Source organism: Coffea arabica, chromosome 8e (assembly GCF_036785885.1).
Source record: "Coffea arabica cultivar ET-39 chromosome 8e, Coffea Arabica ET-39 HiFi, whole genome shotgun sequence".
Lineage (NCBI taxonomy): Eukaryota > Viridiplantae > Streptophyta > Magnoliopsida > Gentianales > Rubiaceae > Coffea > Coffea arabica.
In genome coordinates, this window is record NC_092324.1 from 5,457,568 (window position 1) to 5,527,032 (window position 69,465).

Below are 69,465 nucleotides of genomic sequence, written 5' to 3' on the forward strand. Positions count from 1 at the left end.
TCAATTTGAACCATTGATAGGGACATTTTGGCCTTGTCAAGCTAATAGGGGAAGTAAGTAAGATTTTAAAAATTTAGAAAAACTGAGTGATATCTATATCTATATGAATTTGAGAAGGGATTTTTAACAACAAACCTCCACTCATCTTCCCACTACCAATTCCATTTTTCTAGCATTTCACATTTAATTTAATTTATAAAATATATTTCTCTCAACTTTCACATCTACTCTTCACATTTGAAATTGTTGGTTACTTTTTAAAATCATTTTCATTTCAAATTGTTGGTTAATGTGCATGTTATCCTATTTGAACTTCAACCTATCACATTTCCAATTGCCTTGCGTTATTTACGATTCTACAACAATTAAAACTTCTACTAGACCATAAGAAGAGATAACAAATATAACATCCTTTTATGCTTTCTTATTAATATAAATAAGTAAGATTATTTACACTCCATTTTTGTTATTCACACTTCAATAATCATTTTGATCATATAATTTTCATTAATTAGACTATATGATAAAACAAACAGTGGAATTGCAAATAATAAAAAATTGAGTGCAAATAACATTTTATTAAGTAAGAAGTGGCTCCCATGCCTTTCTAATTTTAAAAAAATAGTGGCTCCGCTTATATAAGAATTTGGTTTGAAATTTATTAGTGGGAGGGGAAATAAAAAGAAAATATATTGTAGATATTAATCAGTTTTTTATTTCCATTTTTAAATACTAATAATTGCAACAATTGTAATTAATTTTCAATTTTATATTTTCATTATGATAGGTAAAGTTAAATATATTGGGTCGCAGGGATATGAATTTAGAGGTTAGGTATAGGGGGAGGAGCAAGGGAAGAAAATGGTGAGATGTTGAAAAGTAGCAGGAAAGGTTGAAGAAGAAATATGAGTTACAAGGATGGGCGGAGAAAGGAAAAAAGAAGAAAGGGAATTGTAGGGATATGTAGGCATGGCCACGGTTCCAGAACCAACGGTTCTGGTTCTTCAAAGTGGTAGAACCAGAACCACACCATATAAGATGGTTCTGGTTCTGGTTTTGGTTCTTCAAAGAGGTAGAACCAAAACCGCATAGTTCTGATTTAAGTTCCTTATGGTTTTGGTTCTGGTTCCGGTTCCATATGATTGTATACAATTTTATTTAATTCCTTATCCTTACCAATTTTAATACGAATATAACAATATATTTAAAATTTCAAATAAAATGTAAAAAAATAAATACAAAATAAAGATCATATTTTAATTTATTATTATTCTACAAAGTAAGAAGTAATAAATAGATAATATAAATTTTATGAAAAGTACATTATATTGTCAAATTAAAAATACATTACACTATCAAATGGTTGTTATGTGTTGACTTTCTTGAATTGGACAATCATCAATGTTGAAGATTCTATTTGAAGAAACATTGCAAAAAATAGTTTTTTGCTTGCTTGATTTTGAAGATGAGCTACTACCATCAAAACTTGTCATTTGGTAGCAAATAAGAAAAAAAAATTTGTAAGTAATAATTTAATACTTACAAATTATAATGATAGATATTAGATGAATAGAAAGAATTAAATAATTAATAAAATATATAAAAAGTCCATAAAATTTAAACTTTCTCAAAACCTATTAAACACAACTAATTTTTTTGAATTATCTGACTACTTATATTAATTATTTTTAACGGTTCTGGAACCGGCAGATCTGGTTCTGGTTCTATTTTTTAGAGAATCAGAACCGGAACCTTTATCCAAGGTTCTACCACGGTTCTGGTTCCATGGTTTTGGTTCCGGTTCCGGTTCTGGTTTGGTTCTGATCCGGTTCCCGGTTCCAAATGGAACCATGGCCATGCCTAGGGATATGACAAAGATGACAAAAAAAAAAAAAAAGAGATGGTGGTACCATGATAGAAGATATAAAAGTCGTAGGAGGTATTTGATGACTAGTTGGCGTATAAGAGAAGACGGAAATGATGGTAATTTTTAATAATTTTAAGAACTCTAAAAACACATATTACGGAGAATTTTTTTAAAATATACATTAAAGTTTATGAAAAATGCTAATCTAAATACAGTCAACAATTTTAGGGGCACAAGATAGCAGAAAGATTTTTTTTTCTAAAAATGGAAGAAAATAAATTGGTTATAATTTATTTTTTATAGTATAAGTTTTGATATATGGGTATAATATAATATGTTTTGTCGGATATTGATAAATTGACTTTTTTTTAAAAAAAACTCTTCTCACCTTACCACCCAACCTAACCCTCTCCTTAAATGCTTTAACAATTCTTTTATCATGTAAATCATTATAGATTAAATTTTTTTTCAAGATATTAAGCATACACTTCTTTAAAATTTTTAGTCTATATATATATTTATTATTTTTGTAGCACAATATATAAATATATAAAATATTATTTTGGTTTGAAATTTTGACCCGTGCTATGCTACTAGTACAAATAAATTTAAGAGTCTGAACCCAAGAGATTAAGATAAGTAATACTCGGTGTTGCAGTTACGCCGTCTATTTCCATTCGGAAAAATACATCTGGCTCAATTATGCGGAAGTTTCTAACAAATCACACATTGCAAATTATAGAAACACTGGGTTTGTTTGGACAAGAGTTTATTTAGATGATTTATTTGAGATAATTTGTATAGCACTTTTTGTGATATGATATGTATGAGTTAAAAAGGTGATTGAAATTTGTGAAGTAAATTATTTTATTTGAAATCATCTTAAAAGGGTATATATCTTGAGTAAAAAATTTTCAACAAGATTTTACGAATAAAACACAAATTAAAATTGGACAAGATATACATAGGGGAAAAATGACCAAAATTGCCCTTCACTTCTTGAAATAATCTTTTTAACCCCCACATTAACCTCACGTGTAAATCGTTAATCCCTTCTTTTCATGTTATTGATTTCAATAACTTTCGGGTGAATTATTTTCGTTTTACGAGATTCAAGGAAGGCAATGAGCAAAAGGGTAGTCTATAGGGATGGCAGCCGGTTAACTTCAAAAATCTCTACCAAATCTTAACCCGCATCTATATATATAACTATTTTAATCATAGTGTTTCTCGCTCCTATGTGTTATGCCTAATTGAAAAGAATTAATGGATTATGGTTCATTTGGGTTTATCGATACTAATCCTATTTGGATTATATTTATCGTTTAAAAATTATCTCTAATTTTAAAATAACTTTAAAAAATAGGAAATCTTAACTAATATTATCTTAATGATATCTGCTTTCTATCAAATTATTGCAATGATTATATTATATGTTTAAAAAATATCTTTAATTTTAAAATAGCTTTAAAAAATAAGTAATCTTATCTTAATGATATCGGTTTTCTACCAAATTATTATGTACAAGTATAGTAATACTTTTTTAAATCACAATTATTGAAATCTTACATATTTCATAAATTACTTCCTCTCTCTACTATATCATTGATTAGTATTCAAATTATTCATCATCTTTTCTCTTAATGTTGAATTAACTTAGTGTAACAAAAGAATTAACTGGTACACTGATAGATTTATCAATATTATTTAAAACTGAATATTTATTGATAAAGAAAAATAGATTGCTAGATCTTTTTCTACTTAATTAAATATGAATATATAATTCTAAATTTATGATCATTATAAAAATTTAAATTATATAAAAGAATATTTATAAAAAAAGAATATCTACCAAGTTTTTTAAATGGGGTACATTATTTGATGTATACTATCATATTATAGTAAAAGTATGTAAATAAGTTTTTAAAAATTAGTAAATAATTGAACATTTAATATACGTTAATTTTTTAAAATTAATATGAATGAACATGTAGAACTATTGTAATTTTTATATTTAAATTATTGGTATTTGTATAAATTCACAACAAAAAAATGTTTTTAAAATTAGTAAATAATTGAGCATTTAAAATTTTAGTATTTAAGTAGTTTACCAAATCCTATATGAGGTAATTCTAAAAGTTTTATCTACCCACTATGTCGAATAGTTCAAAACAGAAAAATTAAATTTTATCAAACTAAAATGAATACATACATCATACAAAATTGACACATTACATTGAGGTTTTTATTTCTAAATGAGAGTTCTTAAACTTGCATTGGAAAAACCCGACATTTAATGAAAGATTAAATCAATATTCTTATATCGGGTTAGAGTTATATATTACTAGGTCATAAAATTAAGAAACGTGTTATCGGACTAGTAAATTGGAACCTAAGAAGACATACACACAACGATATATATCTATATATATGTAGACACACGTACATACATACATATTCATACAGATATATACACACACATATGAGGTGCTGGGTATTGGACATTGAGTTTTTAAGTATCTCTTATCAAACCCTATTAGGTTACTTGTTGGTAACTCTTTGTCAATATCAAAGCATGATGAATAATCCATCGATTGTCTAATCAAATTAACCATCTAATACCCACGGATGTCGGACTTCAACCTATGCATTGCCATCCCTAAAGAAAGCATTCCACTCCTTTTAGTTTATTTTATCCTTTTTTTTCGTGAAAGGAATGCATCGCAGTTTAGAACTTTAGATGGCCTAATTTTTGATGGATTCCTAAAATTTTCTGTTATCATGTATTACTTGTTTCATTTTTGAAGTGCAATGAATTATCGTTTGTATGCTTGTAGCTATTAGTACGTTTGCACGAATTTTTGTTTGAATTTCTTATCTTTAAACATTACATCCTGTTTTGTACTTTGTTTTATTTCTTTGTGTTTTCCCTTTTGTGATTAGCTTGATCTGTAAAGCTTAAGAAGCTTGTGCTGCCATACCAGTACACCTTTTTTGTAGGATAAATAAGAAAAAATTTATACTTTTCTCCTTGTTAAATTAAGTGATGTTAAAATACAAAAAGTGATCAAGTCAAGAAATCAATGAAGGGACTGTACATGCTTCCATACAACTGTGATATATATAGTTAAAGAGAGGAATCAAGTAGATTTGGTTTAGCATTCTTACTGAATACTTCCGTATTAGTATTAATTAATATCAATTATCAAGAAATAGAAGAAGCTTGGGTTCAAATCCCCCATTCTCTCTCCCCTGGCTTCTTAACTCCCATTTGCTTGAAAAATAAAAAAGAAAGAATTGGGAATAGTCCTATACAGTGTATAAAAGTCCCAAAGGGACATGAGAGAAGCGATCCAAAAGATTTTCAACAACCGCATATTCGGTTTTTTCTGCAAAAGATTCTCAATAGCTGGAGTCAACTAGGCCATGAGCTGAGGCAGAAGGCACAGACCTGCTCTCAGATTTGTACATCTGAGTGCTTGTTTTATTACTTGTCCATTTTTTATTGTCGAGTTGTTTATTAAAGTGAGTTTTCTTGAAGTCAGTAGGAGACAGCCCTGTTTTTGTGCATTACAGCTAATATTGCAACGTGCTTCGCATGTGGTAATATAGATGTAGTTACCAATATAGATGTTGAAAGAGCAGCATTCATGGTTCACTAGTCCGTGAAGCTAAATAATAGTCGACAAAAGCACCGACGGACATGAGACTTGGAGCAAGTAGATTCGTTAAAATTCTAAGAGCGCCGATATGTCCACAACTGCATCCTTAGTTCCTTGCTCAAAAGATCAAAATCAAGAGGAACTAATGCAAGAATACTGCAAGAACCTGTTGTCAACCCTCCCCAAAGAGAGATGGTTTGGTTCTTCTTATCTGTACAAGTACAATGGCTTTTGGCTCAGTACTAAATTGTTGCCGGGGCTCATTGCATGCCAAAACAACTTCCAAGCTCAAGACACTGATGTCCTACTAGTTAGCACTCCCAAATCAGGCACCACATGGCTGAAGGCCCTTACGTTCACCTTAGCCAACCGAAAGATTTATCCAATCAACCAAAACCATCCTTTGCTCAAGCAAAATCCTCACTCTCTGATGCCATTCATGGAATTTTTTTTCTCACCAGAAAAAATGAACCCTGACTTATCTTGTCCATTGGGAAGACCATATTCGAGTCACTGTCCACTTGCCCTACTACCCGAGTCGGTGCTGAAATCAGGTTGCAAGATTGTCTACCTATGCAGAAATATTAAGGATACTTTCGTCTCATATTGGCATTTCTCTAAGAAGTTAGGGGCTGAAGCTTCACTCGAAGAGTTTTTCGACATGTTTTGTGAGGGAGTGAGCCTTTCTGGACCAGTTTGGGATCATGTTTTAAGCTACTGGAGAGAAAGCTTGGAGAAGCCTGAAAAGGTCCTGTTTTTGAAGTATGAAGCCCTGCAGGAAAAGCCAAGTTTTCATCTGAAACTTTTAGCTGAGTTCATGGGGTGTCCGATTTCACCCGAGGAAGAGACATGTGGTTTTGTTGATGAGGTTTTGGGGCTTTGTAGCTTTGATAACTTGAGCAATTTGGAGGTGAACAAGAGCGGGACCTCCTGGACTGTTAGAAATGAAACGTTTTTTCGGAAAGGAAACGTTGGAGATTGGAAAAATTATTTGACAAGTGAGATGGAAGAACGCATTGATCATATCACTGCCCAAAAGTTCTTCGGATCTGGATTGAGTCTATAGGATTGTGTAAAAGATTCAAAAACCCATTCGTTTGGATCTGGATTGAGTCTCTAGGTATTGGTATTCCTTAATCCAAGCATGGTTGTGTTGTTCCAAATTTACATGTGTGTGTTGTTGTTATCACATGTCTTGTACTGTAAATTACAAATATCATCAAAAATTAATACTTGTTATTGATAGTAAAAAGTACTAGCGTTCTATTGAGTAATTCTTCATCCTCCTCAAAACCAGTGTATTTGTTGTTGAATTCAAGCTAAAAACAAGCTTTGAGGTAAATTGAGTCTTCATCCATCTCAAAGCTGCAATTCAGAAAGTTTGCTTACTTTGATCCTCAAATAAATAAATGATTTCTAAACTTTCTGTCCCCCAATTATGAGAAAGGTACTTTTGATTTGTTGGCCTACTAAAAATCTAACGGTACCATAGTTTGTGTATCTTGTTGACGGCCATTGTCACGCTGAAAATAAGATTTGGGGCTGTATTTCTAGCTCTAAGTTAGTCGAGATAAGTGTTAAATTTGTATATTTTTAGTGTGTTTTATTGATTAATTTTTAGTGTGTTTTAGTTATTTTAAGAGCTAAGTAATTTAGGTTTCTAGTTATGAAAAACCTGAAGGGAGGTTTCTGAAATTATCCCTTTTGTATGTGCATATCAACGGAACAAGTACATATACTAGCACATCTAAAGTGAGTACTAAACACTCAAACACGGGCACACATACACACACATTCTCATTTGGTCAAAAGTAGGGGATGCAATTCATTCGAATGACTCTACTCGAACTCGATTCAAGTTTAAAAATTTTTGCTCGAGATTGAATCTAATCGAGTTTAAGAAATATAAATTTATATTTTATATAATTTTAAACAAGAAATAAATTAAATATTTTATACAAATATATATACATATGAAAATCAATTGCAATCGTCGAGTTTTCGAGTTTTACATATTAGGCTCGGAGTTCGTTAGGTATTTTGAACTGCTCGAATTCGATCATCGCAATTTGAACTTGAGCTTTGAATGAACTTGCTGCTAAGCTACTCGATTCAGGTGGACTTGTTTGCATGTTTATCTGTTACAAGTTTTTTAAAAACTTTAGTTACAGTAATCTCAAAAAAAATTTTAAAATTTTTAAACTATACATTTCAAAATATTCAAAAAAAATACACTTCAAAAATTTTTTAAAAAACTTTTACAGTAAGTTACAATAAAATTCTAGACAAACATCCAAAAAACTATCTTGCAAACGGGCCTCAATGCTGTCAAAAACTTCACATACAAACACGTATAAACACACCCAGTTCCACGTGCACGTGAAAGAGCACGTGTGAGACGGACACACAAAGATCCAATCATGCTTTTATAGTTGCCATCATTTTTTTTTCCAGTTTTTATTCTGCCATTTTTTCACCTTTTTTTCCATTTTCGATCCCTATCATCATCATCAATCTTTTCGCCGACTTCCACTTCTTTTTCATCAAAACTCCTATCCCATACAAAAAACAAAATTAAAAAAAAAAATTTACCCTTCGGACCTTCTTTGGCAAAAGGCTCTGGTGGCCCTCCAAAAAAGCCTACTTTTTTCGCTTGCTTTTTCGGACTTGGATTTTGTATGATCATCCAACCATCACCACATCCATGACATGCAAATAGTCAATATCATATTATTACTGTAAGTAAATCGTCCCCGTTCTCTTTATTTCTACGGTTACATGTAAAAATGGCCTAAAAGAATATTTAAACCCGAAAAAAAGCGCCTTTTTGTCCATTTTTTTTGGGTCTGTTAGTCTATACTTAGTTTGATGGGTTTTTGGTGTTTTTATGATTTGTTTCAAATTTTGATGAAGGAAATGGATCTGGGCTGTGTTTATTTCTTAATCTTGACCACTTTTTTAATGGTGGGTGGAGGTTGTTTTCTCGTTCTTTAGCATCCACTAGTGACTGTATTGGTAGTATCGAGACTTTTGACTTTTAGAGCGGCACTAGAAGAAGTTTGATAACAACCCATTATTGACTATTTGTTGTAGATTCTCAAATATGCAAATAAAAAAAAATCTGCTATATTTGAGCCCTGCAATTCTTTTCAAGAAGTACTTAATGGAAGTAATGAAACTCTTGTTTGTTGGAATAGGAAGTTGGTTGTTTCCAAGAAGGAAAGAGATAAGTGAAGTATAGCATCAAGAAGAATCTTTTGCAGTTTATTTTGTCTGTCTTTGAGAATAGAAGATATGGGGAAGACCCGTTTGGGTTGTTATTAGCTGTCTCTGATTCTGCGGGAATAATTGGAAAGTAGTACGATTCTTATAGAAAAAGAAGGGAGAGGACAGGGGTGATCAGAAAGAGATTGATTCTGGTTTGGAAAGATTATGCTGAAGATATTGAAACCTTCATAAACATGGGGTCAATTTTGGAAGTTAATTTCGGTTACGAAATAGAGCAGATACAGCATCGTTCTTGCTTTTGAGAACTTGCAGTCTTTTCCCAGGAGTGAGAATAGTTATTAGAAAAGGGTAATCTTCTTTTAAATTTAAAAGGAAAAGACCGTTAATCATTTGGTTGTGTTTTTGGAAGATGGGATCATTTCCTGGTCATGTTCTTCCAGGAACGTTATTTCTTCTTGTTGGAATATGGCATACATGGTGTTCTATAGAACGATACGTATCGAATCCGAAATCTTTTCGTGTCAGGGTATGGAATCCTATTCCCGGTTTTGATGGGAAGCTCAAGTATTTGGAGCTGTATGTTATAACAATTGGATCTTTTATTGATATGTGTATAGAGCTGCTTTATTCTACCCATCTTAAGTGGTTTGTCAATGGAATGCTGAATCCCGGACACATGAATAATTTTGAGCATGGTGGAATGCTTCTCATGTTTTTCATCTTCGGCTTGATCGCATTGCTTTCTGAGAAGACAAGGTAAGTCATTCTTTGCAGCATTCTCCGCCTTTAGTCACAGATTTTTTATCAGTGTGTGTTTCATGTTTTAGTATTTACATTTGTCGGCATCTTTTCTTTTTGTTGCTGGGTGCCTGGATCAAATTCACTCTTGGTCTGCCATGGTGAATTATTGACTTTTCATCAGCCAATTTAAGGAGAACTTAGGATTTGAATTTTTGTAATATGTTATTTTTTCTTCTGAGAGATGAGGAATTTGTAAAAGACATTGAATAGGATAACTTTTTTGGGGGCTGATAAGTAGGGGAAAGTAAACTTTCCAGAATGATATGCTTTGTGTGGTGAACAAGAGGAAGCATGCTGAAGGAGATGAAACTGAATAGCTTATAGCCTGACCCATGTTTGCTTTTGCATGTGCTCTCTTCCACACTCGTGTGGATGGTAATTGCTGCTTTATTTTTTGAAGTTTGCTGATTAATAATTTTAGTTTTCTGGAGGCTAACTTGTGATTATTGTTTAAAATACTCACATTGCCAGTCTTACAAATGATTAACACACACTTAATTAGAATAGAAGTTACAATATACTATTTTAAAAGGACACTGCTATTGTTTAACATAACCCATCTGGTTGAAATCATCTTGTACACAGAAAAGGATCTTTTACTCATCCAGAAGGCTAAGGATGATGGGTTTGTAATTTTGGACTTTGTTTCTATATAATTGTAAAATAGAAAAGATGTTCAACCTATTACGACAATTCATATTCTTTTGGGGCCATATGGCATTTCAGGCATTGGGTTACTTATTAGTGACATGGGTGTTCTCTGTGGTTGTATCTTGGAAGTTGTGAAGGAGATGTGCTTGAAGTAAAAAGTTTTCGGAGCTAATCAGTGGAACATACCTTGTGTTAAGGGTGTCCCTTTTGTTCTTATTGATTTTTCTTGGAAAGCAAATCATTTCTCTGATAGGTTCATATATTTAAAGAAGCCATACAAAGCGTGTTCTGATAACTTCTTGGGGCTTTAATTTGCTAAAGCACATCTAAGTTGTATGCATATCTTCACTTATAGAGTGTATGTATGCACAATGTGTCTTTTATCTGTTTTCCTTTATGGGCAACAAGATATTCAAATTGAGAATACTTCAAAGAGTTGACTGAACTCTTTGCTACTCTATTCTCCATTATAAAGTAACATGAAATTTTGTTTTCCAGTTTGTAACCTTGAATGCCTACTCGAGAATGTAGACCAAGTATTGCTCTGGCTCTCTCTCTGTGTCTGTTTTTGATGATTGTTACACATGTTTCCGTTATTCTCAACGTAATCCCTGTTGGTACTAAATCCCACTTGTATGTAAAGAAGGTCCATTTATATTTGCAATATGGTCTTTGTGGCCAAGAATTTGACAAACCAAGTATCCTCTCCTACAACCTAATGCTTGTCTTTAAGATGTTGAGATCTCTTTTCTTGTTTCTGTCTTTTTTTTTTTCGTTTTTTCATGTTGAAATAGCTAATATGTTGTCTATTCCTTCAGCTATCTTCCCTTGCCAGATGGAGCTTTGTGCTTGATTGCTTCCACTGCATTTTGTGCCGAGTACTTCTTGTTCTACTTTCATTCAACTACCCATCAGGGCCTTGAGGGGTATTACCACCTCATACTCGTTATCCTCATAGGCCTCTGCATTTTCTCTACGGTTGCCGGAGCCCTAACGCCAACTAGCTTCCCTGTGGATTTGTTTAATGGCATTGTCATAACTCTTCAAGGCCTCTGGTTCTACCAAACGGCGTTCACTTTGTATGGTCCGATGATGCCAAACGGCTGCTGGCTCAAGGCAGACCAAATAGCATGCCGTTCAAAGGAGAGTGAGATCCGGGGCGAGCTGCTTGCTAATTTCCAGCTATTTTCTCAAGTTCTTGGAGTTCTGGTTGCTACCATAGGAGCTTACTGTTTTGCACATTCAGTAAATAGTCACACTGATCTTAGGAGTACACAAACACCTGAGGATGGATAAGATGGCATTCAAACTGTAAATCAATTTTGGATTCTACTCCATTTTTGCGGGCTCTGTTACAAAGGAGGCATATAGAGATGTGTATGTGTGTGTGTGTGTGTGTCTATATATATATATATATATATATATATATATATATATATATACACCCTTAACTGTCCTGATCTTTAGAGCTAGGTGTCTGTAGGTACAAATAGAATTAGTCTAGACTTTCATGAATTACAAGAATGTGTTAAAAGGTTGAAGCAATTTGTTATCTGCGATTTGAACATCCTTATCATATGTGTGAAAGAAATACTGTGACATTTCTTTTCCCATAGCCTTTTTAAGTCGATCATTTTTCTTATTTCAGTCAGTCAGGGGACAAATAAGGTTCATAAAGCTTTGGCTACTAATTTTTATTGAAAGTGAAATCCTGTTCTCTTTTCATAATTAAGATTTATAGATGCGTCAAAGGGGTTTTTCAAAGCCTTTTTCTGTTTTGTTAGGATGAAAAACAAATAAGTACATGAAAAACAAAACCCTGTGAAGGTATTTGCATTTAGGACCTCAATTTTTGAAAGCATGTGTAAGCGTTTTCTGTGTTTTAGGATGACAAGCAAATAAGAAGACGAAAACAAAACCCCATTGAAACTGTGAAAAGGGAAAAAAAAATTCAAAACTCATATTTTAGCATGAAAAGAGAAAACCAAAAGTGTTTGAGTATTTTTTGGTAGTCTTTTATAGAAACAAGAGTATTTTTAGATTCTTTTTTAAAAATTTAATGTAGAAACTTGATTAATGTATGCGTTCTAAGATAAAAAGGCAATAGGAAAAAACATGTTTGAGATTTTAAAAAAAAATATATATTTCTACCAAATAGGTAGATATCATTATATTGATACTCTTAAAAGAGTCTATAGCATTCCATTCTCTCTTTAAAAGCAAAAGAATTGAAGTTGTTAATAATTATTTGTCAACAAATATGTAATAAAAATGGAAAATGAGAAACAGAAGCCCTTTTCCACGTCCCAAAATCCGTGATAACATGCATTTTAATCTTATTCATTGCTAAATGAGCTCATGTAGCATTGTATGGGAAATTGAAAAAGGTTCAACTTGTATTTCAAAAACATTCTTCACTAATTCTTTAATTGGGGTCAATTGTTAAATGTTTCAAAAATATGTAATTAAATCGAGAATGCTAACAAAAAATTATTAATACGTGTAAACTTTGGTATTTATATTGTATAGTGTGTAAAAAAAAACTTTTTTTGAAAAAACAAAAAATCCCTTGGCTGTTCATCCCCAAAGGGTCAATATGGTAATTTCACATGACTTTCTCGTTCCACCGCAAACCGAAACCAAAGCTATAAATGTAGCCGTTACACTCACTTTCCATAACCTACTCTACTAACAACGCTCTTTCCTTTTCTCTCTTTCAGTCTTTCTCATTCTCCTTCGAGTGAATCAAGAATTGGAAAATTTTCATACGTTAATTTTGATCGTTAGCATCTGTTGTCCCTCGATGTGAGAATTCGACTATGGATGCAGAGAAAAAGGACGATCATTTAAGATTTCGTACTACAAAGAATGAAGCAATTCAGCGCAAAAGAAGCCGTTGTGATGAAAACGTAAGCCAATTGACTCTTCATTCTTTGACCCTTGAGTGGCTTATTACTGAATTACAAGAAATTCTTGGAGATTTGAACTTTTGGGTTTTTTTCTGTATATGGTTTTGATCAGTAGGATTCAGGAGGGTTTTGATTTTTTTCTTGTTTTCTTGAAATTGCAGTTGGATAGATTCATTCCTAATCGCTCTGTTATGGACTTTGATTTTGCGCATTATATGCTGAATGGAGGAAAGGTTACGAGGGAAACTGATAGTAGTACAAATTCGCCATGTTGTTCTCCATCAAAAGAAGCTTATAGGAAGCATCTTGCAGATATCTTTAACATGAACAGGACAAGGATTCTTGCTTTCGGCAATAAGCCCCCATCTTCTGTGGAGAAAAGCTTTGAAGAACCAGCTTTTTTACCCAAAAAACCAGTCAAGAGGAGGAGGATCCCTCAGGTGAGTTTTTTTTTTAATGGTGGATTTGGTATGTTGGTTATTGAAAACTTTGTCTAATTTGTAATGGGCTGTTTTTGTTTTTTGTGTTTGATTATGATGCAGGTAGCAGAAAGGACCTTGGATGCTCCTGATATTACTGATGATTATTATCTGAATTTGTTGGATTGGAGCACCAGCAACGTGATTGCTGTCGGTCTTGGGAATTCTATCTATTTATGGTCTGTAGATACTGGATCTGCTATTCATCTTGTGGAGAATGAGGAAGACTTGGGACCAGTGACCAGTGTTAGCTGGGCACCAGATGGGAAGCATCTTGCTGTTGGCTTGAACAATTCACAGATTCAAATATGGGACTCTGAGTCTTCCCGCTTGGTAAGTCTCTTTTCTGCGGCAATTTTACTGCAATCTTTAAGTTTCTGTTTTTGGGTGAACTGCTTGGCAAAGTGTTAGACTTAAGTTGTTTTTTTCTTTTTGCAGAAGTATGTCCGTGATTAGATTTTAGACTGAATATAAATTTTTAACCCATTGGCCGTAAGTATATTCAAGGTTTAATCTTTTGATTGATGGTTTGACCTGGACTAAGCAGTTGTATTCCTGTCACATAAAAGCTGTACAAGTCAGAAGCCCAAATACTATGTTTTTGTACAATTTCCGTACTTTTTTCCTTTTTCTTGATTCAACCATTAGTGTGTAAACTTCACATAGTACTATATGAGGGTCTATGTAGGCTCATATATGATGTGCATGCAGCTTTATAGATTCGAGTTTTTGTGTGTGCTTTGTGTGGACGGATTTTGCTTTAGTTTCTTTGTCCTGGATTTACTTTGCATTCCCTATGAAAAAAGGAAAACAAAGAAGTAACACCATCTATACGATTCTATGGAAGCATTTTGTGGCAGTGCTAGTTAATTTTACCGCCGAACTAGGTAGTCATGCTTCTAAATATGGAAAGCAAAATCATCAGAATGCGAAGTTCTTTTTCGGTCCTTGAGTCAAATTTTTTTTGCATTAAGCATCCTTTGTTGAATTGTTAGGCTCAATCTTTCTTCATATTTGGTTCCTCATGTGTATTCTTCTGTGTTTCCTCTTGGGTACAGGTGAGGATATTGCGAGAAGGACACAGAGCAAGGGTTTGTTCACTCGATTGGAATAATTATGTTTTGACAACAGGAGGCATGGACAGTATGATCATAAACAATGATGTCAGAATTAGATCCCATATTATTGGGACTTACAGGGGGCATACTCAAGAGGTTTGTGGGTTGAAATGGTCTTCTTCAGGACAGCAATTAGCAAGTGGGGGGAATGATAATTTGCTCCATATATGGAGCATATCAATGGCTTCTCCTTCTTCATCTTCTGGTTCTCGAAATCCATGGATCCACCGCTTTGAAGACCATACAGCTGCAGTAAAGGCCCTTGCCTGGTGTCCGTTTCAAAGTAACCTGCTAGCATCTGGTGGCGGCATGGGCGATCACTCCATAAAGTTCTGGAATTTCAACACTGGAGCATGCTTGAACTCAGTGAATGCAGGTTCACAGGTCACTTGTTTGCTTTGGAACAGACATGAACGCGAGATTTTGAGCTCTCATGGGATGAATGATAACCAACTCACTCTGTGGAAGTATCCTTCCATGACTAGGATTGCTGAGCTTCAGGGTCATACATCTAGAGTGCTCTCTATGGCTCAGGTATTCATGGTTATCTGTACTTAGTAATGTTTTCCGCACAAAATTAAATTGCATTGTCCTTTTTTTCTGTCTATGCATCTTACTGATCATTGTTTGTTTCACATGATTCAGAGTCCAGATGGATACACTGTTGCAAGTGCAGCTGCAGATGAAACACTACGATTCTGGAATGTATTTGGATCTCCCGAAGTGGCTAAGCCTAAACGTGAGGCAATAACAGAGCCATTTCCTGACATTGCGCGCATCAGATAGTTCTAGCTGCTATATACGGTGGAATTTGTATAGAACAATTTTGTATAGGCAATTTCCTGTCACCCTGCCTGCACAAGATAAAAGAGCTGCCAAATGTTGTAATATTGGATTTTGAATGGGTAGGGAAAGCTCCATTGAAGCAACAAGGAGAATTGTCTATAATTCTATTCAAGTTATGGGTTCCTTCTTACTCAAAACTTGCTGTGGATGGTTTGCTTTCGGGAAACCATTTGGCTAACACACACACACACACACACACACATGTCTATTCTATCTTTGTACTAAAGCAGTAATATGATACCTCTACTATTAGCCATTATCAGTTCAAATGATTTTGTTACCATATTTATTTTTCTCACCTCTGTATCTTTTGTAAAATTCATATTTTATCAACACTCTTTTTTAACAGTAGTAAATCTGATTAAAGAAGCAAATTTTTTGTTTGCCTCTCTTTTATTTTTTAGGTGAGAAGTTTTCTTTTAAAGAAACTAAACATACGCATATCTCAAATCTCCTCCTCATTCTTAAATTAGATCAAAGACCTAAACATTCCAAATTAAATTTAATAACAAGATTTGGTATTGAATGCACTCATATAGTGTTACTGAAAACAAATAGCATATGTTGACCACCTCTAATAAAGAAAAAAAAACATGCAATTTAGGGTAAATCTAATCCACCCTTTTTTGATTCATTTTAGGCACATTTGTTATTCATTTATTAGAACATTATGCATCTCCCATTTCCAACCGGATTCAATTTGGCATTATTGAGGTAATTTTATGAGCTTGAGGGGCGTAAAGAAATTGCTTATTGAATGTTTGGTTTGAACTCAGTCAACACCTAGTCAGACTTAAATATCTCTGGTTAGCTTTTATAGTTATGTGAATTAAAAGATACTCGACTTATAGATTAGTTAAGCCTAGTAATATATATTTATGTATTTTATTTTTTATAGTATTCATTAAAGTAAAAGTCTATTTTATCATTAAAAAATTTTATATTTTTTAAAATTTTATTTGAGCTCAATTAGGCTTAAAATTTAAGATTGGCAAAAGTCAAACCTGAGTTCAGCTTTGAAGCTAGTAGATAGACTGGGGGTGCGTTTGATAAAACTGAAATCTAAAATTTGAAATCTGAATTCATTAAATTATTGAATTATTAAATATTAAATCTAATGCATTTGAGTATATCATATTTAGTGATAAGTGAATATCTTATCACTTAATTTTCGGAGCAAGTTTTGCCTCGGAGATTCAGTGTCACTTAATTAATTCAGATGTTCAATTTTTGGTTATCAAACGTATCTGAACATGTTAAAATCTGAATCTATTAAGTTTACGGATGCGTTTGATAAAATTAAAGTTTGAAAACTGAAATATGAAATCTGAATCTATTAAGTTATTGAATTGTTAAATATTAAATCTAATACATTTGATTATATCACATTAAGTGATAAGTGAATAATTTATCACTTATTTTTAGAACAAGTTTTGTCTAGAAGATTTAGTGCAACTTAATTAATTCTGATGTTCAATTTTTGGCTATCAAATGCATATGAACATGTTAAAATTTGAATCCATTAAGTTTACTGATGTGTTTGATAAAATTGAAGTCTGAAAACTGAAATCTTAAATTTGAAATATGAAGTATGGATCCATTAAGTTATTGAATTGTTAAATATTAAATCTAATACAAGTTGAGTATATCACATTCAGTGATAAGTAAATAACTTATCAATTTTTTTTGGGAGCAAGTTTTGTCTAGGAGATTCAGTGCCATTTAATTAATTTAGATGTTCAATTTTTTGTTATCAAACGCATTTGAACATGTTAAGATTTGAATCCATTAAATTTAAGTGTTGAATTGGATTATCAAACAGGGCCTCTGAGTAGGAGTGTTTATACTTTGGAAAAAAAAAAAACAGCCGAACCAACCTAAATTAGATTTCAGAATTCAATAATTTGGATTTCAGGAAAACCAATTGATATCCAAACTTTATATTCAGTAAAACAGTTTGGGAATGGACGCTGAAATTGAATTCCTCTTGATTACCGGTCGAATTCCCAAACTACTAATAATAATATTTTTATTTATAATTACAGACTTAGTACTTAATATTTGTTGAGTTGTCTAATAAATAATGCAGAAGTTTTAGTCATTGTATTGGTTGGTCTGTTTTTAGCATCAGTTTGATCATTTTTTGTACTTATTGACCGTGATGACTGATGAATTAAGATGTACAAGGATGACTAATATAGTTACATAATATTTCCAAGAATTCTTACGTACAGGATGTGTTTGATTGAAAAATTCAGATATTTTATCGAATTAATTGTTTTCCGGCCAAAATTTAATTACCGAAATTCAAACTTTCAAATAGAAGTTTGGACAATGATCGCATGTTGGCTTTGGAGGAAAAAAAATAAAAATAATTGAATTTTTTAAATTGAATTCTCAATTACCGATAGATAACCACCCCTAATTCTGGCTCAAGTAAATTTGTTCAGCTCAACTCAATTAAGCCAAATTCAACTCGATTCAGTTAGTTTACCGTCGATATATTTGTTAAAAATAAAAAATAAAAAAGCTGGTGGGAAAATTGATCTAATTGAACAATATAAGGAGCAAACTAAAAAATAAAAAAAAAACATTTGTTTGGATACCATATTATTTCAAATAATATTTCGCTTGCATTATAAACATATTTTCTAACTCAACTTTTTATATTTTTAATTATTTTTTTATCTCACATATATCACATCATAAAAAATGTTACAGTAATTATTTCAAATAATATTTTAAATAATACTCTATCCAAACAAATCTCTGTTTTTGGGAATATTTTTAAAAATTTTTATTATAGTAGTGTATATGAAAAATTTTTATTATAAATATTTTTTAAAATATTTGATATTATATGAATAAAATATTTTTAAAATTATTTTTATTGATGTATTATTGTAACATCGTATTTAAAATACTTGTTTTTAAAAAATGCCTTGTATTTTCCAGGAAGCATAATTAAACAACATCCGATTTTCTCTGATACTACGGTTAACAGTGGTGTTGTTGGATGCTAAAGTGAGTGCATGCCAGCTTTTTCTGACTCTTTTATGATTGTAGTCCAACACATGTACAGTACACATCATTTCTGCCATCATCACAGGCCCCGTGTACCGCTGCCCACCCCTGCCCGCTATTATTTCCCTTTCAACACTATAAATACCCAATTTCCCCTCCATTCCCGGTCAGTTCTTTCTTTCTGCCCGCCCCCTTCCTTCACACTTCCTTGAACGATCAAACCAGAAAATCTTTCTTCTTTCTCTCTTTCTTTTTCCCTTTATTTCCCAGCTATGAGTCTCTTTGGGCTTGGCAGGTAAGCATGAAAAAGAAGTGTATAAATATTTGTTTGTTATTTTCAATTCTGTCGAATTGTTTTTGTTTCGAAATTGATCATTATGTGTTTTCTTTTGTGTGTGTTTTTGGTATATGATTCTTGATGATCAGATCTATTGATTTGGGATTTGTTAAATTTGTTGAGATGGGTTTTGAGCTATGTTATCTGGGTTTTATGCATTTTGATTGATGATTGTGGTTTTGCATTGTAATATCAGGATGATGACAAAGTTTCTTAATTTGGCTGTTTCAGCTCTGAATGTTGAAGAAGAGCCGAACAAACTAATTAAGAGGAACTGTATTTCGATATAAAATGCTTTTGCATAAATAATTATATCTAAATTTGGCTGTTTCAGCTGTGAATGTTAAAGATGAGTTGAAAATGCTATTTGAGAGGAACTGTATTTCTAAAGCATGTCTATAAGTTATGGAAAATACACAAAATGTTTTTGCATAAATAACACATGCATGTACATTTGCATAAGTGCAGTAGTGGTTGTGCCAGGATTTCAAAAAGATCCTATAGGGGGTGCTTCTGATAGCATTCTTAATGTAAATTTTTGATTGACTACAGTGAAAAATTTTCTTAACTAGAATTAAGTTTACAATTTGATACTCCAAAACTGGTGGCTTAAAATCGGCTATAGAGTAATGTTGAAGCATTTGACTGTAGTGTGATGAAGATGATAAGTCCCTATGATTCCTTGTAACTGGAATGCTGAAATAACCATGGAAACAGGTGTACCCAAGTAGTGCAATTCTGCATAAAAAAGAAGATATGAAGTATGCTTATCAATTTTGTACAAGGAACCAATTTCAGTTGATGGTAGGACTACTTTAAAGTCTTGAACTTGGATGCTGGGGTCGCTCCATCTGCCTTCTTACCCCCCATTCCCAACCTCTGAGGGAAAAAGAAAAAGGAAAGTGGAAAATTTAGTGGTTCTTCTGGTGACTGCTTTGGAAGTTGAAGCGTCGGGTTTAGAAGAAGCAGCAATGAGTTTGTTGCTCTCAAGAAATGGAGGGGTACTAGAGTGAAGTTGATTATTTGTCATTGTAGGTACTAGGTTGTCGGTGCTTAATGTATGTAAGGAGTGCATCTGTTGCTAATGCTGGCATCCATTCAGTTTCTATACGAAAAACACCATTCATGACCATACACCTGTGCAAATTGGGTTGGTTAATGGACATGTTATCTTTTCCCTAAACCAGATTGGTTCGTAATATTTAAGTTTTGGGAAGTAGGTTGAATTTGTGTCATAGTGTTGTTAGTTGACAACTGTTAGATACTGCACAATGGCAGACATGCTTTCCTGTCAACATATGATTGTCACTTCTTATTTTGTTGGATAAAGAAAAAATCGTTATGGTGAGAAACAAAAGCAGTCACAAAATTTGATGGTGAGAAATCCTTATATAGAAAAGCTAAACATGCTAATAAATTCTATTCACTCACAATTGAAAGTTTACAAGCTCCTAGATGGAGAAATTTGTTTTTTTCCTGATTTTAACAAGTCTGTGTATTGATTGAAAGCTTTTACCTCTAAGGAAACTTTCAATCTGCTGATCCTATCACAGATTTAGGATAGGCATTAGATATTAAAGTATAAAAATGTATTGCTTTAAGAGAGAATGAAGAGCAGTGGTTTTTAGTGAAGAACAAGGGATTTTAAAAGAGTTATTTAATCTTTATTTGGACTCCAACAATAAATGAAGAAAATGTATCTTTATGTAGATTTACATAAATTGTGTCAAAGATCCTAACGTAAAAATAATTTTTCTTTAGTATGAAAAGTGAAGATGTCATATTTCTCATTTATAAGATCCTAAAACGAAGGGTACTAGAGTGAAGAAATGGAGGGTACTAGAGTGAAGTTGATTATTTGTCACTGGAGGTACTAGGTTGTTGGTGCTTTGTATACGTATGCGACTTGATTTAAGTACATCTGTTGCTAGTGCTGGCATCCGTTCAGGTTCTATACAAAAAACACTGTTCATGAAAATACATGTGTGCAATTGGGGTTGGCTAAGGGGCATGTTATCTTTTCCGTAAAACGGATTGGTTCATAATATTTAAGTTTTGGAAGTAGGTTGAATTTGTGTCGTACAATTGCTCTTTTGGAACAATCATTGGCATTAGTGTAAGTGGGTTATATAGGATTCAGGATGGAACAACATGAATTCAAATGCGCTCTGTTCCAAATATGGCAAATTGAGTACATTTGATTTCAGGCTGTTCCATTCCGACTCTTATATGGCTTACTTACATATGCAGAAGGTCTTAAAAGGTTGTTCGTCACAGCCATGTCTTATCAGCCATTTGACAGAAAATCAAATAGTTTAAGAAGTTGTGGTTTTTAGTACAAATGAAAGTTTACAAGCTTCTACATGGAGAAATTTTTTTTTTCCTAATTATAACAAGAAGCTTTTACCTCTTAAGGAAACTTTCATCTGCTAATCATATCACAATTTGGTATAGGCATTAGATATTAAAGTATAAAAATGTTTTGCTTTAAGAGAGAATGAAAAGTAGCAGTTTGAGTGAAGAACAAGGGATTTAAGAGAGCTATTTAATCTTTTTTTGGACTCCAACAATATATGAAGAAAATATTTCTTTATGTAGATTTACATAAATTGTGTCAAAGATCCGAACCCAAAAATAATTTTTCTTTAGTATGAAAAGTGAAGATTTATTGTTTCTCATTTACAATATCCCAAAGCGGAGGATACCAGAGTGAAGTTGATTGTTTGTCACTATAGGTACTTGGTTGTTGGTGCTTGATATATCTAAGCAACATGTTTTAAGTGCATCTGTTGCTATTGTTGGCATTAGTGCAGGTTGTATACAAAAAACTCCATTCTTGACCGTACATGTGTGCAAATGGGGCTGGCTGATAGACATATTATCTTTTTCCTAAACTAGTTTGGTTCATAGTGTTTAAGTTTTGGATTGCAACATGATGGAACAACCATTGGCATTCTTGTAAGTGTGCTATACAGAAGTCAGGTTGGAACAACATGAATGCCAATGCACTCTCTTGACAAACTACTCCACATATGGCAAGCACATTGGTATTCAGATTATTTCACCCTGATACCTATACGGGTCCACTTACATATGCAGAAGGTGTTAAAAGGTTGTTCCAACACAGCCATATCTTATCAACAATTTGATAGAAAATCAAATAGTTTAAGAAGTTATGATTTTTAGTACAATTGAAAGTTTACAAGCTTCTAGATAGAGAAATTAGTTTCTTTCCTGATTTTAACAAGAAGCTTTTACCTCCAAGGAAACTTTCAATTTGCTAATCGTATCACAGATTTGGGATGGCATTAGATATTAAAGTATACAAATGTTTTGCTTTACGAGAGAATGAAGAGCAGCAGTTTTTAGTGAAGAACAATGGATTTTAAGAGAGTTATTTAATCTTTATTTGGACTCCAACAATAAATGAAGAAAATGTATCTTTATGTAGATTCACATAAATTTGTCAAGGATCCTAACCTAAAAATAATTTTTCTTTAGTATGAAAAGTGAAGATTTGTCGTTTCTCATTTGCAATATCCTAAAATGGAGGATAGAGTCAAGTTGATTATTTTTCACTATAGGTACTAGGATGTTGGTGCTTGATATATGTAAGCTGCTTGTTTTTAGTGTATCTATTACTAGTGTTGGCATCCATTCAGGTTCTATACAAAACACACCGTTCATGACCATACATGTGTGCAAATGGGGTTGGCTAATGGACATGCTATCTTTTCGCTAAACCAAATAGGTTCGTAATATTTAAGTTTTGGAAGTAGATAGAATTTGTGTCGTACTGTTGCTTTCTTTACAACATGATGGAAGAACCATTGGCATTCATGTAAGTTGGCTATATAGGAGTCAGGTTGGAACAACATGAATGCCAATGTGCTCTCTTTACAAATTGCTCCAAATATGCAAATTAAGCGCATTGGTATTTAGGTTATGCTACCCTGATACCTATATGGTCCACTGACATATGCAGAAGCTCTTAAAGGTTGTCCCAACGCAGCCATGTCTTGTCAACAATTTGATAGAAAATCAAATAGTTTGAGAAGCTGTGATTTCTAGTACAATTGAAAGTTTACAAGCTTCCAGATGGAGAAATTTGTTTCTTTCCTAATTTTAACAAGAAGCTTTTACCTCTAAGGAAACTTTCAATTTGCTAATCATTTTTTTCATTAGCCATTAGATATTAAAGTATAAAAATGTTTTGCTTCAAGAGAGAATGAAGAGTAGCGATTTTTAGTGAAGAACAAGGGATTTTGAGAGAGCTATTTAGTTTTTATTTGGACTCTAACAATAAATGAAGAAAATGTATCTTTATCTAGATTTACATAAATTGTGTCAAAGATCCTAACCTAAAAATAAATTTTCTTTTATGCAAAATGAAGATTCATTGTTTCTCATTTGTAATATCCTAAAACGGAAGGTACTAGAGCGATGAAATGGAGGGAGCTAGAGTGAAGTTGATTATTTGTCATTGTAGGTGCTAGGTTGTTGGTGCTTGGTATATGTAAGCAGCTTGATTTAAGTACATCTGTTGCTAGTGCTGGCAGATCATACATGTGTGCAAATGGGATTGGCTAATGGACATGTTATCTTTTGTCTAAATTGAATTGGTTCTTAATATTTAATTTTTGGAAGTAGGTTGAATTTGTGTTGTACTATTGCTCTATTTACAACATGATATAACAACCATTGGCATTAATGTAAGTGGGTTATATAGGAGTCAGGATGGAACCGCATGAATTCAAATGCGCTCTGTTCCAAATAGGGCAAATTGGGTACATTTGATTTCAGGTTGTTCCATTCCGACTCTTATATGGCTTACTTACATATGTAGAAGGTCTTATTCGTCACAGCCATGTCTTATCAACCATTTGACAGAAAATCAAATAGTTTAAGAAGCTGTGATTTTTAGTACAAATGAAAGTTTACAAGCTTGTACATGGAGAAATTTGTTTTTTTTTTCCTAATTATAACAAGAAGCTTTTACCTCTTAAGGAAACTTTCAATCTGCTAATCATATCACAAATTTGGTATAGGGATTAGATATTAAAGTATAAAAATGTTTTGCTTTAAGAGAGTGAAGAGTAGTGGTTTTAGTGAAGAACAAGGGATTTTAAGAGTGCCATTTAATCTTTATTTGGACTTCAACAATAAATGAAGAAAATGTATCTTTATGTAGTTTTACATAAATTGTGTCAAGGATCCTAAACTAAAAATAATTTTTCTTTAGTATTAAAAGTGAAGATTTGTCGTTACTCATTTCCAATATTCCAAAAAAGAGGATACTGGGTTGAAGTTGATTATTTGTCACTGTTGGTACTAGGTTGTTGGTGCTTGATATATGTAAGTAGCTTGTTTTAAGTGTATCTGTTGCTAGTGCTGGCATCCATTCAGGTTCTATACAAAAAACACTGTTCATGACCATACATGTGTGCAAATGGGGTTGGCTGATGGACATGTTGTCTTTTCACTAAAGCAGATTGGTACATGATATTTAAGTTTTGGAAGTAGGTCGAATTTGTGTCGTATAGCTGCTCTCTTTACAACATGATGAAACAACCATTGGCATTCATGTAAGTGGGCTATATAAAAGTCAAGTTGGAACAACATGGATGCGAACGTGCTCTCTTTACAAAGGGCTCCAAATATGGCAAATTGAGCACATTTGCATTCAGGTTATTCCACCCTGATTCCTATATGGCCCACTTACATATGCAGGTCTTAAAAGGTTGTTGAACACAGCCATTTCTTATCAACAATTTGACAGAAAATCAAATAGTTTTAGTAGTGATTTTTAGTCCAATTGAAAGTTTACAAGCTTCTAGATGGAGAAATTTGTTTCTTTTCTAATAAGAAGCTTTTACCTCTAAGGAAACTTTCAATCTGCTAATCATATGCCAGATTTGGCATAGGCATTAGATATTAAAGTATAAAAATGTTTTGCTTTACGTGAGAATAAGGGCAGTGGTTTTTAGTGGAGAACAAGGGATTTTAAGAGAGCTATTCAATCTTTATTTGGACTCCAACAATAAATGAAGAAAATGTATCTTTGTGTAGATTTATATAAATTGTGTCAAAGATTTTAACCTAAAAATAATATTTCTTTAGTATGGAAAGTGAAGATTTGTCGTTTTTCATTTACAATATCTAAAACGTTGGCGCTTTTGGGGATATGCCTGTTGATGTCACATACAGTTTTAAAGGCTATTCCAATTTAGCCTATCTAGCAATTTCCTTAACTATTGTAACATGGTGGTTTGTGCTTCTAGAAGGAGAAAATACGGAGAACATGATTATTGGTTCCAGAAGCTCGGACATGTTCAGTCTGTTTTGCTGTTGTGGTTTATGTAGATAGGAATAGCTGTTATAAAGGGTCAATTTTGGAAGTATCATTTATGTTGTAAATGTTGACAGGGGAGGTTAGCGTAGTTTCATAAGTTAAAGGAAGATGTAAGCAATCATTATTAATTTCAAGAGGTCATAAAATTACTTTCTGGACAGCAACTATTCTATGCAAAGGAAAAGGTAATTTAAGTGTTTGTAATTGTGGACAGGGTTGATGGTTTAGCCCTTTGATGCCCATTTCATGAATTTTGACAAGGTGCTCACTTGATTAATGTGTTAAAAAGGAGAATGTTGAGCACTAAAGGATGTGAGAGGAGAGGATTTTGGAATTTATAAAATTTCATCGTATCATTTTAGATGTAAAGATTTAAAACCTTAGAATAACTGTTTGACAATTTTGAAAGAATTGGGCTTGAAACTATGTTCTTCTTCATTTCCTGATAAAGTGTGCTTAAAATCTAGAGGATTGCTTGTATATCAAGGCTGGAATTGAAGGGCAGCGGCACTTTGATTCTGAAACCTATAATTGGCCTTAGAGTTGAACATATTCTTAATATTTCTCCATTTAACATGTCTGGTTGCTCATTGGATGCATAAATTTCATGATGCCTAACTTAATTTTGATGAGCAGGAACCAGAGGACGTTCCGCCCCAAAAAAAGTGCACCCTCGGGAAGTAAGGTGCTTTTCTTTCTTGTATTGTCACTATATTTCTTATTTGATCTTTGTTATTGTGCTAGTGGTCCTGTCCGTTATTACTTCATTTGTCCAGGATATAGCTTATCTCACTTGTTTAATATCGTTAGTTTGATCAGGCATGCATCCTTTGTATTTTTTTTCTTCCCTTTTTTAGTGGACTTTGCTTTGCCTTCTACTTTTATCAATCTTTTGTCCACCTTTTCGTTTCAGCCTGCCATTCTTGTGAGGACTTTTAAATGGTCATGGCAGATGATGAAATGATGCCTGTATGCTTAAGTTTTTATAGCTTCTCAGTAACTCCAGTGGGGTAATGCAAAGTAAATTTGATGAGTTGCAAGTATTAAAATGCAATAGATGTATTGAATTTGATCATAAATATAGGGTTTAATTGTGTGACGAACATAAAGTTCAGAACAGCAAAGTTATCATTGACAACTTTCGGTGTCTGATAGTGATTTCAATTATGCTGCATGCCAATACACAAAATGAGTTCTCATGCATCTTCTTTTCTTATATTTTCTGTTGCAGGGGGCACAGCTGAGAAAGCACATTGATGCTACTTTAGGTAGTGGAAACCTGAGAGAAGCTGTAAGGTTGCCACCAGGAGAAGATATTAACGAATGGCTCGCTGTTAACAGTACTCTCTTACTTTCTTATATTTTTTCCCCTTTCACTACATGTTCTTGCTATTATTTAGCGAAGATGTCACATTTACATAATTGTCAAAATTGTCTGCATCACATGACAAATTCTAGAGAAAGAAGTTGGCTGAGAAGCAGAATTAACTTTTCAGTTGTTGCTGTTTTTCATTGAATGCCATCAAGATACCTTGCCTTCCTTCATTTCACCTTTTTCTTTAAGAAGCCAGACAATATTAACTCACTCTACAAATTTCTGTTACTTTCGTATAGGCTTCAGTACTTTCACTTGGAATGTTTCTTCCATCACTGTTTATTTGGTGCAAGTGCACGATCTTATTGCAATATACATAAAAATTATAAATAAAGCTAAAGATTTCGAGTATGTGAATGAGTTACACATCAAAACAATGTGAAAAGATGTGTTCTCCCGTATATATTGCAGAAACAGTTTACTATTTATTAATCAATCTACTCTTTGAAACTTTCCATTTTGCCACTTCATTGGTGGAAAGTTTCTTGCATAACATTTATCCTGCAATCACTTTCTTTTTAGGAATGAAACTGAGTGGGTGTTACTTGGTTTCTTAATCTCCAGCTGTAGATTTCTTCAACCAGGTGAATCTGCTTTATGGCACTCTTACAGAATTCTGTACGCCAGAGAATTGCCAAACAATGACCGCTGGCCCTAAGTACGTTCTTCTTATCAAATTGTGTTGATGTTGCTTCTCTAAATAATTGTCTACAAGGTATGATGCCATGTGCTCTGTGCCAAAAAAACTATGGCTCTTTCAAATTACAGAAATATTTATTATAGACTGCATTGTGCAGATATATGCATTAAAAGTATCTGGCCTAGTTTGACTTTATCAATTAATCAGTATGTCTTTTCATTTTCAACCTGATGACTCTTGGCCGAACTTATAATGAATTTCCTGACCTTTTCCTTCTTACGCCTTATCACTGTGGTACAAAGTTCCTACCTGGGGGTCATGTGTTCAGGGTTGATATAGATTTTGATATTTATAGCTTTTGGAACTTTACATTACTCATCAGAGAACAATATACTCTACTCAACTTGGAAAACTTTGTGAGATGGGTGGAGATAATCTGCTTGAAGCGGTCTATTAAACTTTGTGAGATGGGTGTTGATAATCTGCTTGAAGCGGTCTAATTCTTGGATTAGGTCTATTTCACGTGTTATCGTTGAAACAGGTTTTTAGATCTTTTCAGAGTTCCTAGTTTTCTTTTACAAGACAAAATAGATCTATCTGATAGATAAAGTGGCTGGCCTGCTTTCACACTGTTTTTATTCCATCATCTAAGCTTCTAAGAGCCGCCCTGCCTAGTTATTTGAATAAAAGACTTGGGAGATGCTCTATTTCTCATAACCTTGGTACACAAGTTCAATTCTCATGATGGGGGGAATTGAGAAGTACATATAACATGGTTAAAGTTTACATTCTGATGGAGTGTCTGTACATATCAGCATAGACTTATGGACGGATTTTCTGGTATGAGGTGCCTCAGTGGTCCATCTTCACTTGTTTGTATTTTATTGGTGGCTTTGCATGCCATTATCGTGATGCACTTTTGGAAATTCTAACCAACTGTGACACAAAAAGTCTCATGTATTGTATGAACAAAAGAGATTCAGTTTCATACCTTTGGAGTGGGGTTTCTCGTTGAGTTAGTATTTTGTCTAGATTTTGTTGTGTAACTGAGTCATCCTGGTTTGATTCTTCAAGCATATATTGTCTGACATTTGTTCAAGTGTCTGACCTCGTTGGCAGATCCTTTATCCGCTTATCACTTTGCTGAATGAACTAAGAGCTTGGCAGCATTTTAATAATGTAAGATGCAAGATTTGTCAATTACTGAACTTCTTGCGATAAATCTCTTGAAGGAGGTTCAGATACATTTCCAGATGTTTCTGATGTGTTTAGTAATTGTTGTATGATGGTAGTACATCTCCAATTTTTTTATGTATGGAACAAAGATGCTAATGGTTGAAAAAATAACTTTTACAATAGATCTTTTGGTTAACAGTTCCATTATCTTGAAAAGTACTTTCAATCATGTACAAACATTGCAAAGTTGCTATTCTTCTTTCAGGAGATGTTGATTAGAAAACAAGTAAATAAGACATTATCTGTATATAGATCTTCTTTGCATTAGTGGCAACAGAATTTCTTCCAATTCTTAGGAGTACTATGTTTTAGACATATGACTATCTTTCTGACCAGCAGATAAAATCCTTCAGGTATGAGTATAGATGGGCTGATGGTGTACAGATCAAGAAACCTATTGAAGTTTCAGCGCCAAAGTATGTTGAGTACCTCATGGACTGGATTGAATCTCAGTTGGATGATGAGTCCCTATTTCCTCAAAAGCTTGGTAGTAACTTCTCATTAGTTTTAAAGCTTCATGCTAATTCAAAATTGAGATAGGGAAGGTATCCACTCTTTATTTGTCAGGTGCAATAATTATCTGTCTGACCTCGGTTTATTACTTTTTATTTTTTAATGTTATAGGTGCACCATTTCCTGCCAACTTCAAGGATGTGGTGAAGACAATATTCAAACGCCTGTTCCGTGTATATGCACATATTTATCACTCTCATTTTCAGAAGATTGTGAGTCTTAAGGAGGAGGCGCATCTAAATACTTGCTTCAAACATTTCATTCTTTTTACTCATGTAAGTACATATTGCTCTTGGAATCTTAGTCAAATCCATGGATATTGAGGAAAATGTGCCTCTCTTAAAGCTCCTAAGAAATTGTGTCATTAGTCCATCATTGCGCGATTTTGTACCTTTTTAGCCATCTTGCTTTCTTTTTTCCTTTGGCTTTGAGTTTATTTGCTTTTCACTATCTTATTTTTACTTTTGCTATCCGGATTAATGAAATTGTTTCAAATTTTGCTGTCACTCCTTGATTTCATATGCATTGCCCAAACTATATAGTGAACTTTGATAATGAAGCCTCTATCCGTGCATCTATATATCTGTTATGAGACAACTGTCAGCTCTGGTTAAGTTATTGTGATGAAATAATTGAACTGGGCACGAAGATGGAACTTCCTTTGGCCGTCAAAGAGTTTACTCTGGGAGACTATCTATGATTGAAGTTAATCTTGGAGACAGTCTATGACTCTATCCTTAAGAAACTATGTTCAGATGGTTGTTTTAATTGTCACTTTTTATATAATCAAATTTATTTTACTGATGATATTTTCTTCCTTCTGTGTCCTTTTTCTTTTTAACTGCTTAATTCGTTGCAACTTACTGAAAAAAAGTCTCCAAGCTCTTGGGGCGTACAATATGTATAGTTCTTGCTTCAAACAAGTGGTGAAGTTGGATATAAATGCTTAGGCAGCGTATTGGCATTTGATTCGGAGTAACGTACAGAGTCCTATTATGGGATAAAGATGGTGGAAACAGGATTTCCTTGATTATTGTTTTAGATTCTTGAAACGTTGTAGTTACCTAGCTATGCCATTGCATCCGTACTTTTTCTGAGATATCCATTTTCTACATTTTTGGCTGAATCTTATTGTTTGTTCTAATTTAAGTGATTGTCAAATAGCCAAGTTTTGTTTTTCCCTGCATCAATTCACTTAATCCTATTGTCGCACATTTATAATAGAAGGTTTTGTTGATGAGGTCTTCTCTGGTATGCAGGAATTTCAGCTGATTGACAAGAAGGAGCTGGCTCCTCTTCATGAGCTTATAGAGTCCATTATTGTCCCTTACTGAACATTTTTTACATTTTGTCTGTTAAACTGACTTTGCTTATGGAAACAGTGATACTTCTATGTTGAGAATGTGAAATAGTGTTGTCTTAATACATAATGAGAAGTGTCCCGTACAGAACATTTTTTACATTTTGTCTGTTAAACTGACTTTGCTTATGGAAACAGTGATACTTCTATGTTGAGAATGTGAAATAGTGTTGTCTTAATATATAATGAGAATTGGGTATCTGCTGTATCATTTTAATTTCTGTCCGGATTATTTCCATGCAAATTCTTTCTTTCGGATTGTGAAGAGGGATTTAGAGCTACTAGATGTCCTTTTATCTTAATTAATATACACAAATGTCTCATGAATTTCCCTAGAAAATGGATGGTTGTGTAATAGTTCTGTCCTAAAATTTGTTAGAAGAGGGGCAATTAGAAGAAGTCATTGGGGCTGTTGGGCAGTAGATTTTATCTCTGCAATTGTCTGTCCTGTACATCCAAAACCTCAGCTGCCTGCACATTTCTCATGTGAGTTTACACTCCATTTTCTGATCTAGAAATCATTTTCATGAAGGATGTGGTAATGAATGGTTCTTGCTTTGATACTCTCCCTGAATCAGTTTGAGGAAGATGTATAACAACTGAATTGTTGTATAAAGATGAGTAGTTGATGGTTTATTACATGGTCCATTAGGAAAATTCATGACATCGTGACTAGGATCCTCTCCAAATGGGGTTTTTTTGAGAGAATGGGAGGATTTTCCATTTATACTTTCTTTTTGAAGTGAGTCATACCTTGCTGGCTAAACATCAAAATACCATCTGTCATGTTCCTTTCTTGCTTCACTCAACACTGGTTACCTTCTTCCATCTTGTCTAAATTGTACATTCTCAAACCTTACCATTTCTATGCAAGGTTCTATCCTACTATTACCCTGCCTTATCTTTACAGTCTGTAAAGAAAATACCATCAACTTTCCAACTAGGATAAAAGTGTACCAACAACAGTTCCCAAAATCTAACTTCGTTGGTAGGTATATTAGTCAGTTGATTGTGAGGTTATCACAGTGATTCGATTCTCAAGTCATTTTCTTTTTTTTTCATAGTGATTCGATTCTCAAGTCCTTTCTTTTTTCTTTCACCTACACGGTTAGTGATTCGATTTTCAAATCCTCTCTCTCTCTCTTACCTATAAGGTTTATAGTATTTAAAAACAAATCAGTAAAGCGTAAAGTGTATAAAATCTGCACGAGTCACACCGTCATCTTAGATCTTAGCCCAAATTGCACATTAATAGCAACCAAGTAAGCCCATCCCACTCAAATTGCAGGCAGGCATGAGTGCAAAAGCAAGAGTTTTGGGCCTGTCTAGCATCTAAGCTCAATTTTCTCCTACTGTCACAATTCCTCTTTTATATTCCTTTAATTTGGTTGTCTTTTTCATGTTCGATCTAAAGTAGTAATAAATTCTAATACCTTTCATTAACTTTCATAAAAGAGAAAAAAAAAAAAAAAGGACCCTCATCATTTGTTCATTAAAGAATCTTGATTTATCTTTCCTGAATGGAATTTTCCCCGCCATTCTTCTGATAAAATAATTCGACAACATGTGAGAATTGAGAACTTTCATTGTCATGACTCATGAGCTGATGGGTAGATGGAATTTTGCTGCATCATCTGTCCTTTTCACCCTTTTACCTTATCAAAGAAAAACAGAAGTATCACTTCAAAATTTACCATGCAAAAGACAGAGGTATATATAGCTAAAAAGAAAAAGGAGATTTGTAGGGATAAACTTCATGCCAAAGTTTGCCATTGCACTGCTGCCATAATACAGTCACATGAGGTATCTAACATCATTTGCCTTTGGTCACAACAAGACATAATGTACTGCCTCCTCTGACCACTCAAAGCCAACCCCCTTTGCCCCCACCTCTGACCACTTTCTTACATCACCCACTGCTCCCTCTGATCTCAACATCCTTACCATACCTAAACCTTTTTCATTAACATCCTAAATCTCTTTGCATTCCTTTTCTTTTCCCTATTTCTTCCTTCCAAAAATTGTTCTTTTATTCTACTATATAATTTTGTTCATTTTTCAAAAACTCAGCAATTTGACAAAAAAAAGGAGGAGAAAAAGATCATATGGACAACACCTTACCCTTTTCCTCCTCCTATATATATGTCCTTTTTTTTTTTTTTTTTGCTTTTTAAGTTATTATTCAACTCTGTCGTACGTATGCTTTTGCTGTTGAATTACAAGCAAAAGCTTCCTCATTTTTTAATAACTAGTAATGAATCACCAAATTATTTTTAATTTTCTAGGTTACTTTGTCAATTAGCATTTATGTTTGTGATACATGGACTATTTTGACCTTGTTATTCGATGTACTTGTACTAGTTTTTCAAACAAGTGAATTCTTGTCTGAATTTTAACAATAAAAAATCTCCACAATTTTATTCATTGCTTTAAGACTAAAGGGGAAGAAATAGGTGCCTCTAAACATTTTTAATAAACTCAACCCCTCATTATGAAGTTATATCTTAAAAGAGAAAAAAAAAACAGAAGAAAAAACCAGTGAGAGTGAGAGTTTCTTTTGAACACTATCATCTTCCTTATGAGTTAAAAAGACAACTGTAGAGACTCTAAACACAATCAAAACTTATCATTAAGCCAAAAGACAAAGAATAAACCACTGTTACTACAACAGAAAAGAGAAATCTTGCCACAGAACTTAAACAAATATGTCAGCTCAAATTGTACTTAACAAACAACAAAAGCCAGCAACAATCCTTTCCCCTCACTCCTACTCAGTACTCGCACACACACATTTCCCACACTACACATACTGCACACACTGCAAACACTCAAACACACTGCTCTGCTGCTGTGAGAGAGAGAGAGAGAGAGACACTTGCTGTCTTGCAAAATCCTCTCCTTTACTTTTTGGGGTTTTCCCTCAGCTTTTCAGTTTTCCCCTCTCTCTCAATCTCTATCTACTGTACCCACCATGTTTGCCCAAACCCTAGATCTGTCCCCCTTCTAGGTAACCCCCCAGCCACACACAACACACACTTCCACACCTTCATCGACACACACTGCTGCTTTCTCCTTCTCTCTCTTTATATGTAAATTATTCACTATTTTTTTTAATCTTTCTTATTGCAGGTAGCTTTTTTTCTTACTTGGGAAGTTAAATAAAGCAAAAAGAAGAAAAGGGTCTTCATTTTTTCGCCTTTTTTTTGTTTTTTGGGGGTAGGGGGAGGTGGGGGGATGAGTGGGACGTCATCGACGTCGGTGGTGACGGTGGCTTCTGCAGGAGGGGGAGGGGTGGGGGAGGGGGTGGGGGTTGGTGCGGGTGGAGGGTGTTATTATCGGCCACCGTTCACGGCGGTGCAGTGGCAGGAGCTGGAGCATCAAGCTATGATATACAAGTATTTAAATGCTGGCTTACCTGTTCCTCCAGAGCTTGTTGTCCCTATCCGCCGCAGCTTTGAAGCCCTTTCTTCTCGCTTCTTCCATCATCCTAGTTGTATGTTTACACTGCATGTTCATCAACTTCTCTATATTTTTGTGCGTGTACATGAGGTAGTGTGTGTATATATTTGCAGCTAGCTAGCTAGTTAGCTCCGGCGATGAGGTGGCGGTGGCTGCAGCATCTAATGCTAAGGGTTTGAACTTGATTTGTAGGCGGATTAATGAAATGGGGTCTTTTTTATTTTTATGTGTTTTTGGGTGTTGGAGTTTTGTTCCTTCTCGTATACTTACTGAATATGTTTAAGGTTTTCTTGTAGTAGTGACTGAATTTATGAATTTTTTTTTCTTTGTGGAATGAAGTATCCTATAACTTTTAGTTGGGTGAAAAGCTTAAGTTTTGACATAACCTGAACAATGTGCTGTATATCACTTCTTTCTCTTGAAGGAATGGTATGAGAGAGGGAATGGTATGAGATCTTTGCGAATCTTTACATACCTCTGTTTCTTAAGTTTTGTGAGTTTGGGTATCAGGAATGAGTTCATTTGTACTGGACGTGAATTTTGTTTGTGGATAATCTGAAACGAGTAGGGTGCATAATCAGGGATTATTTTGATTTTGTTTGCCATCGTGGAGAATTTTTTGGGTTAGGCTTATTGGAATGAACATCTAGATTATCTTTTTGATTGCGGTGCAATTTGGTAGCACACACTTCGTTTTATGTTTTCTTTCTTATCTTTTTAATATAGTGGGATGATTTCAGGTATGCAGGGTTCAGGTTGTATGTTTGTGTATTCTGCAAAATTGTTAAACTAAGCATGCCCTTTCTTCCCCAGAATTGCTTTTGATGGTGGCACTTGGCCTACTTTAATGTGGTCTTGCTTATAGGTTAGAATTTCAATTCCTTTCTGCTATTTGCTTTCAAATGTTAATCTTAGATTGTTATGTGCAGTGGGCTATTGCTCCTACTATGGGAAGAAATTTGACCCAGAGCCAGGTAGGTGCAGGAGGACAGATGGGAAGAAATGGAGGTGTTCTAAAGATGCTTATCCGGACTCCAAGTATTGTGAGCGGCACATGCATCGAGGCCGCAACCGTTCAAGAAAGCCTGTGGAATCTCATTCTGCTTCGCAGTCCTTGTCAACTGCGATGCCACACATGGCTGCTGGCAGCAGCAGCAGCAGTGGAATCTTCCAAAATAGTGGAACTGGAAGCTTCCACAATATGCCCTTGTATTCTGTTGCTAACTCGGAGGGTCTGTATTCCGGAAGCAATGTAACAAAGTTTCAGCTTGAGCCTGTGTCATATGGGGGTGATAATAAAGAATATAGGTAACTTGGTGATGCATTGCTTTGTACTCATGATAGTCTTTATTATATAGGTTACTCCATTCTTTTGGTATGTTAATCTCTGGAAATGGCAGTAATCATTGCTTTCTGAACCTATGAGGATCTTTGTTTGCTGAAATGCAACTTATTATTGTGCTGTGTTTTGCTGTCAATATAAATAATATACAAATGTATACGTCAATATGGGGTGATTCTTCTGGGTTGAGATGGAGAGGAGATGCAGGATAATTGAACTTGGTAATCTCTTTAATTGCTCTGGATTGTTTTGTTGTCCCATCTCACATGTTGCTTAGATAGTTTTCTCTTAGAACTATTGAAGCTAGCCTTTGAGATGGGCTGAGAAAGATGATAAATTTTATTTCAAGATACATATCCTTAACCTAACTGCATAACTTCACCACAGTATTACATTTCATCCTGTCACTAAGCTGCAAGATCCTAAACTTCAGCAGAGTACCGCATTTCATCGTATGACTGAGCTGCAAGATCCAAGTATATCAAAATCTGTAATTGGATATCAACTTATCGTCTTAACAGGAAAAAATTTTAAGTGTTGTTTTTAGTTAGTTTGGTCTAATTATTGTAAGATATGTATAACTTAAAATGCAGGAAAGGAGAAGAATAAGGAAATGGAAAGGAGAAGAGTGGCTTATATTGATGCATTCAATGCATTTGGCTCCATCACCAAAAGAAATTTTGCTACTCTTTTGGCGGAACATAATGTTTTCTGGTATTTAACTGAAAGAACAAAGGAGACAGTTTTGTATTGTTGGGCAACATCTCATTTAGACATTTGCATGCATCTTTTAGTTATGCTTGTGATTGGTAAACTTGATTAAAAAAGCCTGCTAGGTGCACTGATCCTTGAATGACTTGAGTGGATTACATTTTTCCTTTGCTAGGGCTACGTTTTAATTTTTTTTTATATTATTTTTTTATTATTATAATTTTTTCATGGTTCAAATTCGATATATAGACGATTTTGGTAAAAAGTGAAGCTCCCGATTTTGGCTGTACATCATGCGCTTGAACTTTATAGTCCATGCAACAACATTTGGTGGAAAAAATAATTCGGTGGGATTGATGTCTCATTAGGTTGCTTGATCAAAGTGCTACTTTTACAGAGATGTTTTTGTTCCTTGTATCAGTTAGGAGTACAACAAGGAACGCAGGAATCAGTTAGAAGTACAGCAAGGGAGGCACTTGAATATGATAATAAATACTCCCAATAGCACGCCTATGCTAGAAAGGTTTACTAGTGATAGATTTGAGAGGAATTGATTTGGGGACAGTTCCCTTGAATGCTTTGGAAGGATGGATGGGTACTTTTGGTAAATTTATCTCGGGTCTTTATGCGGAATTGACTTAAAACTGTTTAATTCTTTTTGTTGGTCCTGTCTCTTGCAACTGAATTGAGTTGAGCAAACTTTTGTCTGAAGTAGGATGAATGACTAGAGAGATGTTCCGTTGCAGGTATATCCATGGACTGACTCCTGATGCAGATCAGCATAATTTCTCTCCAGAAGCTTCCGGAAGTGTGGGAAGTCTTGGAGTAGGATCTGATGTAGGTAATACTTGGCGTCTACTTCCATCCCAAGTTCCATCGAGCCCCATGCTGAAATCTAAAAGTGATGCACATACACTGGGTCACTCCTCCGATCTGCATATTGCTCATGCTTTTGATCCCATGATGGATGCTAGACTGTCGAAACAGCGGCAGCAACATTGCTTCTTTGGCAGTGAGATTGGTTCCCCTGGGCCAGGAAAGCAGGAGCCGCATTCTATGCGTCCTTTCTTCGATGAGTGGCCTACGACTAAAGAATCGTGGTCCAATCTCGATGATGCTGGATCAAACAAGAATTCATTTTCTACAACCCAACTATCTATATCCATTCCAATGGCTCACGCTGAATTTTCTTCAAAGAATTCTCGTTCCCCAGATGGTGAGGAATTCTCTTCTTGGACAAAACATGACCTGCCACGTCTATGATTCCTTACTAAAGTCTTGTATCGTTCTGATCATACAAATTCTTAGAACTCCCTTTATTTGTGTTGCTCGCAGATGCTTGAGGAAGCTGTCTCTCGGAATAACTCCAGTCAACTGATGATGATGATGATGTTTTTTGTGTACTATTTACTTGGTTTAAGGTTCAACACCTTTGTCTTGCGTTGACTTCATGTCATCCCTTTGGTTGGCTACCGACATTCTCTGAAAAGGAAAGTAGGTTTGTTGTAAAATGAAATACATGCAAAGTTTCGGATCCAGAATAAAAGCATTTTATGGCAGTTTTTTCCCAGAATGTGTTTCATTCCTTCAGTTTCTGTTTTGCTGGTTATTTGCCAAAATTATTAGCAAAAAGCCAAACGTGTTGGCACTGATCTTGAAATGTCAGGTCCAGTCTTGAGCAGCAAATCATAACATGCAACTGCTAAATTTGATTAGTACAGTGTTTCTTGATGTACCGTTCATTTTATTTTTTCTAGTTTCAGTGAAATTCTTTCCCAGCTACTAGCATTCAGTACTTGCATTTTTTCACTTCTTTGTCTTCTTCAAAGATACTGAAGATTACCAAACCAATGGTCTTCCAACATAAGGGTGGAGTACACAAGGCTACGGTACCAAGAAAAGAAGGGGGATATGGATGGAGATGGAAGAAGCCGGGGAGAGAGAGGAAAAAACGAAAAAAAGATAAACATTACAAGTAAATAGTCACTTAAAAAACAAGCATGAACTATTCATCATGCGACTAGAAGGAAAGTTGCATATCCCAATTTTTTTTTATTTTTCTCCTGATGTACCAAGGTGTTTCGTTTATATAGTTGCCTCCCAACAATACCCTCTACTTATTTAAAAAATTCCTGTCTTTTTCATGAACCTAACAAGCAGTAGTAGATAACTAGTGCAGCAGACTGATAGAGTTCTTTTTGATATTCAGGAGACAATAGTCACTCAAATTATACAACTAGTATGATGTTTTGTGATAGAACCGTAACTGTGAAGAATGTACTAATAAATAATAGATAAATTTCATCGATCCTGCATTGAGCCCTTCTTGTAAATTAGAGACTCATGGGACAAGAAATTGAGCCCTAATGTCTCTGTGTCATAAGTTCACAAGTGCACTTTTAGACTTGTCGTGAAATAAGTACTGAAAGTGTTATGAAAGATCAAAAATGAAAACTGCCAATAAGTGTGCTTGGATGAAAACGTCTAATCTGCAATGACAATGATACAAAACATACCACACTCTTTGGGGTCTCTGTCATTCTTTTGAACCTGCAAGTTTAGGATTGATTTTCAATATTCTGAATCTGTTAACAGAAAATAAACATCTGAATAGCTGTAGTGAATGAGTAGTTTGCCATGTAAGAGTATTTGCATGACACTGCTGGAGCATGTCCAGAATTAGCATTTTAGTAGTTTACCACATGCTGGAAAATAGAATGGCCTTCGAATACCTATAGCTTGAGTGCCTTTGTCTCGTGTCTGGTGAGTGCAGGGTGGAGCTACAGTTGGGGCGATTGCCCCACTGACCCCATTGGAGTATCTTAATATGGTAACATATATAAAATTTTCTGAAGGTTTATGTCTAATTGTCCCCGCTGCCTACTCATCCAGTCAGGCTACAGAGACTTTCAAGTATATCAGTGGGAGGAAGGATCATTCGGAACCAAAGAAGTCTACTCACGTCCCAGTGAACCATGATCTTCTTTTGTCTCATGGTATAAACACGTTATGGAAGGGAGGGTCATTTACTCAAGTATTGCCTTTTTATTGGAAATTTTAGGAAAAAAAAAGTTCGTGGGTTTTAGTAGTGTTTCAAAATTATAGAAGTCGGTGGTTTAATAGTCATCACATTACTAGCAAAAGTTGCTCGACTAGAGTTATTCAGCATATCATTCATTCTTAAGCTTATATGGCATGCCAAAAAAGGGGACAGGGGGAAGAGATACAACATGTATAATCGTAGAAAATCTTGAATAAAAATGAAAAGAAAGAGGATTGTAGAAATTTAATTAAAACCAGAAGCAACAGATAATGATCCCTTTAGTCAAAATAGAAGTGCATGTTATAAAACCAATTTACTAAGGTTCAAGTGAAAAGTTGATTTTCTAGTTAGTGAATATAACTGTAACATACACAGTCATCACAGGTTATACAAAAACTCAAGTTGACAAGAACAACACACCTTTGTGCGGAGGAAAGAAGTGACTCCTGATTCTTTGTAGCTCGTTCATCATAGGTGTTGAGCTGGAAAAAATTGCGTTTTTCACATTAGAAATGTCCAACATGTTCTCTAAAGGATTTCTGATTCCAAACCCTGGCAACATTTGACTTCCTTTCTGTTGCAATCCAGGGATAGTTCCTCTTAAGTTAGACCAACCATCCCCTGCAACATTTTTCATGCTACGTACACTATTTGATTCAGCAATCCCCAAAGCACCAGTTCTAGCGGCCACAAAAGCTACAGAAACAAATAATCAGATGGTAACTATGGCATTCAACAAGTCTGAAGTCCGTTATCATAAACAACAATTAAGCATCATTTTCTCACAACCCAACAGAGAAGAATGACATCTAACCATAGAGTATCAGCTTAGAAATGTCCAGTTGTATTATACCAATCAATTTAAATAGTAATACAAATACATAAAATATATATAGAGTGCTGATACAATTTACCATGGAGAAGCATCAGGAACCATTATAGGGTTACAAGTGCTCTCTCATACTCATAGTATCGAGGATCTATTTTCATCTGCTTCAGCTCTTTCCAAACATACTGTTGTAACTGCCATTCATAAAATTGAAGACGCTCTTTCAATTTTCATAGTATTCAAGAGCACGAAAGATGATTTGGGAAACAACTTTCTAGCAGCTTTACAGAATTTGTTTTTCCACCGTAAATTAAGCTAAATACAGCGCTGAGTTGCAAAAGAAAACACGTTAAACAGCTTCTAACTATCCAAAAAGCATCAATCAATTGTTCCAAGCATATCCGCAAAGACTTTAGCAGAACATAAACCTAATGCATTCCCACAAGGGACAGTAGTGCACTGCACCAGTGATACATATAAATGACTTTCATCAAAAAAATCGATTAAGGTACCGTTGTAAGGAAGTGTGTAGACATAATTAGCCGGAAGACCAATGCCGATACCGGCAAGAGTGATCCCAACACAAAATCCAGCACCACAACCAGCACCAACATAACCGATCACCTCAGGACCAAAACCAGGTCCCCATCCAACACCACAACCAATACCTAATCCCATGCCCCAAAAGGCTCCTAATGTTGGATGCACTGGATTCCACCGCTGATATCTTCTAAACAACCCCTTGATGATCATTTCCGCCTGCAATCACAACTTTATCAAGAACCACCAAGAAAAAATACTGTAAAAAAGATTCTTTTTTTTCTTCAAGAAAAAACAGAAAACTCTCAGAAATAAGTGCAATATCACATTACCTTAAACAACAACCCAATGCAAAAAGAGGAGAAAAATTTTTGAATTGGGATTTTAACTGCTTTTTCACTGAACCCACAATCAAAATCTTTTCTTTTTCACTTTCTCCTTCTTTTCACCTTATTTAAAGATGTGGGTTTGCATCACATTTTGTAGATTAAGGAAAAAATTTTGACATTGCAGAATCTCCAAATTCAATCAAATAGTGTTCAAGTATTTGCTTTTAGCTCAACTTGAATTAAAGAAGCATAAAATGCAGGAAATTTACAGCATTAATGGAACTGAGAAAACAAAATTGAACAAAGAATGGAAAATATTTGCATAAATTGAAATTTACCGCTGAAGAGTGGGGACCGAAGAAGTTGGAGAAGCGCCAGGAGCCAGTAGCTGTTGGAAGTTGGGACTTGGGGAGAAGTTTTGAAATTGATAAAATAATCTGGGATAAATTAGGAGAGGAACCGGGGCGGAGCTTGAGGCGGCCTTTAGCTTCATCTGTGATGGATAGTGTTGGACCCACTTCAAAATTCCAACAAAATACTTTAATCGAAAAATTGGAAGATAAATGAAAAAAAGAAAAGTTAAAAAAAATGGAAGAGGGAGAGAAATAAATGTGTTTTTTTTTTCTAATTTTTTTTTAAGTAGATGAAGGGTAGGATTTAAGAAGCGAAAAGGGGGGGGAATTAGAAATACGGTACTGCTGTTGATTTTTTTTATAAATAGAATGATTCTATACTATGCATTTCGTAATTAGATTCTAGTTTTATTTGCTAATAATAGAATCTTTTTATTTAGTGAATCAATGTTACTTCTGAACATGCGTCATTCATACCATTCATCATAGTCTCTTTCGGGTGTGAATTTTTATGATTTTATTTGATTTATATACTAATATTGTATACATTAGCACCCTTACATGCATATTGTATATATAAAAAATAAAATTCAAATTTACATTGAAATTATGTGACATGCATCTAATGCAATAGTATATAAGATTAATTATTTTTATCTTCACGTCTACTCATTTCGACTTTTTTTTTTATCTAAATCATTTTCTAGAAAAGGAAAAATTAAAAAAGAAAGTTGTAAAAGTTGACATTTTTTTGCCTATGATGCATCAATTTTAGAGGGGATGGAGATCCTTTTGAATTCCATAGTTGTTTAAGGAATGGTTCCCAAATGTCCCTCCCCGTCACAAGGGCGGGGAATTAACACGTAGGATTGGTTGTCTGCAGACATGAAGTCAAGCATCTAGAAGAGCGCCTTCAGGATTCCAATGGGTTGGTAAGCGTACAAAGGACCACGCCTTCAAGAGCCTAAGGTTAAAGGCGCTCAATGCAACATATGTAATGTAGTATACAAGCTAGTGTAACGCCGAGACCCTTGATGGATCACGCCTTTTGCTCCAATCCAAATCCATTGAACATGAAGCTGGGAATTACTCCCCCGGCTTCCTCAGAGAATTAAGAAAAAACAACCAATTTCTGATTTGGGTTCAGTAATTACTCTCAAACATGTTTTCCCAAACAGAATATTTGTCTGATTTCCCTTTCAAGCAGCCATTTGTTACAAAGAATGACATTGCTCTTGAATCATGCTTCAGATTGTACAAATGGAAGGAATGGCAACTAATCATCTTGGTTCTAATGAGGAAAAAGTTAGTCCATTAACTGAGACACTTTCAGCATTGCTTGAGGTTGAGTTGGCCTTGATCACATTTCTCCTTGCTGCAAAAGCAGGCTGTTTTGGTGGGGAAAGAGCTACAACTTCATTGCAAAGCATTGAGACAACATTGGACATGGTAGGCCGATCATTTGGATTTTCTTGCACGCAAAGAAGTCCTATGTTGATGCATCTTAGTACAGCAACAGCAGGAGGAGAACCTAGTGATGGATCCAGTAATTCCAGTGCGCGATTTAGAATCCACAAGTCCCAAGCCTGTATTGATCAATAACAGTTTCCATAAGCATGTTTCAATTTTGATTTTCAGCTAGGATTGCGAGGATTCACAAAGAAAAGAGAAACATTTGTTTTTTAAATTTCTTTCTTACATGTCCGATAAGATTAAGGGCGTTGCTGTTATAAAAGCCAGTGTTCTTCTTGCCACTCACTATCTCAAGCACCAAAACACCAAAGCTAAACACATCGGATTTGATGGAGAAAATGCCGTCCAGTGCATACTCAGGGGCCATGTATCCGCTAAATTAGCCATAAACAGGAAATTTGTGAGTAAATCAAGAAGTCTAGCTTTCCATTCTATTATATAAATACATTAAAATAGTTGGTAACTGGTGCAGTAATGAAGGTTTTCTTTATTACTTACTAAGTTCCAACAATTCTTTTAGTGTTTGCTTCTGAATTATTGCCACCAAATATCCTTGCCATGCCAAAATCTGATATTTTGGGGTTCATTTCACCGTCTAAAAGAATGTTACTAGCTTTGAGATCTCTGTGGATTATACGCAATCTGGAATACTGATGCAGATATAAGAGCCCTTGAGCAATCCCTTCAATGATGCAAATACGAGTCTCCCATTCTAGTGACACTTGTTTCTTGGGATCTGCAAGTAGTTGTCAATCATAAGGAATACCAGAATACAACGTATCAAATAGAACAGATGGGGAAATCATTCTATGAAGAACACTAACCAAACAGGAAAAAATCTAGACTTTTGTTGGGCATGTACTCATAGACCAGTATATTCTCATCCTGCTCAATACAACCACCTAAAAGTCGGACAAGATTCCTGTGCTGCAGTTTCGCAATCAATAGAATCTCATTTCTGAATTCTTGAAGCCCTTGTCCTGATCTTGTTGAAAGCCTCTTTACTGCTATCTCTTGCCCCTTCAGAGTTTTGCCCTATTTCACAAGAGGAGATAGGGAAAAAAATAAAAAAGTTGCATACCACTGCTTAAAGTGTTATTCTGTGTGTAAGGTATATTGGAATGCCAAATATTTTCTGAACTTCACAATAGAAGCCCTTCAATTCAAGCATTTGATCTTACCTTGTAGACTGGTCCAAATCCTCCCTCCCCGAGCTTATTGCCTGCTGAAAAATTGCTTGTGGCAGCAGAAACACTTGCATAGCTGAATAAAGGTAGATCAAAATCATTCTTACTTCCTTCCCTTGCATTGTTTACATTCTTCACTTGATTATCTATTGCATGGTTGCTGGAACTAAAATCAAATGATAATAAATCCTGGCTGGAGTCTTTCTTCCCGTGACCTGTTTCCATGATAAAAGAAATATTTACTGTGTCTGCATTTGTTGACAGGTTCTGCAATCGCCAATTGCAACAGGTACTTACCATCATTTTCTGTGTATAATTGCTATTTTCTCCTAAACTAATAAGTAAATTAGCAAAAGATATTACTTTAACGAATTGATCTTTTTTATTTTTTAATCTGTATCTGTAGTTTTGCCATTGAGTACTGTCCTAATATTAGCAGGTTTTCCACTTGAATTTTGAAGAAGAAAAGCATGCGATTGAAGAGTGTGATCTATAGCATGTTTACCTCTTCTCTTGATCTTCCTTGCTCCGAAAATTAGGAGTCCTCCTAAAGCAGGTCCAACCAATGACACCACCACTGCTACAATTACCATCAATCTCTTTTTATCACCTGGAATTTATAATAAAAGAGTTATCGTTCTATAATCAATCCAAAAAAAAAAAAACCCCCATCTTGTAAAGTACAAGTGTGACGAAATTTTCTGTATAAAATAATTTTACTCATAGCCGACACAGACCTGAATCATCTTGAAGTTCAGAGTTTGCAACTTTCACATAGAGATCTTGTCTGTTGTTAACAACATCAGAGACTTGCTTTAAATTCAGTAGAGCTCCACTCCACATTGAGCACAAACTACCAACATTGGCATAAGCTATACAGAAGCAATTCTCCAAGCAAGCTGATTTGCATTCTTCCACAGTAAGCTGCTGTTCTTCCGAGTTATTAGGTGGATTCAAGTTTGAAATTCTTAAAAATCCATTCTTCTTCCCTTTTGGTGAAGTATTGTTTTCACACAACAGAGGGGCTTTCCTTTCACAACCACGCATTCCACCATTTATCCTGTCATTTTCATTTGAAAATGGAACAAAACCTTGCAAACATGTGCAAGAGGATGGTGAACTACTGCTGGAGTAACTGAAATCCCCACAATATGCGTAAACATCAGATTGTTCCCTAGGTAGAGAAAAAGTTTCACTCCACGTTTGATGGCCACGCAAAGCTGTAAGCTGTTTGAGCTGTCCAGATACATCCATTACTAGTCTTGAAAGTATGATTTTATTGAAGAGAGAGTAAGTGTAATAGGTCTCATTTGGGGTTGAGACCAGAGTGAATTTAGATGTGTAGCTGAATTCAGGAACAGATGCAAAAACTTCACCTGTCCAGGTTCCAGTACTACAGTATCTTGCAGACATGTTCCATTCCAGGAACAGCTGACCTCCTGATGTATCTTTGTCCATCACAAAGGAGTAAATCCCAGGTGAAGGATCTTCTGAATTTTTCCATGAAATAAGACGTTGCGGTTCCCAAGATGAAGCAGGAAGTATCCTCAAGCCCAATTTGCCATCAGGAAGCCATGTATCAGTAGGATAATCAAAACTTTGCCAAAAGATTGTAGATGGCTCTGAACTTTCTCTGAGTACAAAGTTTCCAGTGTTAAGAAGCACTGCTTCAATTGAACTTGGTTGTGATAGTACCAAATTTGTTGACCACAAAATTTCAGACTCATCACGCAATACTAGATTGCCGTCCTCAGATATCTCAAGCTTTGAACTCCTGGAAGTGTTAGATATTGGTTTTTCTCTACTTGCTACCCAGACTGTGGTCTTTTCTGCAAAGTCTCTGTACCAGATGCCTAGATAGGTGTTGTTAGACTTTCCTGTTGAAAAGAATCCCAACTCAAACGTTCCATCTTGTGATACGATGGTTTGTGATCCTGAAAGACTCTGGCCAAAAGAAATGGTTTCCACTGCAGTGGACGAACAAAATTTAACTGCAAAGCATAGAAGCAGAAAATATACAGCAGAAAATATACAGAATACCATGGTATTATAATTGCTTTTCTATATCAATCAGTCTTGATTTGGAACATTTTATACCCGAACTAGAAGTTTTTAAATGTTTTAAACTCAATATATAAAATATAATCAAAACTATGGGGTATCAAGAATCTCGTACAACTGAAGAAAATGTGATGTAACTGACATATATGTTATTTCCATTGACTTCAAATCAAGGACATTTGTCATTTGTGTTTCCCGTTTTCTGAATTTCCAAGTCAAAATTTTTGTGCGGGGGAGGAATATTATAAAATGTATAGTAGATACATGCATCAAGAATGTTCAACGTAGAAAAAAGTGTTGCAATTAGGTAGTGACTTGAACACTACTTCAGTAGATGCAACAAATAAGTCCTTTCCTTTTTTTTTTGTCGACACAATAATTTATATTATACACCTACTCCTACTATACACTGAAGGGAATGAGTGAAGCCAAAATGATTAATTGAGAATTCAAAAAGGACTAAACTGCCACCGAATCAAACAGGTACCTTTGCACCCGTTGATAAAATTTTTAAAAAATTCTAAAGAAAAATACAAGCCTAGGGATTAAAATCAGGTTTTTATGAGGGCCACAAATACAAATTTTTTATAATCAAGATTGGCATGTCACATAAAAGCAATAAAACTGCGCCGTTTACCGACTTTTTGCGACCAGCACCTATTCCATCGTTTAAGTCTTGAAATATTTAAAGTAACTATGTGTTGACCTATTCTAGTCGTGCAAGCCATGAAAAGGTCAAAGTAACTACGTCGTGTTGACCTATCCGCTGACTAAGCATTTTTTATTTTTTATTTCTGAAGGGCTAAGCATTTTCATTTTGGCCATGAAAGCAAATAACTTAATGTCAAAATCATTTCCGCTTTCTTCTTCGTTTATAATCATAACAGTCAAATTGAGTTATGGAAGTCTAATCTTTGAAAGAGATGTCCATTTTTCCTCTAACTCTCTCTTTTACCGCTTCAATTTTGATTTTTTTGTCTTTTTGATATTTTTCGTTGTTGTAGTTTTGCATTAAAGCAAGAATTTTGGTACTTCTTTCCTCTAATATTTGTTTTTTTATTATTTTTTTTAATGATCAAATTCTTTTGGGGAGAAAATGTAGCTCCAGTTTCATCATGCTCATGAAGAGACTTCCTTGAACAGCTTCATCATGCTAATCTTGTTAAACTCATAGGGTATTTGCATAGAAGATGATCAGATCTAGAGGCTGCTTGTTTATGAGTTTATGACACGGGGAAGCCTTGAAAAACATCTTTTTAGAAGTAAGTCTGGATATATTTTTAAAGTTTAACATACAGTCATCTCATTACTCGAAATCTTTTCTGTTAAGTAGAATATCTATGTCACATTTTAGTCTGTACATCTGCCAAAAAATGTAACATCTGAAATTGATGGGAGATTCATTTACCATGCTGATGAAATCTGATTGCTTTCCATGAATATGGGCACTATAATTGTTCTTATTCCTCTTCAACACTGATGTTCCAAACATGTTGGAAAGTCGTGTTAATGTCTATGAAACAGTTTAATAAAACGAATATGAAAGTCAAAGCAGCACAGACATAATTAATCCATTGACAAGGTAGACTTTTGAGTTCTTTCTTATGAACTTTTTTTTTTTTTTGACACAGGGGTATTCGGATCAATCCTTACGGGGCCCGACTAATTCCCTGCGGACCGGGTCAATTCTTATGAACTTGCTAGGTTGTATTTCCGATGGGATTTCTCTGGTACCCATGACCTGACACCTAGTTCTGGGGCAATGGTGTCGAAAATCTGCCAGTATAAGAACTTTACCTGCAGAGATCCATACATAAATTACTCTTGACATTGGCTTGCTGCCGTATTGTACCTCTAACCGATCCTAATTTGTTTCATTGAAGCAATGCTGTTGTGAAAATAATTCAAGGGAGCATACCTCTCCCATGGTCCAACAGGATTAAAATTGCCCTTGGCGCACCAATATGTGGTTTAATGTTATTTGGCATGAATTATCCTCACAATTGGTGTTGGTACCCCATTTGGAAATGTTGAGGTTGTTTGTTCTGTTTAAGAATATCAGACATGCAAGTAGGTTAGGCAGTGCATTTTTCTTTTTGACTAGAGTTGAGATTATCCCAAGTCTCATTTGAAATTCAAGCCTTCCTTACGCTCTTACCCTCAGCTGATGTTCCTCTTAGAGTTGTTGCAGAAAGCAACATTGCCTTACCTTGGTCTAGTAGGGTGTATGTTGCTTACTTGCTTCCATGTATGGAAATCCTAGGCTACCTACATCTCAATTTGTTGGTCTTGCCCTTGCCCTCGCCCTCTGGCAGGTATCAAGAAAAAGGGAAAATGTATCTTACCTTTCTTGCAAGTATGAAGTTTGAGTTTTTAGTGCATTATATACAAATGTATTCGTGCTAAGTTTTTGTGATGCCTTCTCGTTGTTCTGAAGTTTGAACCACCATTTCTCACTTAGGGTCTGTTTGTTTCGGGTGAAAATGTTTTCCAGGAAAATATTTTCATAATTTCCCGTGTTTGGTTGCACAAAAGTTACTGAAAATATTTTCCTATGTAAAATATTTTCACTCATCTTATGGAAAACAACTTCTCTTCCAAACTTACTGAAGTTGTTTTTCGAAATGCATGCATCCCGCCTGTAGTATGTTCCAAACTTACTGAAAACATCTTGTAGTATGTTCTTTTTTTGTTTTTTAGTGTAAACAGGAGAACTCGAACACAAGACCTCTTCCTTACACTCCCTCCCCCGTACCACCCAACCCAACCCAACCCAACCCTCCCCCTAGTATATTCAAAATAAAAAAAAAACTCATCCTGCTCATCCTATGCTAGTAATTAATTATGTATAATAGGAACATTCTTTTCTAGAGAAACTTTCAGCAGTGAGAGTGTAAGATATATGTCACAATAAGCGTTGCATGTGATTGATATTTGACACTAAATGGCCAGCAATTTGTTTATTGCTTTAGGAGATATTTTTTATTCATATATACATTTCTCCAAGATTTTTTAAAGTTAAACAATGAGATAAATTTTCTTAGTTTGCATGGGAAGAAGTATGTAGTTATAATGTGGAGAAAGTAAAGATAGAGATAAAAGTGAAAATATTTCAAAAGTTAAACAAACACCAGAAAAATGAAGTAAGAAAATATTTTCAATAAGCTAACCAAACACCTGAAAATGATGAAAAGGAAATAATTTTCATGGAAAATTACTTCCACGGAAAATATTTTTCCAAGGAAAACATTTTACTTCCAATCAAACAGACCCTTAATTATGTTAGTTTTCACGTGGAATTGAAGCATAAAGTTGGAACTGTTCAACTACTATTTGTATTTTGTTTTGAGAGTTTATTATTCTTTTCCTTGGATAGTAACATGCTTATTGCTTAGGTAGTAACTTTTGTCCCAATGAATTCCCTTCTTTCTTGGTGGCTGCTTAATTTGCATTTGTTAGTGTTTGTTGCAAAATTAATTATTCTTTTCCTTTTGCAGGTTTTGGATATTGTTTCTTGGATATGATGGAAGAATTAATCTAAAGCCTCAGCCATGACTTAATCTAGTTCTCAAAATCAAATCCTGGCTTAGTTAATTCATGACTGAAAGTTGATGACATGGACTAAAGGGAGTAGTTGAAATTCTTGGGTCCTGAGTAGAGCTGTACATGAATCGAGCCGATCGCAAACGACTCGAATATGAGCTCGACTTGAGCTCAGTCAATATTGAGCTTGAGTCGAGTTTGAGCTAATCAAGTCGAGCTTGAGCTCAAAAATGTTAAGCTTGTTGGCTCGCGAGTTCGATTACATATTTATATATTTATTTTTTATTTAATAGTAAAATTACATATATATTTCTAATATTTTATTATTTGTTAAGAAAAATTATTATTTTATTTATTTTTAAAAATAAATATTTTTTAATTATTTTTTTAAGTAATTCGAGTCGAGCTCGAGCTCGAATTTGACATTTTGAGCTCGTCGAGCTCGAGTTCGAGTTTCATAAAATTAACTGGAGGCTCGGCTCGATTAGTCCAAAATTCGATTCGACTCGACTCGTTTGCACCCCTAGTCTTGAGGAATTAAAATCTTGATCAGACCCTATTCATTATTATATGCAATATTCATTAGATATAAAGACTCCTGGGACTTATGGACTTATTGACTTTTAAAGAGAAAATTAGGTTATTCTGTTCCATTCATAAATCTATGCCATATCCTGAATAAAAACAAGTGATTTTTTGAACTCTCCTGACTATTAATATTTTGGGATGACTTTTGATCTTTTTTTTTATTGCTCTTTTGAAATTAATGGTACTTATTTCCTAGAATACAGAGAGCAATTCTTGTTGAGACTTTGGATTGTTTCTAGAGGAATCATCCTGTAAACATGAATAGGCTCAGTTTAATTAGACTTCAGTGGTAAGCTACTTCCCTGCTGGTTTGACAATTTTGTTGTTTTCTTTAGACAATATTCTTATTAGTGGCCTTTCCTGCAGGTGAGTTTCCGGAGTTCTGGGCACAGAAATCCACTTGAAGACTACAAAATTGATGGTTGGCGATTCTGCATTTCGAAGCTTGGTGCTACAAGAAGGTTAACTGTAGACTGACTCGAGTCGGTCTTTGTTGAAGTTGAGATGGCAGTCATGGAACTGTTTATTTGTATTTGTGGTATTGTAATTTTGATCAACATTAGTGTATACTACAAGACTCGATTAATATGTTGACTAAAGGAAGGTAGTTAATTTGCTACAAATGAATTTCTATCTTTTTCTTATTTCTTGATGGACATCAAATGAGGAGGCCTGTGAATGGATTTCTTCCTGGTTTTGGCCTTCCCAAAAAAAAAAAAGATGTTTTTGTGACTTGCAAGTCCGCTAGTCATAAGGCTTATAGGGTCTAATTCAACTAGTAGGTCCCAATAGAATTTGTGACTAATAAAACATGACACAAAAGATCTTTTGTGATTATTATTTGCATGTCACAAATAAATTCTAGTTTTTTGACTTTTTATTACATTCAAAATACAAAGTACTCTTGTAAGTCACAATTAATAATGTGACATTCATATACAAGTCAAAAAAAAATTTTGTGACCATTAAATACATAACTCTCATAAACATGTCACAATATGATCACAAAAAGTTTTCGTGACTGTTAGGACCCTTTTATGACTATCATTGACGGTCACAAAAACAACTTTTTCTAGTAGTGTCTGGGGCAACGTGCCACCCAAAATTAAAAAAAAAAGGTAAAAAAGAATAGATTAGAAGTGAAAAATGAAACAGGGAGAGAATGCAGCTTTTGTTGTCTCCCGAGTATGGAGACACTTTACTTATGTTGCATTATTGCAGGAACATTGCAATGTAGTTCATTGGTAAGAGATTAAGCAGGAGAACTATATCCTCATTTGGATGTCCTGGTTAAATATAAATAGGGTAAACTATAAAAAAACCCCTTGTGATAAATCTAATATACAGAAAAGTCCCTCATTGTTTTAAAATATACAACACGATACTCCGTACTTTGAACTAAATTGTAAAGGTGACGGAATCCGTCAAAGTTAACGGAAATGACTTATTGGAACCTAAAAAAAAAATTTTATACCTAATTTTTAACAAATATACCTATTCTACCCCTTAAGCCTCAATTCCCTCTATCTAGAGAATAAAACAAAAGATTTTTTTATCTGTCTTTTGCTTAATTATATCAAGGCATTCTGGTCATTTCATCCATTTCCGTTAAGTTTAACGAATTCCGTCACTTTTACAATTTAGTTCAAAGTATGCGGTACATGTGTTATATATTTTAAAACTACAGGGGACTTTTCTGTATATTAGGTTTACCATAGGGGTTTTTTTGTTTTTACACATATAAATATGATCATTGCTGATTGGCCTTTTCAAAACCAATTATACCATAGCCATTTTTTAAGGATGAACGAGATTTTGAGGTGCCAAAGGCAGTAAAGAACAATAACAATTATTTTATGGCATGGCTAAACTGATATTGGATATTGAAAAGACAGAAGAGAAGGACAGAAATGTTCGTATTCATCTACTAGTAAAGACTGTGTAGCCTACAATATTCTTTATTACCATTTTCTCTGCTACACCTTATATATCACTGGGGGACGGTACACCAGGATAATAGATCACTTTGAAGTCCAAATCATAACATACAACAAAAAGGTGAAGCTACTCATCTTGGTTCAACAGATGAAATGGTTAGGCCATTTACTGAAAACTTTTGATCATTGCTTGAGATTGATTTGGTATTAATCACAGGTCTGATTGCAGTAAATGCAGGTTGCTTTGGTGAGGGAAGAGCTGCAAGTTCATTGCCAAGCATCGAGACAACATCAGACATGGCAGGCCGATCATTTGGATTTTCTTCAATGCAGAGAAGCCCTATGTTAATGCATCTCAATGGAGCAACATCAGGAGGACAACCTAGTGATGGATCGATTAGTTCCAGTGCTCGTTTTGAATTCCAAAGCTCCCAGGCCTTGCATCAATGAATAATAATATTCTTGTGAAACACATGCTGCAACTTTAATTATCATAAAACATTGAAAGGTTCTTGATGGAAAGAAAAATTTTAAATTTGATGCTTACATGTCCAAGAAGGTGAAGGGAGTCGCTATTATGAAAGCCAGTGTTCTTCTTGCCACTCACAATTTCAAGCACCAATACACCGAAGCTGTACACATCAGATTTGGCAGAGAAAAGGCCTTCCAGTAGGTACTCTGGGGCCATATAGCCACTAAATTTTGACACACAGAAATAATCACACAATTAATTCTGGTATATATCAGAAGAATTAGTTGCTCACGTGTGAAGGAAGTAGATTCTTTACTTACGGAGTTCCAACAATCCTTTTTGTATTGGTTTTTGAATCACTTCCACCAAATATCCTTGCGGTGCCAAAATCTGATATTTTGGGGTTCATTTCACTGTCTAATAAGATGTTACTAGCTTTAAGATCTCTATGAACAATGCGCAACCTTGAGTACTCGTGCAGATATAGTATCCCTTGTGCAATCCCTTGAATGATGCTAATACGAGTGTCCCAGTCTATTTGCATTTGTTTCTCAGGATCTGCAATGCGTTTTCAGTTTTTCACTAATGAAACCAGAATATGGTCTCCAAAAGAATTATCTGAGTAGAAGAACACTAACCAAATATGAAAGAATCTAGGCTTTTATTCGGCATGTACTCATAGATCAGTATACTTTCTTCCTGCTCATTGCAACAGCCTAAAAGCCGAACAAGATTCCTGTGCTGCAGCTTTGCAATTAACAAAGCTTCATTTCTGAATTCCTTCAGCCCTTGTCCAGATCCTCTTGAAAGCCTCTTGACAGCTATCTCCTGTCCCTTTAGGGATTTGCCCTGGTTCCAAAGAGGAGAAATGAAAGTTGAATATGCGTAAGTCTCAGCTTGCAAATAAAGTGGTCAATAACATGGATTGCTGAATTTGTCAGAGTTTTGTTAGCACTTCAATCTTACTTTGTAGACTGGACCAAATCCTCCCTCACCAATCTTATTGCCTGCTGAGAAATTGTTTGTAGCGGTGCACACACTTGCATAGCTGAAAAAGGGTAGAATAAGACCACCCTTTTTTCCTTGCCTAACATCATTTGCATTCTTCGTTTCACTATCTGTTTCACTGTTGCTGGAATCAAAATCATATGATAGTAGATCCTCGCTTGATTCTTTCTTCCGACCGCCTGTTTATCATAAGAAGAAGACAATCACTTTTCTCTGAACCTCAAATGACACGTTTTTCTACACATACCAGTTTGCAATTGCCAACAGATCATTATCATCATTTACAATACTTAATTGCAAATTTAACCGAAACTACCTTGCAAAAGGTAATTGGAAAGGATCTATACATCATTCTTTCTTTTCTACACCATGTACAGTTGTATTGTCCTGGCAATGGCATGTTGCCTGACAAATTTTGGAGAGTTGATATACAGAATTTTTACCTCTTTGCTTGATCTTCCATGTGACGAAAATGATGAATCCTCCTAAAATAGCGGCTGCCAAGGGAACCACCACTGCTACAATTATACTAGATCGTTTTTTGTCCCCTGAATTGTCTTTGTTCCCTGAAACTGAATACAACAATCATAGGTACATAGCCATGAATAATGACAAACATTACGTACATAAAATTAAAATGTGTGTTTTTCATGCAGAAAAGCAACTAAAATTTCTCAAGAAGCGAATTTCACCAGTTGGAGGCACTTGAATCTCAGAAGTTGCAACCTTCAGGAGTAGGTTTTGTTTCACATCCACGGCCTGCTTTAAGTCTAATAGAGCTCCAATCCAAATTAAGCAATCGCTACCACCATATGAATAAGCTGTACAAGAGCAGTTCTCCTGACAAGCTGATTTGCAACCGTCCGCATTTTCAACAAGAAGTGATTGTGGATTACCAGGAAGTTTCATGTTTGAAATTGGTAAAAATCCAGCGTTCCCCCTTTCTGGTGAGGTACTAGTTTTGCACCGCTGTGGGGTTTTTCGTGCACAGCCGGGAGCCCCATCATTTGTGCTCTCAAAGCCTTCCAAACATGTGCAAGAGGAAGAATAGTTACCGGTAAAAACACCAAATTCCCCACAAAATGCATAAACATCAGATTGATCTATTGGTTGAGTAAACGTTAAAGCCGAGGCTCCATAGCCCAAGCCACGCGTAGCTTGTAGCAGCTTTAGCTGTCCAGATGTATCCATTACGAATCTCCATAGAACTACAGCAGACTCAAATGCCGAGTAAGTGTAATATGTCTCACTTTGGTCTGAAACAAAAGTGAAGTTAATTGAATATTTCAGTTCAGGAGCTGAGGGAAACATTGAACCGTTCCAGATTCCACTATTCCAATAGCTTACAGACTTGTTCCACTGTATGAGAATTTCACTGCCTGATGTATTTGTGTCTAACACAAGTGAAAACATCCCAGGAGCGGGATCGTCTGTACTTCTCCATGAAACTAAACGTTGAGCTTCATAGCTGTTATTGGAAGATAGCATCTTGTAGCCCAATTTTGCTCCTGGCAGCCATGTATCAGTAGGATAATCAAAACTTTGCCAGAATAAGTTTGACGCATTTGAAGTTTCCCTGAGTACAAAATTTCCGTTATCAAGAAGCACAGCTTCAACAGAACTTGCTGGTGCAGACACCAAATTTGTTGACCATACAATACTTCCAGAATGATCCAACAATACAAGATTACCGTCCTCAGAAATTTCAAGTCTTGAAGTCTGGGATGTGTTAAATATTGGTTCTACTCTATTCGCTACCCAGACTATGGTCTTGGCTGCCAAACTTGAGTACCAAATGCCTAAATAGACATTATTAGACCGGCCTGTTGCAAAGAATCCCAATTCAAATGTTCCATCTTTTGATACAATGGTTTCATTTCCTGAAAGACTTTGGCCTCTAGAAAGGGTGTCAACTCCTTTGGACAAGCAAAATTTACAGGCAAATAACAGAAGCAGAAGACATTGGGAATACTTGCATTCTTTATCCATAGGACTCTCTTCTTTGAAACATGAATGTCTGATAATCAATCGGTAGAGGGATATAACCAAAAAGTTGAACAGCTATCAAGAGTCTAGCGAACTATGACCGCTATCAAGAGTCTAGCAAACTATGATTAAGAAACTTTAGTGGTAGTTGGAATTGGTTACATTTTGCACTCGGTTTCGAAGCTTCTTTTTTTTTAAATTATTATTATTAAAGTAACTATCAAGTAGTCTCCATTTTCTGTAATAGAAGTATATTTTGGACATTAGACTGAGTCAATATCCTCAAGGATACTAAAATGGGATGGTTTCACAAATCACCCGAGGTTTGTCTTAATATCACTTACCACTCTTGTGTTTCAAAAATCTCTTTTGCCTCCCCTTCATTGACATTTTTTGTAACATTGTCCCCTCCTATGCATTAAAAATTCATAGAAGAGGAGCGATAACAATTTACTTTCAATTGTACCCTTTTGTTGTCCTTTACTTAAATATTAGAGCAACAATTAAGACCAAAATAAACCTAATAAACAAAAGACAAAGTGGGAGAGATGTAAGTGCAATAAAGAGAAATTGTAATCGATAAGTAGTTTTACAACGGTGCAATGACTGGTTCTTCAACTCTAGGATTACAAATGCAGCAAGATAATAACATAAGAAACACAAGTTTAGTGGTAAAATGACAAACTTAAAGAGGAAATTAGTAGAAGACAATGTAACAGATCATAACAAGTTCTAACATTAGAAGGCACTCTTATAATATTCGTTAATATTATTTAATATAAAGAATCGATATTATATTTACAATATGAAGGTGATAAGTAAGATTTCATAAAGCGAAAGAAATCCAAATAAACTATATTTGCTTCTAATGTCTGTTTGATGTGCTTCTATTATATTAAGTAATAGTAGTGTCAGAAGTCCCATGCCTTGTATTGCTGCATGACCATTATGAATTGTAATTTTGCTAATTATTGCCCTAACTTTTCTGCTTTCCAAATTCAATTTTTTGTGCAAATTTTAGTTAATCAATTAGGAGTTTCCAGGCTTTTCTGGAGATTTCGTTAGATCCCCCTCCCTCTAGTATAGAGTAGGAGTAGGTTTAGAATAAATTCTATTGTGTACGGAAAAAAAATTAGGGGTTTTCAGTAGGATAATATCATCATTATATCTCACCCATGATGACGACATCTTTTTTGGTCAATATGATAGGAGAGGTAAGAGCGATTTTTGAAACTATATGAGTGATAAATGATATTAAGGCAAACCTTAAGGGAGGTTTGTGATGTTATCCCTCCTAAAGTAGAGAGGAGCAAAACTGAAACAATTTTGATGTGATGCATCATTGACTTCGGATCAAAGTTTATTTGTCCCCATTTTACAAACTTTTTAAGTCATTGATTATTGTGACATTTTCACTCGGTGCACAAGTCCTTTTAGACAGCTTCCACCTAGATATAGCCACCAACAGCAGCTGAACTACATTGTCTTTTTCAAATCGAACCAGTCATATAGCTGGCTTCAAGAAACTACATGAAAGATTGAGTCATGGACTGCCTGCAGCATGCAGGATGAAAAATTAGGGATGGCAAGGGCGGGGGACCCCTCCCCCAGTCCCAGCCCCGTTGCCTAAACATATCCCCCGCCCCCGTCACCCGTTCCCCTCGCCCCGCTCCACACCTGTGGGGGAAAAGTTTATAATTGATAAAACTATATAATTAATAAAAAATATAATTAGTAATTTAGTAGAAATGTACAATTAGTAAAAAGTATCTAATAGAATAAATGTAAATTAGTAAAAATTGTAAATAGTAATTTAGTATAAATATATTAGTATAACTAATCAATAATAATATAAATATATAATTATCAGTATAACTAATAACATTAATTATATTACATATGAATAATTTGATATTTATAACTAATAATATTAAATATGTTATGTATATATATTATTTTATTTAAGCGGGGGACAGGACGAGGGATGGGGAGGGGGTATAGTCCCCCGCCTCGCCCTACCCCTGCCCCAATTGCCATCCCTATGAAAAATTATTCAAGTCTTCCTCTTCATCCAAGAATTCTCAAATACAATCAGGCCTCATCTAGTCATCTTTACATTGACATTATATACTTTAGGGAAAATCGTTCCAAACGTCCCTTACATTTTGTAAAATAACTTTTTTTATTTCTTACTTCTAAAAGTGTAATTTTACGTCCTTTACAAATTCACATTGGTCAAATTTTGTCCCTCTCTAAATTTCTGACTAGTTTTTGGCTGGAATCCACCAGGTGATCATTTTTTAGGGGCAAAATTATCAAATCACATTTTATATAATCTGATTTATAGTCTCTCACATTTCGCAAAATGAATTTGTTCATCCATCATATTTCATAAAATGAATTTTTTCATCCCTCACATTTCACAAAATAAAATTTTCATCTCTCATTGATCATGTGTATAAATAATATTTTCTTGTTCTTAAAAATTCATGTACATGTATATTTGATTTTTCTTGAACAGTACGAATAACATGTAATATATCTTTATCTAGTTTCAACTAAATAAGCTAATTGTAGTTGTAGGTAAAATCAAATAGAAATATATTATATACAATTCATACTATTTAGGTGAAATCACATAGACATATATATGGGTTTAAAAAAAATAATTCATACACATGATCAATGAAGGATGAAAAAATTCATTTTGTAAAATGTAGGGGACGAAAAAATTTATTTGTAAAATGTGAGGGGCTATAAATCAGATTATGTAAAATATGATTTAACAATTATACTCCTAAAAAATGATCATGTGCAATGTACATAGTGAATTCCGCTAAAAACTAGTTGAAAATATAGATAAGGACCAAATTTGATCAATGTGAATTTGTAAGGGATGTAAAATTTCACTTTTAATAATGAAGGAAGAAAAAACTCATTTTACAATATGTGAGAGACATTTTGAATTATTTTCCTGTACTTTAAACAGTTTTTTGGACGTTAGACTCAGAACAGCAACAGAAGGATATAGCTGAAAACAACTGTGCCTGGATATTTTTCTGCAACCTTAGGTTGATACATGACTATGCTTTTAAAGAGATATATGTATATAAAGCACACTATTTTAGTCAAGTTCATTGACATCTGTTTTGTCCTTACCATGGAGACAAATGACTCCTTTGCTGTATAATAAACAAGTCTAATGTATACGTGAATGGTACATAATTTTGAGTAAATCCAACATAAATGTTTAAAATGATTAAAAAAAAAAGGAATAGCAATAATCCTACCAAGAAGTTTAATCTTGGACTTTAGCCAGTTTTAGATCAATCGATGAGTTAATTTCCACCGGAAAATCTGTCTAAGAATCCTAGCTAATAATGGATGTCACCAAGTAATCCGTTTGGATTGAAAATTGTACGGAAAAAGACTTTTAATTACTATCATACTTCTTGTGATATGATATATATAAAATTATAAGGTGATAGAGTAACGTATTTATGGCATCTCCAAAATTTTTTTCTAAATAATTCCTCCAAAACAGTTGCCCTAGATATGTAGCGTATGTCAAAAAGATTACTTTTCTTTAGTCGATGGTCGTCCGATTTTGCTTGTACTCCAAGGCGGTGGTAAGAATACATTGTGAAAATTCTAAGCTTATATCGTTGTGAAAATTCTACACTCCGTACGACTTGAAAGTGTTTTTTTTTTTTTTTGCCCTTCAAAAATCTGATTTTTAGCTTGGAAAATTTCGAATTTAATCAAAGAAATTGCCGAGCAGTTGTTCTTGGTTCCCTACACATATATACCACAACATTATTGTCAACATTTGTTCTTGATTGCCTACATAATCCTCATCCTCTGAATTTTCAGCTAATTAATACTAGGAAATAGTGCGTGTGTTTCCATTTTCTTGTTTTGACTTCACATTTCTATAATTTTTTGACAGGTTGATCGGTTAGATTTTATAATTGGGTTAAAAACAAAAAATCCCCCTATAATATACCTAATATACAAAAAGCCCCCGTGATTTCAAAACATACAAAACGATACCTCATGTTTTGAATTAAATTGTAAATTAACAGCATTCATTAAAGTTAACAAAAATGATGGTTTCGACTGTTAAACTTACCGAATTCTGTTAAATTTACCGTTAAGTTTACCGGATTCCGTTAAGTTTAACGAATTATGTTAATTTACAATTTAATTCAAAACATGAGTTGTCATTTTGTATATTTTGAAATCACAGAAGACTTTTCTGTGTCTTAGATATACCACGGGGGGGCTTTTTTATTTTTAACCCTTTATAATTTGATTTTGTTGGTTGGAAAATCAGTTTAGTTGACCACAATTATTAAAAAGAGACACAAAATATTGCGCTTCCAGAGAGAAATAATTAAGTGGACTATTAGTGTTTAATTAGTACCACCCAAAACTTAAGATTAGATTAAGTTTATGGAATTGAGTTCAAGATATAAGCAGTGCTAAATTTTGGTAAACCATTTACTGAAGCAGTATCAACTGACGAGTAACGGAAATGTTTTATTAAAGGAATGTATAAGATATATCGGTGCTCAAATCGATTTTAACTTTCACATGTCCTTTTATTCAAGGATAATGATTTACAATACCAACACGATGGACTGCGATATATGAATCATAATTTTGTAATTTTCTCTCTTATTTATCTTTACCTGATTTTACTCCCACGATCCTTGATTTCTATTTCAGTAAATTATAGGTTATTTAGATACGTTGTGATTTTTTTGTCGCTTTTTTGTAGCAATACTCTATATTTAATATTTTTTTTTACCTTATCACCCCTAGAAGTGTAAACGAGTCTAATCAAGTCGAATATTCTAATGATTAAATTTGTTTGATTATTTTAACAAACTTAAAATTTTGCTCAAAATGGACTTTTCTATTTGCTGAATCGAGTTTGAACAATCTTTTTATTGAGTTTAAGTATTATCGAACATAAAACACTATTTAAATTTAACTTGATTAATTAACGAATCAAGATCAAATGAACTTTTATCAAGTCAAACTCGATTTAAGTAGCAAATTACTTTGTCCATCTTTCAACTCTACCCACCCCTCGTCATACCCCTTTTTCCACAAACTGTCAAGTATAATATTAGAGTCCTAAACCTGACAACGAGAGGAAGATTCGTCCTCTTTATTCAGGCTCCGTTTGGATTAGCTGTTTTTGGGGTTGTTTTTAAAAAACAGCACTGTAGCATTTCGTTTTTGAAATACAAGTCCGTTTGAATTAGTTGTTTTTGGGGTTGTTTTTCAAAAACTATATGAAAAACTTTTACTGTAAATATTTTTTGGATTATTTTTAGAGGTATTTTTAAAACATATTTTTTGAGTATTTTTATAATTTATAATTTTTATATTTTTATATTTATATACATTTATGCATTTATAATACATTTATAAATATTTATAAATTTATATAAAAATATATAAATGTATTATATTATATATAATACATAATATAAATGTATTTATAAATGCATATTATTATAAATGTATAAATTATAAATGAATATTATATAAATGTATAAATTATAATTTTTACATTTTTATATAAATATATATTTATGCATTTATAATACATTTATAAATATTTATAAATAAATATATTTATATATTTATATAAAAATATATAAATGCATTATCTTATATATAATACATAATATAAATATATTTATAAATGTATATGTAATATCCCGAATATTAGGAGGTTGTTTGTGAAGAAAATATTAAAGTATATTTCTTCGGGTTTGATTTAAAACCTTATTTTGTTTTAAAAGACTAGAAACCCTAATATTTTAGTCAAAAACCCTAGTTCACTTGTGACTAACCGGTTTTCTTAAATCTCTCACATATTAATTGAAACCCTAATTTTAATTACTGGAATTGGAAAATTCCTCACGTTTTCTTAAAAATTTCTTTTTATTTGAAAATTATCATTTATTAAAGCCTACTATCCAATTATTCCATAATAAGTGCAAATGAATCTAGAAAGTAGAGTTTTACTCTTCGTTTTCAAGATTTGAGCAAATTAGGGTTTTCGCGATTTTTCGCCGGATGAATTTTCGGTACTGACCAAGGATCAATTTGGTGATTAAAAGTGACTTTTAAGTGAGAAATAATATGTGACTAGTAGCAATGATATAAGGTTAGTGAATGGGAAGTAAAAACCCTAATACGTGTGTTTATAAGAAAAACGGCGCGAACCGGCGGGTCCCGCGCACTACCGATTGAACGCACCACTTGACCACCACTTTCTTGCCATACAAGCTCATTAATATTTGAGCAAAATATCTCCTAAATTCTAGCTAAGCCTGACCGAAATTAATGGCTGAAAATACAAGAAAGAAAAAGAAAATTTTACTTGGTAAGGTTTGTGACAAGTGTCACACCCTGAGTGGCCATTGACCAAGACAATTGTTCAACCTTCTTATCTCCAAATTGGCTTCATTCACCTTCATTTTGCAGCTGCTTGGCCGAGAGGAAGGAGAAGAAACACACCAAGGGAAAACACTCCATTTCTTCTTGAATCCAACAACTAAGTGAGAAATCAAACAAAACAAACCGATTAAACTTACCTTTGAGTGATTAGTTAGTGATTTGTGGTGAGATTTTTGAAAGAGAAAGCTTGGGCTACACTTAGTGAACTCTAGTCAAGGTAAGAAAGCTTATCTCTCTAAATTTTACTTTCAATCTTGTTAAATTAAGCTTAGCAACTTGATTTTGTGGTGGAATCATGGATATTATCATGTTTTGGAAGTTTTCCCCTTTTTATATGATGAACTAGGGCTTGAGGAATTTCTGCCCAATTTGTTGTATGATGTATATATGTTGAAATTAAGGTTATAAGAGAGGCTTTGGTAGTGATTATACCAAGAAATTAAGGAAAGTTGCACTAAAAACTAAAAATTCCAGAATCTGGAAATTTTTCCCCAACATTCTGTCCGAATTTGTAACTGTATGTTAGAGGCCGAATTGGCCTTAGGTCAAAGAAGGAAAGTTGTAGAGAATGGTATTTTATAGGTGCCTACAAAATTTCAGCTCAATCGGAGCAACGTAGGTCATAAAAAGTCCAAAATACCCTTACTGTTTTAAGTTTTTCCACAGCCGTCCGTTTGGTCCTTTTGTCCAATTTATCACGTTTTTTCACAAGGATCCATACTGATTTAGCTTTTTGCCAAAACATGAAAGTTGTAGTATTCTGACTTAGCTTTCAAACGCCTCTAAGAACACCTGAATCGGACTTTTGTAACCTGAGTTATGACCATTACAGTACAATGCGGTTAGACAGCCGACGAGTTAGATTTTAGTTCTGTAAATTGAGGATTTGACTAAGTTGCATTGGAAACTGGACTACGTGACCTTCATGAACATTGTAGCCCTGTGTCTTAGCTTCGAAACGGCATAAATTGCGCCTCAATCCGATAAGCGTAGCCTCAAGTTCATGTACGTAAGAGCACGTATATTTTAGTTCATGAACAGTACAATACGTGACCTTCATTCACCATTGTACTGTTCATGAAGGTCTACAATGTTCATGAAGGTCAATAACCTACAATACGTCTCAATATACCATTGTACAAAACATTGTAGTGTTTCTTGAACTTGAAGTAATTGAATCTACTTTTGAACTTATATGTTCGAACCCTGCTTTGACCTTGCTTTTGAACTTATTCGTATTTGTGTGGTTGTAGACCAGCTACAATGTTCATGAACTTGAGGCTGTTCATGAACATTGTTCATGGACATTGTAGTCCATGAACATTGTAGGCTGTTCATGAACATTGTTCATGGACTACAAGCCCATTGAGTTATGACCTTCATGGTACATAACATTGTACAAAACATTGTACAAAAGTTCAAGCGCCTCAAAACGGTATATTGAGACAGACTACAATGTTCATGAAGGTCACGTAGTCCAGTTTCCAATGCAACTTAGTCAAATCCTCAATTTACAGAACTAAAATCTAACTCGTCGGCTGTCTAACCGCATTGTACTGTAATGGTCATAACTCAGGTTACAAAAGTCCGATTCAGGTGTTCTTAGAGGCGTTTGAAAGCTAAGTCAGAATACTACAACTTTCATGTTTTGGCAAAAAGCTAAATCAGTATGGATCCTTGTGAAAAAACGTGATAAATTGGACAAAAGGACCAAACGGACGGCTGTGGAAAAACTTAAAACAGTAAGGGTATTTTGGACTTTTTATGACCTACGTTGCTCCGATTGAGCTGAAATTTTGTAGGCACCTATAAAATACCATTCTCTACAACTTTCCTTCTTTGACCTAAGGCCAATTCGGCCTCTAACATACAGTTACAAATTCGGACAGAATGTTGGGGAAAAATTTCCAGATTCTGGAATTTTTAGTTTTTAGTGCAACTTTCCTTAATTTCTTGGTATAATCACTACCAAAGCCTCTCTTATAACCTTAATTTCAACATATATACATCATACAACAAATTGGGCAGAAATTCCTCAAGCCCTAGTTCATCATATAAAAAGGGGAAAACTTCCAAAACATGATAATATCCATGATTCCACCACAAAATCAAGTTGCTAAGCTTAATTTAACAAGATTGAAAGTAAAATTTAGAGAGATAAGCTTTCTTACCTTGACTAGAGTTCACTAAGTGTAGCCCAAGCTTTCTCTTTCAAAAATCTCACCACAAATCACTAACTAATCACTCAAAGGTAAGTTTAATCGGTTTGTTTTGTTTGATTTCTCACTTAGTTGTTGGATTCAAGAAGAAATGGAGTGTTTTCCCTTGGTGTGTTTCTTCTCCTTCCTCTCGGCCAAGCAGCTGCAAAATGAAGGTGAATGAAGCCAATTTGGAGATAAGAAGGTTGAACAATTGTCTTGGTCAATGGCCACTCAGGGTGTGACACTTGTCACAAACCTTACCAAGTAAAATTTTCTTTTTCTTTCTTGTATTTTCAGCCATTAATTTCGGTCAGGTTTAGCTAGAATTTAGGAGATATTTTGCTCAAATATTAATGAGCTTGTATGGCAAGAAAGTGGTGGTCAAGTGGTGCGTTCAATCGGTAGTGCGCGGGACCCGCCGGTTCGCGCCGTTTTTCTTATAAACACACGTATTAGGGTTTTTACTTCCCATTCACTAACCTTATATCATTGCTACTAGTCACATATTATTTCTCACTTAAAAGTCACTTTTAATCACCAAATTGATCCTTGGTCAGTACCGAAAATTCATCCGGCGAAAAATCGCGAAAACCCTAATTTGCTCAAATCTTGAAAACGAAGAGTAAAACTCTACTTTCTAGATTCATTTGCACTTATTATGGAATAATTGGATAGTAGGCTTTAATAAATGATAATTTTCAAATAAAAAGAAATTTTTAAGAAAACGTGAGGAATTTTCCAATTCCAGTAATTAAAATTAGGGTTTCAATTAATATGTGAGAGATTTAAGAAAACCGGTTAGTCACAAGTGAACTAGGGTTTTTGACTAAAATATTAGGGTTTCTAGTCTTTTAAAACAAAATAAGGTTTTAAATCAAACCCGAAGAAATATACTTTAATATTTTCTTCACAAACAACCTCCTAATATTCGGGATGTTACAGTATAAGTGTATATTATTATAAATGAATATTATATAAATGTATAAATTAATATATTATAAATATATATTAAGATTATGTATAAATGTATTAATATAATTAATATAAATGTATAAATGTATTAATATTATGTATAAATGTAAAATTAATATTATGTATATTAATATAAATGTATAAATGCATTATATTATATATAATACATAATATAAATGCATATTATAAATATACATTAATATATATATTATGTATAAATGTACATTTATATCAATGTATAATATATATTATATATATAATTTATATAATATATAATATTTATATAAATATATTATAAATATATAAAAATATTTTTTAAATAAAATAAAATATTTATAATATGTATAAATAAATATATTAATTTTTAATATATATAATTTTCAATTTGTATAATATACATTATATTGTATATGTATAATATAATATACATAATATAATATATTATACATAATATACATTTATACATTATTACATATTATGTATATTATATATTATACATAACATTATTATACATTATTATACACAATAATGTACAAAATAATATTATACATTAATAATGTATGTATTATAATATAATGTACATAATATGTTATGTATAAATATTTATACATTTATGTATACAATATTACATATTATGTATATTATATTATATTATGTATAATATTAATGTATATAAATATTTATATAATATATTATATATAAATATATAATTTTCAATTTTCAATTTGTATTAATATAATATATATATATATATATATATATATATATATAATATACATAATTGAAATAGACATATGGAGTTGTTTTTGATATAATGTTTGGATATGGTGTTTTTTGAGTTGTTTTGGAAATACACATTTACTGTAGTATTTGGAATGTGAAAAACAGTTTTTCAAAAATAGAGAAAAAAACAAGGAATCCAAACGGAGTGTCAGTTGACACACATTCACTACAAAAACTATCCAATTACAAGACTTTATAAAAGCGTTCGACTCTAAAGGCGTGATACTTGTTTGGAAAGGGATTTTTCATCAAAAAATCTCTATGTTTTTCGTGAACATATTTTTGAATCACATTTTTATCTTACACATATCGAAATCGGTACAATATATTTTTTATAAAAACTCTAAAAAATGGCAATCAAAACATTATAGTTCTTGCATTATGAAATTAAGGGCATTACCACGCTTTTGAAATAAAGCACTGTCACGCCTTTTGCCTGACTCCTAAATTCCTAATTACCCAACTTCAGAAAAACAAGAGGTTTTTCTTCCAAAAAAAAAAAAAGGTCTTTTGGCTGAAAGACGACGTCGTTGGACGATTTCATTCATCACAGGTTCAAATTTGTTATTTTCAAAATTCCGGGATCCCGCCACTATAAATATCCCCCACAACGCGAAATCTTTTCAAACTTCATTTTCCCTAAATTGATTCCGGAGAGAGAGAGAGAGGGGAGAAGAGAGGGAGAGAGATGAGGACGCGATCGACTAAGAGGAAGACATCGGCGGTGAACCTATTGGCATCGCCGTCGCCGAAGACAGCAGAGGCGACGACGCCAGGAAGCCCTATGATGAAATCGCCGAGTGAGTCGCCGAAAGAATTCGAGTTCAGCTTCAACACAACCAAGCTAGCGTCATCACCATTAATGAAGAAGAAGAGCAACAGCAGTGGCGGTGTAGGAGGAGCATCATCGGCTACGATGTTCATGCAGCGTACCGGAGGAGGGCCAGGAGGATTCTCACCCTCGCCGCTCAGAGGTATCAACTCCATTTCGGATCTGAAGGGGCTAGCTTCGTCTGGGTTGGATTCTATCAAACGTCAGCTGGAGCGATCGCAGTCAGAAATTCTTAAGGACATTGAAGCTTCACAATCTCGTCTCCAGAAACGATTTAAGGTCTCTTTCTGTATTTATGTACGCGTTTTGGTTCATATTCAACGAGTTATGAACTTAATTACTCTAATTAGTACTGTATGGACTGCATTTTATGTAATTTCGTTGGTGATACCAAATTTCAGCTTAATATTCTGTTTTGTGTACCTAAATTTCATGATTTTTGAAGCTATGGAGTACTCTGATATTTTTCTTTTGTATGTCTATTCGGTTCTTTGATACAACTATGAGTTGCTATGGTAAGTTTGGATGTGTTTTGCTATAATCTTTATTTTATTTATCTTTATGGTTTTGTGATTTTTTTGACAGAAATTAATTCAAATTGTCTGTCTATGAAGAGTGAAGACACATACAGAAAAATGATATGTGCATACATAGAAGTTTTGCTAGGATTTTCTTATCCTTGAAGTTAATTGAATAATTATACTGGAAAAAAATAATGATACAATCTAATTGAGGGTATGATGGGTCATGTGCGTGTATATACTTGTGATCGGATAAGATAAAATAACAATTATTGTATGGTACAAGTATTTTTTTTTGCTTCTCAAATTGCATGTATACTGTCAACTAAAATTCTCAAAGGATGTGTGCTTCGTGGTCTGAATGTTTACATAAAGATTGTTTTTATCTATCTTAGTTGTTATTCTCCATCAATCTGCTTGTTTAAATGGAATTAGTGTGAATTTTCAAAATTCCGTTTAGGTTGTTCTTACCTTGTGATATTTCAACAACTCATGGTTAGATTTTAACATGCACACCCATGCTTTGGCACTTGCGATGCCGGCTCTTTCAACCATTGTGATGACACTAGCGCCGCGCCCAGTTTTTGCAGATACTTTTTCTTCAATAGTTAAATAAGGCGTTCCTCATGTGTAATATACTGCAAAGACTATACCCAATAACTTTAGAATTACCATAATTTTCTGCTTGATATATATATATATATATTTGCTAGTAATAATCTTGTATTTTCCTCTTAAAAGCTGCTGCACTTTTTTGACTGTTCGATTAGAAGTCGTAGGTGTTGGATATACTATACCTGTGAAAATGGTTATTTTTGTGGCACTGGCATTTGTTACCATTCATAAACTGTTGCATACCGTGACTGCATTGCAATAGATGTCTTAGACATTGGTTCTACATTACTTTGTAAAGTTTGATTAGTCAATATATGTACAAAATTCCCATAGCCATATGAGACATCATATTGAGCATGTCATGGAAGATCCCTACTGTGAGATAGTTGCTCCTCTTGAGGTCTAGTTCACTTCTTGTTTGTGCATGGTATTGTACCCTTAAAATATGAAATGAAGAGTTTCTGTTGATCGTGCATTACATGAGATGGTCAACACACATCATATTGCATTGCTGGTTGAGAAATATAAACTATCTGTTAAAAAATGAACTATCATTGTAATATTGTCTGAAATTATGGAAAGCTCACTCTCATTGATACGAGCACATGGTTCATTTCTTTCACCCTTTATTTCTCTTCTTCTATTTTTTTCAATAATTAGGCTTTCATCTATTCGCAAGAACTAAAGTGCAATGCCCCGGGGCCACAAGCTCAAGTTTAGCTTTCAGTACAGAAGTACTTAATTGTTAAAATTGGTTGTATTACTAAGTTACACAAGTCAACTTCAGCCTTTAAATTTTTTAACTGTATAGATCAAGATTTAGATTTTATAAGGGATTGCATTGCAATGTGTTTTTAAAAAGGTTGCACAGAAATATGAGGAAAGGGTTCACTTAACTGACACTAAGCCATGCAGCAGAACATGACATCACAAGATGTGGACTTACCTCCATGTCATCTTGGCATCAGGATCTAGAATCCCAACAAAGTCTTTATGCTTCTTTTCTCTTAAGATTCTTAAATTTGTTCTAGTACATTTTCTTTCCAAATCTCCTCAGTATCTGTTATTGTATAAAGTCTAAGCGCAGTTGATTTTTTCTGTCACAATATACTAGCTGAGATTATGATGCTTTAGTTGCTAGTATTGTATTGCACTGCAATTATGGGTAATACTTGCAAATCTTTGTGAATCAATATCTCAGTGCACCTTTGCTCTGCTTCACTTCTTGTGCCATGATGACAGATTCAATCTCAAGCATGCCAGCAAGTGATGGACGAAGCAGAGAGAGAAAACAAGAAAATGTCTGATCGTATCACTGAAACTCGGGAAGCAATGAAGGTAGGAGTCTTGACTATCATCTCACTATAATCACCCCAGTATCATTCTCTAACTCTGCTGTCTTGATGGACTTTCAGGCTTCATACAATGAATTCATGATTGAAGCACAGTCCAGTGCATCACGTTGTGAGTTTCTTAATTTTTTCCAAAATGTTTATTTTGTTCCATACCTCAAATTTACTTCAGCATGGTTTATAGCTGCTGTTCTTCATACCGGCTCATCCAAATTAAGGAATAACCTTGTATAGGGCATAAGCAACAACCCATGTCTACATATATGACATAATTCTTCCAGCCTAACTTTCTCAGCCCATGAACTGTTTCTTTTCTTGGTTTGTCCCAAATTGCAGTGTGCAAAACTTCCATTCCCGAAATTTCTCAGTCCTTTGAGAAATCCATCAACTCTCTCAGAAGCCGCTATGGGATTTCCTCAACTTCAGCTTTGTAGACTTACTGAGTTT

General features: G+C 34.2%; 9 protein-coding genes across 12 annotated transcripts in view; 6 read left to right on the forward strand and 3 right to left on the reverse strand.

Annotated features, from left to right (window-relative positions):
* Positions 1-5,422: 5,422 nt before the first annotated feature.
* On the forward strand, positions 5,423-6,803 carry LOC113706391 (cytosolic sulfotransferase 5-like). The gene has a single exon (XM_027228296.2). It carries the CDS (start codon positions 5,618-5,620, stop codon positions 6,593-6,595), a length of 978 nt encoding a protein of 325 aa, XP_027084097.2. The 5' UTR covers positions 5,423-5,617; the 3' UTR covers positions 6,596-6,803.
* Positions 6,804-7,984: 1,181 nt separating this feature from the next.
* Positions 7,985-11,822, forward strand: LOC113705695 (uncharacterized). Of its 2 annotated transcripts, none has more exons than XM_072062174.1 (3): positions 7,985-8,267; positions 8,727-9,513; positions 11,028-11,822. In XM_072062174.1, the coding sequence occupies exons 2-3, from the start codon at positions 9,167-9,169 to the stop codon at positions 11,503-11,505; spliced, it is 825 nt and encodes a 274-aa protein (XP_071918275.1). In that variant the 5' UTR covers positions 7,985-8,267; positions 8,727-9,166; the 3' UTR covers positions 11,506-11,822. The 2 variants fall into 2 exon arrangements, with proteins under 2 accessions (XP_071918275.1, XP_071918276.1); XM_072062175.1 differs by having other exon boundaries at positions 8,731-9,513.
* Positions 11,823-12,904: 1,082 nt separating this feature from the next.
* On the forward strand, positions 12,905-15,739 carry LOC113703524 (cell division cycle 20.2, cofactor of APC complex). Its single transcript, XM_027224919.2, has 5 exons — positions 12,905-13,118; positions 13,280-13,558; positions 13,661-13,930; positions 14,656-15,249; positions 15,361-15,739. Exons 1-5 carry the CDS (start codon positions 13,029-13,031, stop codon positions 15,499-15,501), a joined length of 1,374 nt encoding a protein of 457 aa, XP_027080720.2. The 5' UTR covers positions 12,905-13,028; the 3' UTR covers positions 15,502-15,739.
* Positions 15,740-18,722: 2,983 nt separating this feature from the next.
* Positions 18,723-30,597, forward strand: LOC140012893 (MOB kinase activator-like 1A). The gene is made up of 7 exons (XM_072061383.1): positions 18,723-18,880; positions 25,911-25,959; positions 26,506-26,614; positions 27,214-27,307; positions 28,879-29,012; positions 29,150-29,313; positions 30,298-30,597. The coding sequence occupies exons 1-7, from the start codon at positions 18,858-18,860 to the stop codon at positions 30,370-30,372; spliced, it is 648 nt and encodes a 215-aa protein (XP_071917484.1). The 5' UTR covers positions 18,723-18,857; the 3' UTR covers positions 30,373-30,597.
* Positions 30,598-33,020: 2,423 nt separating this feature from the next.
* On the forward strand, positions 33,021-37,483 carry LOC140012923 (growth-regulating factor 4-like). The gene is made up of 5 exons (XM_072061502.1): positions 33,021-33,405; positions 33,528-33,891; positions 34,787-35,165; positions 36,657-37,126; positions 37,246-37,483. The coding sequence occupies exons 2-5, from the start codon at positions 33,633-33,635 to the stop codon at positions 37,251-37,253; spliced, it is 1,116 nt and encodes a 371-aa protein (XP_071917603.1). The 5' UTR covers positions 33,021-33,405; positions 33,528-33,632; the 3' UTR covers positions 37,254-37,483.
* On the reverse strand, positions 36,280-41,143 carry LOC140003786 (cadmium-induced protein AS8-like). 2 transcript variants are annotated; one of them, XM_027225208.2, is made up of 5 exons: positions 40,990-41,143; positions 40,295-40,541; positions 39,374-39,649; positions 38,427-38,460; positions 36,280-37,392 (listed from the first exon to the last, which is right to left on the reverse strand). In XM_027225208.2, exons 2-4 carry the CDS (start codon positions 40,533-40,535, stop codon positions 38,447-38,449), a joined length of 531 nt encoding a protein of 176 aa, XP_027081009.1. In that variant the 5' UTR covers positions 40,536-40,541; positions 40,990-41,143; the 3' UTR covers positions 36,280-37,392; positions 38,427-38,446. The 2 variants fall into 2 exon arrangements, with proteins under 2 accessions (XP_027081009.1, XP_071917605.1); XM_072061504.1 differs by lacking the exon at positions 38,427-38,460.
* Positions 41,144-42,050: 907 nt separating this feature from the next.
* On the reverse strand, positions 42,051-45,756 carry LOC140012549 (G-type lectin S-receptor-like serine/threonine-protein kinase At4g27290). Its single transcript, XM_072060709.1, has 7 exons — positions 44,402-45,756; positions 44,170-44,274; positions 43,659-43,879; positions 43,302-43,512; positions 42,976-43,213; positions 42,704-42,851; positions 42,051-42,590 (listed from the first exon to the last, which is right to left on the reverse strand). Exons 1-7 carry the CDS (start codon positions 45,705-45,707, stop codon positions 42,285-42,287), a joined length of 2,535 nt encoding a protein of 844 aa, XP_071916810.1. The 5' UTR covers positions 45,708-45,756; the 3' UTR covers positions 42,051-42,284.
* A 6,003-nt stretch (positions 45,757-51,759) lies between these two features.
* LOC113704438 (G-type lectin S-receptor-like serine/threonine-protein kinase At4g27290) lies at positions 51,760-55,331 on the reverse strand. The gene is made up of 7 exons (XM_027226341.2): positions 53,966-55,331; positions 53,717-53,845; positions 53,232-53,452; positions 52,904-53,114; positions 52,586-52,823; positions 52,341-52,488; positions 51,760-52,230 (listed from the first exon to the last, which is right to left on the reverse strand). The coding sequence occupies exons 1-7, from the start codon at positions 55,260-55,262 to the stop codon at positions 51,925-51,927; spliced, it is 2,550 nt and encodes an 849-aa protein (XP_027082142.2). The 5' UTR covers positions 55,263-55,331; the 3' UTR covers positions 51,760-51,924.
* An 11,001-nt stretch (positions 55,332-66,332) lies between these two features.
* The window catches only part of LOC113706591 (uncharacterized), a 4,360-nt gene continuing 1,227 nt past the window's right edge, over positions 66,333-69,465 (forward strand). For both annotated transcript variants that reach the window (XM_027228516.2, XM_027228517.2), the window contains exons 1-4: positions 66,333-66,809; positions 68,909-69,004; positions 69,082-69,130; positions 69,355-69,465. The exon at positions 69,355-69,465 is cut by the window's right edge and continues 4 nt beyond it. In XM_027228516.2, coding sequence (XP_027084317.2) covers positions 66,387-66,809; positions 68,909-69,004; positions 69,082-69,130; positions 69,355-69,452 — 666 coding nt within the window. In that variant the 5' untranslated portion in view covers positions 66,333-66,386 and the 3' untranslated portion in view covers positions 69,453-69,465. The remainder of the gene's footprint in view (positions 66,810-68,908; positions 69,005-69,081; positions 69,131-69,354) is intronic.

Coding starts and splice junctions, on each gene's coding strand:
- LOC113705695 (XM_072062174.1), top strand. CDS start 9,167: ATGGGATCATTTCCTGGTCATGTTCTTCCAGGAACGTTATTTCTTCTT. Junction 9,514..11,027: donor TTGCTTTCTGAGAAGACAAG/GTAAGTCATTCT, acceptor CTATTCCTTCAG/CTATCTTCCCTTGCCAGATG.
- LOC140012923 (XM_072061502.1), top strand. CDS start 33,633: ATGAGTGGGACGTCATCGACGTCGGTGGTGACGGTGGCTTCTGCAGGA. Junction 33,892..34,786: donor CTTCTTCCATCATCCTAGTT/GTATGTTTACAC, acceptor TGTTATGTGCAG/TGGGCTATTGCTCCTACTAT. Junction 35,166..36,656: donor GGTGATAATAAAGAATATAG/GTAACTTGGTGA, acceptor GTTCCGTTGCAG/GTATATCCATGGACTGACTC.
- LOC140012893 (XM_072061383.1), top strand. CDS start 18,858: ATGAGTCTCTTTGGGCTTGGCAG. Junction 18,881..25,910: donor AGTCTCTTTGGGCTTGGCAG/GTAAGCATGAAA, acceptor TTTGATGAGCAG/GAACCAGAGGACGTTCCGCC. Junction 29,314..30,297: donor ATTTCATTCTTTTTACTCAT/GTAAGTACATAT, acceptor TCTGGTATGCAG/GAATTTCAGCTGATTGACAA.
- LOC140012549 (XM_072060709.1), bottom strand. CDS start 45,707: ATGGTATTCTGTATATTTTCTGCTGTATATTTTCTGCTTCTATGCTTT. Junction 43,513..43,658: donor GATTTGGACCAGTCTACAAG/GTAAGATCAAAT, acceptor CTTGTGAAATAG/GGCAAAACTCTGAAGGGGCA. Junction 42,591..42,703: donor CCCTTAATCTTATCGGACAT/GTAAGAAAGAAA, acceptor TGATCAATACAG/GCTTGGGACTTGTGGATTCT.
- LOC113703524 (XM_027224919.2), top strand. CDS start 13,029: ATGGATGCAGAGAAAAAGGACGATCATTTAAGATTTCGTACTACAAAG. Junction 13,559..13,660: donor AGAGGAGGAGGATCCCTCAG/GTGAGTTTTTTT, acceptor ATTATGATGCAG/GTAGCAGAAAGGACCTTGGA. Junction 13,931..14,655: donor ACTCTGAGTCTTCCCGCTTG/GTAAGTCTCTTT, acceptor TCTTGGGTACAG/GTGAGGATATTGCGAGAAGG.
- LOC113704438 (XM_027226341.2), bottom strand. CDS start 55,262: ATGGATAAAGAATGCAAGTATTCCCAATGTCTTCTGCTTCTGTTATTT. Junction 52,489..52,585: donor AAAAGGATTGTTGGAACTCC/GTAAGTAAAGAA, acceptor GTCAAAATTTAG/TGGCTATATGGCCCCAGAGT. Junction 52,231..52,340: donor CCCTTCACCTTCTTGGACAT/GTAAGCATCAAA, acceptor CATTGATGCAAG/GCCTGGGAGCTTTGGAATTC.
- LOC113706391 (XM_027228296.2), top strand. CDS start 5,618: ATGTCCACAACTGCATCCTTAGTTCCTTGCTCAAAAGATCAAAATCAA.
- LOC140003786 (XM_072061504.1), bottom strand. CDS start 40,535: ATGATCATCAAGGGGTTGTTTAGAAGATATCAGCGGTGGAATCCAGTG. Junction 39,650..40,294: donor CTACACACTTCCTTACAACG/GTACCTTAATCG, acceptor TTGTTTCTGTAG/CTTTTGTGGCCGCTAGAACT. Junction 37,393..39,373: donor CTTCTTTCCTCCGCACAAAG/GTGTGTTGTTCT, acceptor TTTCCTTTTCAG/AGAATGTCGGTAGCCAACCA.